This window comes from Phascolarctos cinereus, unplaced genomic scaffold (genome assembly GCF_003287225.1).
Source record: "Phascolarctos cinereus isolate Bilbo 61053 unplaced genomic scaffold, phaCin_HiC Scaffold_1;HRSCAF=81, whole genome shotgun sequence".
In the NCBI taxonomy this organism is placed as follows: Eukaryota; Metazoa; Chordata; class Mammalia; order Diprotodontia; family Phascolarctidae; genus Phascolarctos; species Phascolarctos cinereus.
In genome coordinates this window covers 43,437,044-43,509,132 of record NW_027555514.1, presented here as the reverse complement: position 1 = coordinate 43,509,132, position 72,089 = coordinate 43,437,044, and positions in this window count along the sequence as shown.

Below are 72,089 nucleotides of genomic sequence, written 5' to 3'. Positions count from 1 at the left end.
GCCCTTGGGTTCAAATCTTCCCTCTGATCATCACTAGCCCAACAACCATGGGCAAGGCATCTAATTTTTCTAGGCTTCAGTTTCCTCTATAAAATAGCTTTATTTCGTAAGTTGTTGCTTTGTACACAGGTATCAGCAATGATTTGTGGCCGATTCAAGGCTGGAACTGGTACTCTACTGAGGGGCAAAGATGGGAGGAGAAGAGAGCTGCATTCTCTATTGGCTGAATCTGTGCTCCAGTCCCCATCCTGGGAATGAGGATTAGGCACCATTGGAAAGGCTGAGGCAAGTGAGTGCAGGGAAATCAATAGGTCATGGAATGCTGGCCACTGGAGAGGAAACCAGTCCCACCTCGGCAATAGGAAGGTCATAGACTGCAGCTAGAGGGCCTTTAAAGAGCATCTAATCAAACTCACTCCTTTTGCAGATAAGAAAACTGAGACTCAGAGAGGTTAAATGACATCCCTAAGGTCACACAGTGGGAAACGACAGTCAGCTTTTAAACTCGGGTCCTCTTGACTCCAAAGCCTGCGAGAGCCTCTCTCAATGGCAGATGAATACTTTTAAGTTGAAGCTGAAGGCTGAAACTCAGAGGATTTGGCTTGTACTTTGCACCCACCTTCTGCACCAAACACTAAGCCTGATCAGAGGGTTGGGATGGGGAGGGGTGGGCAAGAAGGTGGCAAGGAGAGGGTCTTTCGCCCCCTTTTAAAGGGACAGTTCAGTTTTCAACAGAGTACAATTCTGTCAACAGCAACTTCCCTGGTCTGGTCACCTGTTTCCTCTTCTCAGACCTGTTGCTCTGGCTCTTCCTCTGTATCTGGCCAGACACATGCCTAGCACATCTTCTAACACCCTTTACCACGTAGCAACAGGAAGGGACAACAGATGGACAGCCCTGAGTTCTGTGCCCCCCCCTTTAAAAAAAATTTCACTGGCTTAAATAAGCATTGGGGTAGAAACTCCCTACACTAATTCTGATGTCTCCACAAAATATTAAGAGATCCAGATGAAGACTTGGAATAGGTTGGAGAATTTTTGGAAAGAAATAGACAAAAATTACAGGAGATGAGAAGGCATGGATGGATTACCTTCTGAGCAGGTGGAGGGAAGACACCAATGAAACCATGTATCCCTCCAAGCTGAACTGAAGCATTCTGGTTAGAGCAGAAGCAGGGGTGGGGGGGGGAGCAAGCTATTAGGCACCCCCTCCCTCTCCCAAAGAGTTTGAATGTGGTAAGGTGTCAGTCAATAATTATGATGTTTCCAAGGAAAGCTGAGCAGGCAGGTTTCTTAACAGTATCTGGAGGGCAAACTAGCTAGCTGAGTATATTGTGAATATTCTTAGGTTATTAGGAGGAGAAAGGTGCTTACTGTCTAAGGGAAACTTTGAGAACAGAAACAATAAAAGAGAATGCAATTGGACACCAAAGTAGGGGGAAAACTGGTGCAGGTTAAACAAATGGCGGCATTTGAAGCCAAGCTGCTAAGCACAGATGCAGTTGAATCTTACCCGATTTGGTTCTGTGACAGTATGTTCATTCCTAGGGATCTCCGAGGACTCTGCCTTGGGATCATAATGTAAATAATAGCACTGTATTTGAAGTGTGGGACAGGAGGCTGGGGAGGCTGGGATGAGCGCTAACTAAACTGGCATTTTCACAGCCAAATTCAAAACCAAAAAGTTAATTGAAACATGACTCATTGAGACAGGTGGCCATGGGGGAAAAAAAAAAAACCTAGCATGAGGTGATGAGGTAGGCCTAGGCAAGAAATCAGCTGAATTTCAGAGATAGTTTTTTAATATACTTGGTAGCTCAGAGGAAGCCCTGAGATTCTGCTTCTCTCTCCACACCAACTCTGGCTGGTTAGGGAATGTGGTTGCATCCCAGGGAATGATTACTGATTATATGAGACCAATGTGGGCTGCCCAGTGAAGGAAGAGCTACTATTCAAAGGAAAAGAGACTAGGTAAACTATTGCTAAGAGATAAGTGGAAGTTTAGCCTGATGGGGAATACAGACCAGTCACAAAATGTATTGTGGTAACCTTAAAGCTTAATGAGAGATGCCATGGTGTTGTGATAGCAGTGTTAGACCAGGAGCTTTTAGAGAGAGACCATAGATATGACAAGGAGAAGGATTGGATAGAATGGTGCTTGTGATGTGGAGGTGTTCAGAATCATAAGCTTTGTCTTTAATACATATGTATATATAATATGTATAGTATACATGGAGATGTATGTATACATATGTATATATATACACATATATAATAGATATCTTTTGTTTTTATATCACCTACACTCCCCCCTGCATATTTCTTCTCTCTGTCCCCTAGAGCCATCCATTATCAAGAAGAAGAAAAAAGTTCAGCAAAACTAACCATCATGTCAAAAAAGTCTGATGCTGTATGTGCTGTTCTACACTTTGTGGTCTCCCATTTCTGCAAATTATGAACCTAAGACTGGTGGTACTATTTGACAGAAATATGGAAGACTGGAGGAGGGAAGGGCTTAGGGGAGAGCTTGGACATGTTGAGTTTGAGATGGCTCCAAGGCATCCATGTTGAAATGCCCAATAAGCAGCTATGGTTGAGGAGCTAAAGCACAGAGGAGATGGGGCTGCATGTAGATCTGGGAGTCCTCAGAATGGAGATGACAGGTAAATGGACGGAAGTGTAGAGCAAGACAAGAGAGCCCAGGAGAAGTCTATCCGAATTCCCAGGTGGGAGAAGAGGTCTAAGACAGTGGAGACCTCCCTTTAAGGAGTCTGCAGTTTCAATTCCTTGGACCTCTAAGGTCCTTTTTAGAAGTTAGGGGTGAAAGATGCTTCCCCCAGATTAACAGTACATGGGTTTTTATCCCTTTCCTCCACAGGGGCAAGGATTTTCTTTTGTTCTTCCTTTGTATCACCAGACCTCATCACGGCAACTGGCACATAGAACCATGCTACCCACTGAAGCTACATATATGTGATAGCCCTGGCTTCAAGAAACTTGCCCTCTACTAGGGAGATACAACATGAGAGCAGGACAATGGGGTTACACAACAACCAGCCAATTAGAAGAATTTCTGAGGCTCAGAGCTGCTTGCTATACCAGTGATCCTTTGCAAAGAGAACTCTAGATGGACCTCAAAATGGCCAAGCAAGCCTTGAATGGCTCACAGTGGTCTTGAGCAGCAACTGCAGACTTGGGACTTTCCAAACATCTTACTCCCTGGCTTATGGTATCTACAGATGTCTTCTCCCTTCAACCCCTTCTCCCCCTCCAAAAGCCTCTAGAAACTATATTATCTCACCCCCTTTTCTCTCCCCTTTGAGCAGATGACAACTCTTTATATCTTTGCTCCTTTGTAGGATCTTATATCCCTTGTAAGTCTTTCTCTCAGACAATAAATTCATTTAATTGGGGGAGAGAGAGAGAGAGAGAGAGAGAGAGAGAGAGAGAGAGAGAGAGAGAGAGAGAGAGAGAGATAGCCCAGGAGAAAACCTTGGGGTTCCCAGGTCTTCCTGACTCTGAAGCTTGCTACCCACCATGCCAAGTTCCTTCCCTGTAGCCAGGCTAGTGGTTTCCAATAAACGTCTTAAGCCCTTATCTCTGTCTAATCATCTTTCCTGGCCTCAGTGACCACGGTGGTCATGGCCATGATGCTGGCCAGTCAGTTTGATATCTCTGATTCAGGATTTGCAGAATACTTTATATTTTCAAAGTGCTCTAAGCTTGAGTTGGAAGTGATTGGAGATGGAAGAGGAGAATGGTGAGGTAAGGTCCTCTCATTCCAGGTTCTGACAACTTTAATTGTATTTCCAACTTCTGAATAGGTATCAGTTGTTCTGGAGCACCCCATCTTCTCTTGCCTGTCTCTCCTTTTCTTTTACCTTTGACTATTCTGCCCCCCCCCACCAGTTCTACCCTTCTCTTCCCAAAGCTCAGACTAGAAGATAAGGGAATGAAAAGGGGATGTGGTCAGGATTTGGGAATGTAGGATATCTTCCTAATTCTTCTTAAATGTTTTTCCTCCACCTCAATTCCTGATTCATAGTCAGGGAATCTTTGAAAACCCTGTTAGTTCCAACCAATCTACAATCCTGTAGAAAGGACTGGGAAATGAAGACCAAAAGCCAAAGATATGTTAAGTGCAGGAAATTCTCATACGTTATCTGATATTCAGTAGAGTCAAAACGAATGAACAAAAAAGCATCTATTAAATGCTTAATACAGTCCCTGTCTTCAAGAAGTTCACATTCTAGCAGAGGAGATCAAACGGTAAAGAAGAATGGTGGCCAGAGAGGAGTGTTATGGACATGGTGGCCTGATTACGAACAAGACACAACACAAGCTCCCTTAGGAGCACCCAGGATCCCAGAGGGCAATGTCCAGAGTAGTCTATAGGCCTCCTAGAGCTAGAGACCCAAGCTCCATGGGGCCAGTGGGGACTTCTGAGCTGCTTTTGGTCTCTAAGTAGAAGTATGGAAATTTTATGAAACTGGAATAGGGAAGTCTTCTTGAGGGACTTGCAGGACATCCTTTCTCTGGTCTTTTTTGGACATATGGTGAGAATAATCTTAATGTGTATTTGATCCTGATAGAGCATAGAAATTAAAGGGGGACGAGGAAGAAAAACCCAAGCACACCTTGAACTATTAGGAACCTTAGAAACCAAAGTTTCAGATTCTAACTTTGGAGATGAAGTTTTGAGTGGCCTTTTAATTGTTGAAATGGGGGCAAGGGAAAGGGGTGGTGGAAAATTGGAGACAAACTCAGCTACTGTGTGAGGTGGGAGACTATGGGGATAGGGATGGGAATTGGAAATACCTGGAAGGTATAAAAGATTTAAGGGCAGCTAGGTGGCTCAGTGGATAGAGCACCAGCTCTGGAGTTAGGAGGACCTGAGTTCAAATCCAGCCTCAGACACATAATACTCACTAGCTGTGTGACTCTGGGCAAGCCACTTAACCCCAAATGCCTCACACCAAAAAAAAAAAAAACTCCAAATAGGGTCATGAAAAGTTGGATATGACTGAAACAACTGAACAACAAATAAAAAAAATTGGGGGTTCCTTAAATGGGAAAAAGGTACATAAGCTATTAAATCTATAAGGGTCAAAGGATATAAACAACTAGTTCTCAAAAGCGGAAATACAAACTATTGGCAACCATGTGAAACAAATGCTTCAAATTGTTAGTAAAAGAAATACAAATCAAAACCATCAAACTAGCAAAAGATGTCAACAGATGGGAATGGTCAATGTTGGAGGGAGTGCGGAATGACAGGCACAAAAATGTGGTGCTCCCGGCACTGCATTAGTAAAACCGTTTTGGCAAGCAGTTAGAATTATGCAACTAAACCAGCTAAAACGTCCACTTGTTTTTGTCCAGATTGCCAGGCATATACCTCAAAAAGGGCACTGATTAAAAAGAAAAGCCCCATATGCACCACAATGTTTACAGCAGCATTTTTGTGTTAGCATAGAAACAGAAACAAAGCAAATGCCCAACGACTGGGGAAAGTCTAAACAAATTGTGGTACATGAACGTAACGGAGTATTACTGTGCCGTAAGAAACAACAAATATGATGAATTTTTAAAATGTGTGCAAAAGACTTATGCGAGCAGATGCCAAGTGAAGTAAGGAGGGCCAAGGAAGCAATATACACAATGACTACAACAGAAATGGAAAGAGCACCATAACAAAGCTTAAAATCAGTGTTTCAAAATTACAAAGAATGGGATTGGCCCCAAAGGAGAGAGAGAAAAAGACCCCCCCCCCACTCCTTTGCAGGGGTGGGGAGAGTGCATGAGTTTGGAACATTGCACATATAATGAATTTTTTTTTAAATTTATTGATTGGTTTTGTCCATTTTTTTTCTCTTTTTCTTTAAAAAAGTTTTTTTTTTAATATGGGGTGGCTCTCTGGGAGGGAGAGGGAGAGTGATACAGGGAAAACATTGGGTGATATAAAAATGAAGATACCAATGAAAAATTCGTTTTTAAGACTCTATCACAAATTTTCTAACCAGTAATCAAGATTTTGCTCTATGTGAATGGTTCATACATCGAGGTCAATGTCATAGCTAAAATCTATCAATTAAGTGATACCCATTGGCAATCTGCCGAGTAGTTGATAGGCCTCTATTTCTAAGGGTTTAACTGCTGTAAATCACAAGGGTGTTTTAGAAAAATAGTGAACAGCAAAACAACAATTATCTGTGGGAACCCAAGAATAAAGGACAAATATAATTCCAGTCTTAACCAACCTCAACAAATATCATGTGGATATGTTAATGCCCTCCAAAGAAAGCAATGAAAATCAGAAAAATAAAGCACAAGTGAAAAACAGAAATATCAGTAAAAGAGATAAGTTTACTCTAATATGAATTAGCTGATTGGACTTGCGAAATCCAGAATTCAGAAATTAACAGGGCAATTAGTGTAGACTGATGGGTCATTCAAGCCTCTTATAGAGTTTGTGCTCTGTGGCAAGGTCACAGGTTCATTGACCATAGGGCTGGATGGGTCCTTATAGACTATCAAGGAGGCCAATTTCATTACTTTATAGATATGGAAACTGAGGCCCAGAAAGGTCAAGGAAGCCCAAGCTCACAAAGTGGTATAGTGAAAAAAGAACTGGATTTGACCTAGTAAAGGGGCAGATCTGGGTTTGGAACCGAGGTTTTCTGACTTTAAATTCTGTCTATGCCTTTTCCATTATACTCCACAGCCGTCTTTCACCCGGATTTCCTAGCTTGTCTTGGCATTATCATTTTCACTGGGTAGGCTCAGACTTGGTTCCTTAACGGCTGTTGAGCAAGGCAGTCTGGTTTGTTTTTAATGGGCAGAGAAAGTCATTGAGAATTAAATGCCCTACCTCAGATGCTGCTACGCAGACTTCTAATAAAATCTAATTGAAATTTGTTTCCTTAACCAACATATTCAGGGGAAAGCAGACCACCAGCATTTCCAAATCCTCTCCTAACTTAGTGGCAGATAGAATGATTGTGCTTGGGTGTTTTACATATAGTAAATAAACACTTAATGAGTTCTTTTTTTTATTCCTTCAGCTATATTGCAGGCTGAGCAGGTAGGCTGAATTTTGCTTTCATTCTCTTGCTTTATTAATAACAATAACAATAAGAGCTACCATTTGGATAGCACTGAAGTTTTGCAAAGCAGAGCATGCATGTTATCACACTGGATCCTGTGAGGTAGGCATTATTATATCATCCCCATCTTAAAGATCAGGACACTGAGACAGAGAGAGGTTGTGACTCGTCTAAGACGACACAGCTATAGTAAACATCCGAAGCAGTCTTCCTGACCCCAAAGTCCAACATTCTATCTACAAGGCCACCTCTCCTGCTGGCTTCGATTTGGCTGCTCAGACAATGAGTACAATCCAAGACCAAATTCATCCTGGCACCCCCCACTCAAGCTGGACAAGCCACGCCAAGCTTAAAGTGATGGTTTCCAGATTAAGTGGCTTTAAAGAAGAGATGAGTTTCAGCTTCAGTAAGCCTGCAATGCCTTTTAATTCGTCTCCACTCCTTACTGCAGCCCTAAGGGGGAGCTGTGAAGATCAAATGGGACACTTTTTGTACAGCACTTAGTACAGTGCCTGGCACACAGAAGGCGCCACAAAAAAAGCTTATTTGCTTTCTTCTTCCCCCCAGAATGCACAAGGGGCTCTATTCTGGTGTTAAACTATTTCCTGAGCTATTTAGCGCTTTGGGAGCCTGAAGGGCACTTAGGAAATTATTACTAATTGACTAAAAGAAGGCAAAATCAGGTAAGAGCCCAGCAATGTCCTGGGGAATCTGATTTCCTGTTGCATTGTGCACAGTGGTGTCAGGGCAGTGGTCGAGCCAGCGGGGTCTCATCTGGAGAGGCAGGAGTTGGAGTCAGGACAAGACAAAGCTGGTGTTGAACTCCAGCTTGGACAGTTTTTCATTCATAGGACGATGGGCAGCAAGTCCCTTCATCCTGAGCCTCACCCTCCATTTCTGTAGAATGGAGGAAATACCCATGGCACTTCCTTCCCAGGATTCTATGGAAGGTGAAGCACTTTGCCCACATAAAGCTGCTGTGTGAAGTGCAGTCTTCTGTAAAATGAGCCTAAGTGGGTGATGAAGTCTAAGGTCTCTTTCCTAACTCTAAAATTTAATGATGTGACTCAGTTGTTGTCCATAGCTCTTTGCCTGGCACACATTTGTGTCAGCTGGGTATACCAGGGTTATGCCAAGTCTGGGCTAGGGGAATGTATATCTATTTGATGTGTGTGCGTGTGCGTGTGTGTGTGTGTGTGTGTGGTTTCTACAACCTGGTTCCTCAGTCAGGAGCCCTAGGCCAACATAACTGATTCTATTTTTTTAATATAATTTTTTGAGTCTTTTTTAAAAAATTTGCTTTAGTTTTCAACATTCACTTTTATAAGATGTTGAGTTCTAAATTTCTTTCTCCCTCCTTCCCCTGCCCCTTCCCCAAGATGGCATGCAATTTGATATAGGTTATATATGTACAATCATATTAAACATATTTCCACATTAGTTATGTTGCAAAAGAAGAACCAGAATAAAAAAGAAAAAAACACAAGAAAGAAAAAAGAGAGAGAGAAAACAGTATGCTTTGATCTGCATTCAGACTCCACAGTTCTTTCTCTGGCTATGAATAGCATTTTCCATCATGAATCTTTTGGAATTGTCTTAGATCATTGTAGTGCTCAGAAGAGCTAAGTCTACCAAAGATGGTCATCACACAATGTTGCTGTTACTGTGCACAATATTCTCCTGGTTCTGCTCACTTCACTCAGTATCAGTTCACGTAATTCTTTCCAGGTTTTTTTCTGAAATCTGCCTGTTCATCATTTCTTGTAGAACAATAGTGTTCCATTACATTCATATACCACAATTTGTTTAGCCATTCCCCAATTAATGGGCATCCCTTCAATTTCATATTCTTAAGGCAGTTCTTAAGGGTTTAAACATTCCTCAAGAGTTCTGACTCACTGTAAGGTGATTTCTGCATGACCCTGGGCAAGTCACTTCAACTTTCTGGGCCTTGGTTTCATTATCTGTATAACACAACAGTTTTATGCAAAATCACTACCAGTATAACATAAGTGAAAAAACAAGAACTATCTCTTGTTACAGCTGTGGCCTGGGATACGTGAGTGATGCATGTGTCTGAAAGAAGGATGCAGAGGTGGTGTGTTAGAGGCTGAATTCCAAAGAAAGGCAATGAGAAACAAAGATGGCAGCCAGAAATGTAGGTCATCCTGAACTCTGCTACAAAGGTCAAACAAAGGGTCTGGAGTTAAGTGATATATCTAAGGCTCCCTCCTGTTCTAACATTCTATAGTTCCAGAAAGTCATTTAGTTTGCCCTAAATTTGTCAAGACCACCCCAGGACTGGCTGTTATCTTTTGGATTAGGAAGAAGAGGGCAAACAGACAGGAGAGCGAAAGTCAGAAAATAGTCTTTCATTTCATTCCTTCCTTCCTGAAATGTTTAGGGTTCTCTGGAATGGGAAACTGGCCCAACCCCAAACCTACCCCTTTAACTTCCTTCTGAGGCCTCTAGGTTCAAACCATAATGCCTCATTATGGCAATTAATAGCATCTTTTCTGTGTATTCTTAAAGAAATTATGAAGCACTGGAAGTGGGGGCCAAAGCCTTTCTTTTAAAGAAGCCAACAATCAGAGATCCAAAATTTGAAGAAAAAGATTCACATGGGTGGTAACTGATCACATTACAAAAGAATTCTCTTTACAGAAGCGTTTATTACAGAAGGCCCTATAAATGAACTTTGGCGAATGTAAATCGTGACCTGATTACCAATGAAGCGACAAGACAGCTTGGTTGACCTTACAGTACTATATTTCATCCTGCATATTTCCAAAGGGGTGGAACTAATTACCTTAATTTACATAACTATAACTTCAAATAGTACAAATCTAAACATATGTGACCATTTCAGGCCATTCATTATTCTCACTAACTCCAACCCAGCTGCAATAACTATCATTTATACATGTGGTTCTCTAGGATATACAAAGCTCTTTATATGCACTGTCTCATTTAAGTTTCAAAACGACCCTTTGAGATAAGTGCTATGATTCATAATATCTCCATTTTACAGATGAGGAAACTGAAACCCAGAGGAGGTGGGTGATTTGTCAAGGTCATATAGCTAGCTAGCAATAACCCAAGCTGGGATTTGACCACGTTATGGGTGATCCATGATGTCTTCTACCAGTGTGATTATAACTTTTCGGGAACATAAAGCAAGGCACAACAATGTCCCTTTTGCGTATCGTCACAGTAGCTATGGCCTAGTGGACAGAGAAGAGACCTTGAAGCCAGGATGACCTGGGTTCAAGTCTTGTCTTTGATGCATACTGGCAGTATCCCAGGACAAGTCACTTAACTTCTCAAAGATCATGAACTTAAGTAATGTCAACCTGCATTAGTAGAGGTCATTTGCTGACCTGGAGTTCTCCACACCAATGAAATTACAGGTTCTGATCCATTCCCTGTCCCATAGCAGCTAGCAGCTAACTGGTTAATGCAAGCAGTAAATGTCACTGCCAGACTGAAGAACCTCACAGAAAAGTCAGACATTTCAAATGTTCTTAAGAACATTTGATAATTTAATCAGAATATACTGTTCTTCAACTCCAAGCAACCATCAGGCAGCCTGAGAGGTGGGGGGAAAGTAGCTCCCCATTACCTCTAGGATCAATATGAACTGTCTGGGAGAAAGCTCTAGGCCTGGTGTCAGGAATGAGGCTTCAGATATTAGCAGTGTGACCCGAGGCAAGTCAAATAACCTCTCTCTGCCTCAGTTTCCTCATCAGTAAAGTGGAGATTAAATAATGGTATCTACCTCCCAGAGCTGTTATGAGGATCAAATGAGAAAACATGGAAAACGCTTTGCAGACCTCAAAGTGCTATATAAATGTTAGTTGTCATTACTATTTAAAGCCCTTTTTATTTTATTTTATTTTATTTTATTTTATTTTATTTTATTAAAGTGCTATGACTTACTTCTCCGGCCTTATTATATATTACTGCCTGTTGTGTCAATCCAGCCAAACAAGGCTTCTAGGGTTCTTCACACACAATGTCCTTGTACGCATTTTGTACACACTTACCCCTTGTCTTCCCAATGGAATGTAAGCTCCTTGAGGGCAAAACTTTCACTTCCGTCTGTGTGTGCAGTGTCTAGCACACAGTATTCACATAATACATGCATGTTGATTGATGGACTTGAAGTCAAAAGACCCAGGCTCTAGTAGTTGCTAGCTTTGTTTCTGTGGGCACACCACTTAATGGCTCCTGGACTCAGGTTGCCTCATCTGTAAAATGGGGATGATAAATACACTGCCTACTTCATGAGGTTCTTGGGAAGGAAAGTGGCTTCTCAAAGGCAGCCTTAGGTGGTACAGTGCATAGAGCACTGGGTCTGGAGGCAAGAAAGCCTGGGTTCAAATCTGGCCTCAGAGTCCAGCTGTGTGACCCTGGGCAAGTCACATAACTTGTCTACCTCAGTTTCCTTAAATGTGAATACAGCACCTACTTCTCAGGACTGTTGTGAGGAACAAATGAAATGATGATTGTAAAGCACTTAGCAGAGAGCCTGGCACATAGCAGGTGCTGGATAAATGCTTTTTTTTTCTTTCCTTCCTTAAATTACTATTTAAATGTCAACTATTCTTATTAAAGTGAGGGAACGGTGCTAACTAATCTTTCAGGCCTATGAAAGAGTTAATGCTGTTCCCTAAAGTCCCTACTTTTGGTGACAGGCTCTTTTTGGAAAGTTTGCCCCTCTTCAAGCATGTTACCTCAGAGTTACATGATTCACTCAGTCATTTTCAATGAGCGCTGAAATTAGTCTATATTTAGGTCAGAATGCTGAGTTTCGTGGAGGATGACCCAATTCTTTAAACTTGCATTTTCATTTGGAAGCTTATTATGTCTCTCATTAAATTATTCTTATCACCTGATGTTCTGTAGGAACCAGGGCCTTTAATGATGTATACGGCTTATTATTTTTGATTCACTTGGCCCACAGGTCTTACAGAGAGATTTCGTAAGGGATTTAAGAACATACAACACATACAATTCTAATTTGACACATCGAGGGAAATGGGAGCTTGGAAGTTATCTTCTCCAAGGGCAAACGTGATCTGAGAAGAGTCCTCCCTCACTTAGGTATCAAAGGAAGTATTGCTTTGGAAAATCTGGGCCAAAGAATTAATTTCTAGCCTAGTACAGTGTCGTGCACACAGCAGGTGCTAAATGAATGCTTGTGGAATGATCTGCTTTGTAGCACCACAGTCCTGAAAGAATGTATGTTGCTTCCTGAGCAGGCAATTTGCTATATGGAAAGAAGAGTAGAGATAAGCTCCTTAAGGCAGGTTGACCGTGGTTTAATCTTTGTCTTTGTATTTCAGGCTCCCAGCATTGTGGTCTATTGATAGATGTGTAACCCAGGCTTCTCCGGGCATGCCCGGTTCTAACGTGGAGATGTCCTTACGAGGCCTTTTGAGCATACCCAGCTTATCTAACTGGAGCCTGCTGCATTCTCTGCCACATGAATGGGGCTATCCTCCTTTGATTGGCTGCCTGCATATTTAAAACTGCTGAGACTGACAGCATCATCTTTGTTCCTTTCCGCCATCTTTCAGCTGCACCTTCTTGGGTGTGGATACAACTGAACTGAACCAGTGAGAGGGAAAGGACTCCCTTTCTCCCGCTCCCTTTCTTTTCCCCAGCTCCTAGAAATGGGTCTGATGGCATTTATTTCTGTTCTATGTTGTTTGTCCTCTTCCGTTTCAGGTGCAGGAAGTGATTCCCTATGGGACCTGGGAGTTCCAGACATGGTAACTTTGGAGCCAGGGACTGCAAGCCCAGCAGGAAAAGCCCTGAGAAGCCAGGGTGTCTAGGACTTGAGCCCCAAGACAGGGGTTTGAATTTGGAATTGGGACTGTGTTTTGTAAGAACCACCCTATACTGTGAACCTAACCCCCTTCTCCCCAGAGACAGAAGTGGTATGTGGGGATTAGGGGATGGTGGGGGGACGATTTTGTTTCCCAAGTGTTGGGGGGTAAGAAAGGGATCTAGGAATCTACAATTCGTACAATTCTAACTTGACACGTCCAGGGAAATGGGGCCTTGGGAGGTGTGTTCTCCAAAAGTAAGCATGATCTGAGCAGAATCCTATAAGTCTGTATGTTTTTGATTATAGCTTTTAAAGTAAATATTCCTTTGTAACAGGCCTGGTGTTTATAAGTGTTTTTATGGAGCTTTATGATATCACTGATTTGATAGGACTCAAAGGTATGACTCTCTTTGATCACTGCAGATGTGGAACTCTCTGCAGTTGTGAATTTGAAACTTACCTAAGGCAGGGAGAAGCTAACCAGGGTCACTCAGCCAATATGCATCTGTGTCAGGATTTGAACTCAGTTCTCACTGACTGCAAAGCTGTTCTGCTATTCACTACAACATGCTACCTCTCCGTTAAATTTAACAGAATGGAACTGGACATGCAGGTAGAATCTATTTCCCTGTTTATCATCACAGCATGATGAGATACCCATTATTTTTCTATATTCAAAGGTATTTTGAATGCCCCAAAGCCCAACTTACCTCTCCACACTCCTATGTGCGCTACCTTTTGTGACTGGCTGTCTCTCTCAGTCTCTCTTTGTCTCTCTGTCTGTCTCTGTCTCTGTCTCTGTCTTTCTCTCTCTGTCTCTGTCTCTGTCTCTCTCTCTCTCTCTCTCTCTCTCTCTCTCTCTATATATATATATATATATATATATGTATATTATATATGTATATATATATACATATATATATACACACATATATGTACATATGCATATATATGTATGTATAGGTATGTTTATATATAGTTATATGCAATTATTATTTTCTTTTTCTTTTTTTTCTATAGGGCCCTACTTAAGTGCTATGGAGGATGCTGGATGCTTCTCTGCTTCAATAAATCTTCGTGGTGTGGCTACTCACCCCTCCCCTCCCGCCCCAGTACAGACTGCAATCCTTCTGTGCCTTTTCAACCTACGCAATTCTTATGTATGTCTTTCCCCTAAATCCAAAATAGTGGATCCAACCAAATGGTATGGGGAACTTCCTCTGGTTGTTTCTATATTTTCAATAAGTTAATAATTTGACTAAAAATTTGGATAAGTTAATTAATCTATTAATCCTTTACTCTTGTGACATGACAGGTCAGACATAAAGTAACAGCAGATTGTCTCTATCAGAAGCAATGTCTGAGACTGTCTAGTCCAACCCATACTTAGAGCAAATTCTTCCCACAACCTACCTTGACAAATGCTTACCTAGCCTTTGTTTAAAGGTACCAGCAAGAAGGAACCAGTATAATCCTCTATCTCCCAAGGAAGCCCATTCCACTTTTGGAAGTCTACAGTGGGTCAGAATTTGTTTCTTCACATCAAACCTCAATTTGTTTCTTTGTAACTTCCACCCACAGCTAGTTAAGCACTATGACCATCTGTTAAGTCTCCCCCCCTCTCCTGCTAATCCTGGCTTTTAAGTCTGGGACCAAGTAAAACAAGTCTAATCCCTCTTTTGCCCCTCAGAAACTTGACAACTCTCATGAACAGCTACATTTCCTCTTTTCCAGGTTAAAATCTACAGTTCTTTCAACCAGTCTTCATTTGGCACGGACTCAAGGCCCACCATCATTTCTGATGCCTCCTTCCAAATACGATTCTGCATATCAATGACCTTCTTAAATCATTGTGCCCTAAAATATGATATATAATGTCATATTACTATATATTATATCTTATATATTATAAACATAATATAAAGTGGTCTGAGCAGGGAAGTCGTTCAACAAGCATTTATTAAGCACCTATTATATGCCTGGCACTTGCAGAGCACAGAACAATAACTTCCCTAGTCCTAACCACCATACTTCTCTTGATATGGTTTTCGATGAGATTGATGAGGTTTAGATGAGATTCTGGCAGTCATATCTACTGCTGACTTCCTACTGAGTCCACTAAAATCCCCACATCTTTTTCTCAAGAATTGCTGCCTGGCTATGGCTCCTTTATCTTATCCTGGTGAAGTCCGATGTGTAGATTCCAAATATATCTCATGTTCATCTTTATGACATTTCATCTTATTAGAATCAGCTTAACATTCCAGCCTGTCCAAATAGCTATAGCTCCTGAATTTATCACAGATGCTAGCTATCTCTCCCAGCTTTGTGTCATCTGCAGATCTGACAGGCCTGCCACCTGCGTGTTTATCCACGTAATGGATAAAAAAATGCTGAACAGCACAGACATAGATGTCCATGTCCTGCCAAATGGACGTAGAACTGCTATTGGCTACTCTTTGGCTGTAACCCATTCAACCAGTTCCAAATCTATCTAACTGCATCTGGCTCATATCCTACCATCTTTTCTACAGGGACAACATAAGAGACACTTTAAGTGCATAGATGAAGTATGTTTATAACGTTCCCTTGATCTATCAGCCTAGTAATCTTCTCAGAAAAAAAAAGAAATTATGTTAGTCTGGTCTTGAGGAGGTCATCTCGGCCTCTGTGATCACTAGTTCCATTTCTAGATATTCACTAACCATCCTTTGAATAACATGTTTCAGAATTTTGCCTAGAATCAAAGCCAACCTCCCTGACCTATACAGCTACACCTCAGAGATATTGCGGGCTCAGTTATAGACCGCCACAATGAAGCAAATATCACAATAAAGTGAGTCACATGAATTTTTTGGTTTCCCAGTACATATAAAAGTTTTGCTTATACTATACTGTAGTCTATTAAATGTGCAATAATATTTTGTCTAAAAAAACCAAAGTATATGCTTTAATTAAAAAATAGCTTATTGCTAAAATATGCTAACCATCATCTGACTCATCAAAGTCACAATCTTTTTGCTGGTCGAGGGTCTTGCTTCGGTATTGATGGCTGCTGACTAATCGGGGTGGTGGCTGCTGAAGGCTGGGGTGGCTGTGGCAGTTTCTTAAAACAACAATGAATTTTGCCACGTAGATTGACTCTTCCTTTCACTTGAACACATAGAAATCACTGTAAGATTATTAATTGGCCTAATTTCAATATTGTTGTATCTCAGAGAACAGGGAGGCCCGTGGAGGGAGAGAGATTGAAGAAGGCTGGTCTGCAGAGCAGTCAGAACACACAATATTATACGGGCACAGTTCATGGTTCCCCAAAACAATTGCAGTAGTAAATCAAAGACCAATGATCTCAGATCACCATAACAGATAATAATAATTAAAAAGTTTGAGATATTGCGAGATTACCAAAATGTAACAGAGACACAATGTAAGCACGTTATTGGAAAAATGGTGCCGATAAACTTGCTCAGTGCAGGGTTGCCACAATTGCAAATCTTCAATTTGTAAAACAAACAAACAAACAAACAAACAAACAAACAAACAAAAACACCATCTGCGAAGCACAATAAAACAAAGTATGTATTTATTCTCAACTCTCTTCTGAAAATTGGATATTTATCCTTTCTCCATCAGGCACATTCCCATTCCAATGATGTCTTAAAGATCATAAACTGATTCATTAATCACATTTGCCCATTTTTCTCATTAAAGATGTGCTTCACTGGGGCCTGTTGTTTTGAATTCACCAAGTGCAGTTTGATGGTCTCTTATTTTCTCCTACTTATCTTAAGCATTAACTCCCTTTCAGCCATTTTTTTCTTCTATCCTTTCCAGTGCATTTCCTCCTGAGCTCAAATTCCCAAGGCCACTATTTCCTAAGCTCCAACTCAGTTATACAATGACCTTTCCTCTCCACACCTAGCATCATATTCATTCACCTATGCCTTGTTCATGATATATTTACTATTTGTGCATTGACTTAGTGTTTTTATTCCATTGACCAATAAATCTTCTAGAATTTTATGTCTTCCACTTAAGTGCCACAACCTTAAAATTATCTTTTAAATATGCAATTAGTCATTGATGCTGTGCTGAAACATTCTTGGCTACATGAGTCATTCCATTACCCTTTGAGTCACTTGAAATTTTGAACCACAGTGTTCCCAAGGCTTGCAACTATATCACATTCATGGAAGAATATTTCTGTTAACCACAGGGAATAGCTTGGGAGATCACTTAAAATGCTGCATGGCTCCCCCAAATGGGATCTAGCTCACACTCTTCTCTTTTTCAACTTTGGGACCAGCTCATTGTACATCCGCAATGCCTACCCAAGATATATTTACTGTTGGACTAATTCAGCAGACTGGCTATTCAACTGCCTGTCATAAACTGTTCTCTATGCATTTATTATCCACTTGTTTTTTTCATTTTTTTTTCTTAAGTGAGGCAATTGGGGTTAAGTGACTTCCCCAGAGTTACACAGCTAGGAAGTGTTATGTGTCTGAGGCCGAATTTGAACTCAGGTCCTCCTGACTCCAGGGCCACCTAGCTGCCTCCACTTGTTTTTTCCCATGTGGTTTGTTTGGCCTATCTTCTTTAAGTGGTAATGGTTGGTTGTTGGCCTTCACTCTTAAAGAAGACCGAAATGACACCATTTTGCTAGAGTCAAGTTACAGTGTGTCTGACTGTGGCTGATCAGACCAATAGGAGCTCGGAATGTTCTACCACGGGTTGGGCACAAATAGTCCATGAGAACGTTAGGGATGGATTCTCTAAATCTGCGCATCTCACATTTCTTTTGAGCTACCTCAATGACTTAGTGTGGAGGAACAACAGCATTTGGGGCCTCAGTGACAACTGGCACAGTGCCATCTACTCACGGGAAGCATTTGGAGAACACAACCATCTCCTATTTTCATCTGAATTTCCATTTTTCCACGACGTCAACCCCTCCAGCAAGCACATCTCTCACTCTTATTCGTCTTGTTTGACAGTAATGCTTACAAATTCACTGAAAAAAGTTCATACTAGTTAGGAGTAACCAGACACAAACATGTAAGAAGCTAGATGTTAATGAGGCTACCAGAAAGGGGTTCTGTATGAAGAAGCATCGTGTACATGGAAGGATCCTCTCAGGGAAAGCTCCTCGAGGGCAGGGACTGTCCCTTTGCCTTGTGTCCTCAGTACCCACCACAGAGTAAGTGCTTAATAACTACCTCTTGGTGGATTGTTTCTGTCCTGAAGCATGGTGGAGTCAGAGTATATGGGTTCAAATCTCTGCTTGGCTAACTACCTGTGGTGCTGACTTTGGGCAGCTCAGTTTTCTGAGTCTCAGTTCCTCATTTGTCAAATGAGGACCTAATGGTCACTGAGGTTCCTCCTGACTCCAAACCTGTGATCTTATAACCTGAATTTGAACCACAGTCCTATCACTTGCCTTTGTGAGCTGAGCAAGGTCCTCACCTTGGTCCTCATGTTCCTCATCTGTAAAACAAGGGGACTAGACCAGTGGATCTCTCAAATCCCTTCTAACTGTAACCTATGTTCCTATGACCCTTTAAGTATGGCTCCAGTCAAGGTTATAGCTCTACTGACTTACAGTACCCCACTGGACATCAGGTCCTCTCTGGACCCCACAGGAGACCACTTCTGAATACCAGGAGTTCCCACGTCTTACAGACTACTAGGACGAGGTGCTCAGGAGAGCTCAGAGGCCAAGTGAAATGTATTATCATGGCCCCAATGGTTCATTAAGAGGGCAACTTTTTGAAAGAGAACAGAAGCAGCAAAGGCAATGTGTACCCTTCATAGCCATCTCCCTTGAGGATGGAAGTGAGTATAAATTGGAGCTAAGGGACCTCAGCAGAAAACTTTCTGCTTACCAGGGTTGTGAGACCGAAGAAAGCCCTCCCTTGAGAACTTAAAGGAATTTTTTTTTTTAAAGAACATGATGCCACATCATCTGGTAATGTTTTCTCCCCCTGACATTTAGGGGGAGAAAGTAGCCAACCCCAGGAGTTATTCCAGACTCTCAAATCATAAGATGGTCACGCTCGAATAAAATCCTCTGCTCTAGAAATCTTTCCAATTCATCCCCTGTGTTGAGTGAGTTACAAAGTCCTGTTTACTCTTGATTTCAATTGCTTCTGGCATTCTTTCTCTCCCCCCCTCCCCCGCTTTTTTCCAGTGCCAACACCTAAGGTCCATGCAGGCTCTTATCACCCTAGCAGCCTTCCTGCTAGCTTTAAGTTTCTCCTTCCTCTAATCTGTATTCAGTACCATGATCAGACTCGTTTTCCTAAAATACTGATTTTATTACACTGGTCCCTTGCTCAGAAATCACCTGTGGTTTCCCACTGCTCACAGAGCAAAGTCCCATCTTCTCCACCATTCAACGTTTTCCTCAGTCTGGTCCAACTATGCCCATAGAATTCTTCTATCCGGCTGCTCACTTATGCAAATGCTATACTTTGGCTAAGTGTGTATTTTCTCCAGACTTGTTCATTCCTTACCTGATTCTGTCAATGCTGCATTATGTATAGCACCAGGGCAGAGTAGATCTGTGTAATGGGGTTGTTGGTGTATGCCTAAACAACCGAAGATGACATTACCCACATGGAAGATGCTGGGGACCCAGGAGTTCAGGCTGGTCTCGCGTCCAACACAACACTGCAACCCCGAGGAGAGGAGCAAGGCTCTGGGGATGGCAGCCTAATGGGCTTTCGATCTGAACTTGGCAGAATTAATGCTATGCAGGAACACAGCTAAACTGTGAGTCTAATCTCCTTCCCCTCCCCAGAGACCAAGGTGTAGAGAGGATAATGCCTCCTAAATTTGAGGGGAGGGAATGTCTATTATTGCCATGTCTTTGAAGTAAACGTCCCATTATAAAAGCTTATCTTATAGAAAGTGACTCAAAGAAACTTGGACACTAGTCAAAGAGCTTCTAAAATGGCTGGGGGGGAGGGAAACAACACAGTTGAGAGGTAGGTCAAGCCAGCAGAAAAGGCTTAGTTGGGCTCTCCAAAACCCTTGGTCCTAACGAGTGGGGCCCAAGTTAACCACGTTAAGAGCCAAGCAGAGCACAGTAGTTGATGTGAAATATAGGAAAGTGGCCTTTAACAACTGGGAGAATGAGAACAAGTCCTCCTGCCTTGTTGTTGAGCTGTTTCAGTCACATCCAATTCTCCATGACCCCATTTGGGGTTTTCTTGGCAAAGATCCTGGTGTGGTTTGCCATTTCCTTCTCCAGCTCATTTTACAGCTGAGGAAACTGAGGCAAACAGGGTTAAGTGCCCTAGGTCACATAGCTAGTAAATGTCTGAGGCCAGATTTGAACACAGGTCTTTCTGACTCCAGGGCCAGCACTCTATCCACTACACCACCTAGCTGCCCCCTACTTGCATGAGGTGCCAGTTAAGCCGAGACTTGAAGGGAGCTAGAGGTTCTCTCTTGCTGTACTGTCCTCTGCAATACCAGACTCCCTCCCCAGGTCTAAATCCTATCAAACATCAAGTCACATTCCATCAAGGAGGCTTTTTTATAATGCTCTACCACCACCACCACCCCAATCCCCAAACATTGTGTATATTGCTTATTTGGGCATTAAAAAAAACGAACACAAAAGACTGGATAGGATTAGCAGTCCTGCCCTGCGTGACCTGGGGAAGGTTATCTCACCACTCAGGGTGGTTGGACCAGGTGATCTGTAACATCTCTCCCAGGTGCAACTCCTCCCATCTCCATTTTTTGTGCAGGTATATCTAGTCTCTCTGTCTGGAAGAGCAGATTGTCTTTTACAGAGCTCTTCGGTCCCCCTATGTGCATGGTGATGCACATAGTACACGTCTGATAGATGATCACTGAATAAATGAATGGATGGATGGATCCACTTCTTTCAACACCAAGGAAGAGGGCTCTTCCCCCCACCTGCCCTTCTTTTGCCCCACCTGCAGTGGTTAAAATCCTGACAACTATCCAGAACAGACTTTTTTCACCTCCTCAAGTACAGTGGTTCTCAGACTGACAGGAAACTTTTTCAATTGACTTGACTTGTTGATGTTTAAATTGCATTTCAGGAGGAGTCTAACAGGCATGGATGAAAGTCTAAGGAAGTACCAGGACAAAAGCTGCACTTTACCTCCTCTACAGCCAGTCTTGCGTGCATTCGCTAAATTTTTGGATATCCTGCTGACAGCTTTAACTTTTTAGTAATGGAGGATGGGAGGGCAAGATGGGAGGAGAGGATAAAAAAAAGTTAGATAGAACAAAACTGTCTTTTTAAAAACAGCAATTACTTTGGGGGTTTTTTCCACCTGTGAGAACTGAAGAATATGAAGATCAGAGTATCTCCATATCTATCCTAAGACAGACTCTCAATCTTCAGTACATGATAATACCCTTTGAACATGAAAGCCCTGACTTGGGCTCACCAAGGGGTGGAATCTCTTAAGTGATGGTCACCCTGGGCTAGGACCCTACTGTGAATAAAGTCGACCATCTGAAGACCAAAATCCATATCTGAATTCAAAATTCAGCTGTTCAATATGGATTCTAAAAATATTCTGGGTGTCCAGGGGTAGGATGGATAACTGACTGTAATTTGCTTTTCCTTCTGATACCATCTAGGACACATTATGCATGGCCTTCTCTCTTTTTCTGCTCTCTCAAGGACATCTGAGAGCAAGGGCTCCTAATTAAAGAGGGTAGAAGCCCTTAGGTCTTAGAAGTATCTTGCCAATTAAAAGGGGAAAGAATATTTGGGGTAGCAAATGTAATTTATCTCTTTGGCATCTCCAGGAAGCAAGTCCAATTCATGGATTCTTTTTTTCCCCCCTTCTAGTTTAGAGGCAAGAGAGAGATTTATTCCTTCTGTGAATCAGGATGTGTCTATTCTAGAGTCTTGGAGCTGACTTGATGGGGACAGAACTTTGAACCCTAGACCCTGCTCCATATTTGGTTTGTGAAGAACCCAAAGTCAAGAGATGTTGGCATCAAGAGACAGCTGAAGAAGCCGGGGACAACAGCTATTCATTGTCTTTTGACAATAATATAAAACCTTAACCAAGTTGAGAAGCATTTATTAAGCATTTACTATGTGCCAGGCATGGAGCTAAGCATGTGGAATACAAATTTTTATAAGCAAAAATGCTCCTGCCCTCAAGGAGTTTATATTCTAATGGGGAAATATAACACATAAAAGCAAGCTGAAAAGGAGAGGGAGACTTGAGGGGAAAGAAGCCCAGAGAGTCAGGAATGGAGCCCAAAGATTGACAAAGAAGTAAATATGGCTGGCCTTGGCATTTTCCTTAAAATGCAGGATCAATCAGAAAAAGGGGTCATGGGGCATGGTGATCTTCCAGGGTGAGAAAAATGCTGTGGTCTGGTGGAAGGGAGTCCAGAGAGTCAGGGCTGGAACCTGGAAGTAAATGAATGAGTGCAGTCCTCTTGGGCTGGTTGAATAAGCAATTTAGGACGCTGACATTTCGAGTATTTGGCTGAGGTCGTCAATATGGGTCCTTGTTTCTTAACTCAAAAAGAAGGTAAGTTTCCCTGGCCACTTCAGAGAAAGGCAAAGACTAGATTTTTGGGATGACAAACATTATCTTCATGTCCTATTTGCAGATAAACAAACTTAAAGGTCTAGAGACCATTTTGTTTACGTTTTGGGTTTTTTTTGGCGAGGCAATTGGGGTTAAGTGACTTGACCAGAGTCACAAAGCTAGTGAGTGTTGTGTCTAAGGCTGGATTTGAACTTAGGTCCTCCTGACTCCAAGGCCGGTGCTCTATCCACTGCGCCACCTAGCTGCCCCATAGAGACCATTTCACCAGCAAGTTAGTCTTCCTGAAGGAATGAAGGAATGAAACCAAGACCACCTAGATCCCAACCTCCTGTCAACTGTTTCCAAGCCGTGCCCCACCCCTCCCATAACTATACATTTCAGAAAAATATTTTCATTAACTTCCCAAAGATGGGGTGGAATCGGAAAGAGGCAGAGATCGTTATTATCATGGCTTTGCTTAAATGAAATGATAAAATTAAACTGTTAATCTGTCTTGTTGCTAAAGAAATGTTGCCAGTAAGTGGAGATGAGTTATAAAGGATTTTTCCCCACTTCACAAAATCATAATGTTTCTACTGCTCGTCAAGAGCAGTAGGCCTTCCTGACCTTCCTGGGCTGAGCCAGACAATGCGGTTAGTTGAAAGAAAAGAACAGTGATGCCTTCTAACAACGTAGCAGAACGTGTGGTTAAGTTTTAGGTGTTATTTGTGTGGCACTCAGAGCACACGCCCACATCTCTAAACACAGCCAGTGGCGGACATGCACACACACGTTCATCAGTCTGATTCTCCACAGCCTGGCCGGTCATGTGTGCCAAGCACCTGGGCAGTGGGCATGCCAAAGCTGAGCCATCCAGGGTTCGGCGGCTAGGACTCTCTCTCCAGCCTGGCCTTCTCACACCAATCTGCGGGGGAAAGGCACACCCCACTTAGAATAGGTAGCTTTTTCCTTCTATTGGCAAGCACAAGGAATTATTGTTCTACTGTTCCAAGCTGTTCAGTATTCTATTTCTTTGTGCTAGGTGGAGGGCCTTACTGAAAAGGAGAATTTTGGTACAGCCAGTCCGCTGTCAATGCTACAATGGAAAGCAGGCCACGCCCCCCTGAATGAAGCCTAGAATGGAACTCCCCATTCAAAGTGCAAACTGACAGACATGCACCCCAGCCTGGAGCCCATATGGTGATGGGAACTACCCACTTCCATCTACTTTTTTCCATCCATGCTTAGAGCACGTCCTCGTGTGCTGCCAGACAAGAATGTGCAGCTGTCTCTGGGAGACCGGCTGCCTCTTCAGATGGAGAGTTGAGCTGACCTTTTTGCAGTGACCAGAAGAGCAGAAGGAAGCTCTGATTTGGCTGATACAGACCGTGCTTTTGTCGGGAGCTGTATCGTATTTATGTGGCATTCACTAGGAGGGTTGTGGGAATCTCCACAAATCAAGCCAGGCCAATTCCCAGGGTACCAGTCCCTCGGCTGAGTTCCCAGGCATGGCAGGCCCCACTCTACTCAACTTGTATAAAGAATAGGTAACTTCACAGGCCACTGCGTGAATGCCCGGGTGCCCACTGTGGGAAGTGTGACTAGTTACTTGCTAGTTAATTTGCCTCTAAGGAATATAAGTATGGCATATGACTTATAGAGGCATAGAGCAGATTCAGAACTAAAACTCATGGTGAAGTGGAAAGAATACCAGAACGGGAGTCAGGGGACCTGGGTTTGAGTACCAGCTCTGTCACTAATTAGCTGTGTATCCTTGGATAAATTACTTTCCCTCTCTGGGTCTCAGTATCCCCATATGTAAAACAAAGCTTTTAAGTGCTTCTAGCTCTCAATCTTAGGGCGCTCTAATGCAAATTCTATATTTTACAAGTATCAACAACACTATTATTTGCATCTGGCATTAAGATTCAGGATTATGTACACATTGTTGCTGAAATGTGTGGTTGTGTTCAGTAGCAAAGGGCCCACCCAGCTGCCCTAGGAGGCTTTGTTATTTTAGGAGTCTGCATTCAACTTGTTTTTTTTTTAATTTCCTGTCTAAGTTTGTAATTTGATTATATCTTGTTTGTTTTACTTTAGAAAACCTTGTTGCTTTTTCTCTGCCTGTCCATTTCCAAGCTGCTTTTGGCTTTGGAAAAACTCAGAGTGTGTAAAACAAACCTATTAAATTAAAAGAATTTGCCCCCAGTGTTAGGAACATTAAAGATGAATATCTGGCAAAAACCAAAAAACAAAACCCAAGAGTCTTTGGTTATAGTTAAGTTTGGGATATACGTGTATATATGTAAACATATATGTGTATGCATATAACATGTATATATGTATGTATATATACATATATGCATATACACATACATTCTCTTGGAAGGAAACATTACCGTCACCACCTGTCACTGCAGACACACATGGGCCCAAAGCCAATGTCTCCTTTTACAAAGGGTTGGACATAAAGATGTTTCGGTGAGACTAGGGTTACACTAGCCCTGGGCATCTGTGTGAGTCAAGCACTTACATCAGAAGTTCCCCTTATATAGGAGACACCATCTGGTCTGGCCAGTGCCATTCTATACCATGGCTGTCAGGGATTGTCACTCACACTCACAAGGGGTGTGGTCAGATGAGAGCCCCAGTGGCTAAACCCTCCACACTGTTATCCTAATTCAGATCGTCACTAGAGCCTCCTAACTGGTCTCACTGCCTCAAATGTCTCAACACTTTAAGCCATCCTGAATACAGCTAGACAAAAATAATTTTCCTAAGACCTTACGTCCTATTTCTGCATACACTCCCCTAGTCCCCCAAGAATCTGCAGTGCCTACCTACTGCACCTACAAAAAAATATTTGGCATGCAGTCTGGCATTCAAAGCCCTTCACACTATAGTTTCCACTTAGCTTTCTATTCTTATTAACATTACTTTCTTTCATATAGTCTTATATTTCAGACAAAATGGACTAAGTGGATGGATTAATGGATCAATGGACAAGATATCTTCTGCCAGCCTGGGGACTCTGGCTCTGATAGAGGAGCTGTTGTCTGACCCAGCTGAGGCCCAGAATTCTATTTCCTGGTGGTCTCCTCACCATTCCCCAGCACACCCCAGCTGTACTTTCTAGCATCCCATCCTGTGTTGTCTTCCTCCACTGGAAGGAGAGCTTCTTAAGAGGACACACTGTCTTGTTTTCCTGCATTTTTATTCCCAGCACTTATCTCAGGGCCTGGCATATAAAAGTGGTTTAATAAATGTTTCATCTATCCATCCATCTGTACATATACATACAGATTCACTCCTATGCCTGAAACATACTTCCTCCTCATCTCTACCACTGCAATTCCTTCCCTTACTTCAAGGTTTACCTTAGGTGCCACCTTCTCTGGGATGCATTCTCTGATCCCTCAAGGACGATGGGTTCTTTCCATCCTCAGATGTTCTAGAGCACTGTCTGCACTTCTCCTTTGCTCCTATCCCTCCCTACTATGAACACATTACATATATAGCATACCCCTGCCAGTAGAATGTAAGCAACATGAAGACAAAAATTGTGTGTTTGTTTAACTTTATTGTTGTTTACTCATGTCTGACCTTTCATGATCCCACTTGGGTTTTTTTGGCAAAGATACTGGAATGGTTTGCCATTTCCTTCTCCGGCTCATTTTCACAGATGAGGAAACTGAGGTAAACAGGGTAAAGTGATTTGCCCAGGGTCACACAGCTAATAAGTGTCTGAGGTCAGATTTGAACTCAGGTCTTCCTGACTCCATGCACTGTGCCACCTAGCTGTCCTTAATTTTATATACCAAGTGCCTTGTACACAAGAATAGAGACTAAGCCTATGATGACACGAGTATAAGAAACTCCCGAGCGAGCAAACTCCCTCTACCAATGCAAGTCAGCAGCTCCTCTACAGCTACTATTCTTAGAGCACTGAGAGGTCAAGTGATTTGCTCAGAATCATACAGCCAGTATGTGTGTCATTGATAGGACCTGGACTGCACTTTCTATCCCCTACAGTGTTTGTAGAATGGGAAATGAAGCAAGGCCTTGCTCACAGAACTTCTGGATCATTTAGAACTGTGGACACGAGATAATTCCACACTAGCCCAAACTGTCTTCCTTCCCCATGATTGGACCATGAGGCTCAAAAAGCAGTCGGAGGCAGCTAGGTGGTGCAGCGGATAGAGCACTGGCCCTGGAATCAGGAAGACCTGAGTTCAAATCCGGCCTCAGACATTTTACACTTAGCTAGCTGTGTGACCCTGGGCAAGTCACTTAACCCATTGCCTAGCCAAAAAAAAAAAAAGCAGTCTTGGATGTATGGACTCACAGAGCAGACTGGCCCCGAGTCATTAACAGCCTTCATCACCAAGTTAGCTGGTGTGAGAGAATATAACACTAAGGGGGCACATCTACAAATTTGTGGTCCTTACCTGGATACCAGGCACCGTTTTGAAAGCAGCCACTGTGGCCACAGATGTAACAGAATCACCACAAAGAAAGAGCCCTTTGGACTTGAGATTTCAACTACAGTAAGAATGAATTTGTGTGGACATCAAGCTGTCACCAGTAAGACAGTGATGGATATAGAAGAGGATATTGCTATATAAAGCTGTAGCTGGAGTGTGGAGAACATTGAGATTTTTATTAATAGGACTTCAGGGCAAACCTGTGCTCACAGAGCTCTCATAAATGCCAGGCCAAATCAGCAGTTAGAACATAATGGGCTTGGGCTGGGTATGGGGTTTTTTTTCATGTGTTTTGTTTTGTGTTGTTTTGTTTCTTCCTTTCCCCTCCCTTCCTCTCCCCATCCCCACTCCCACCCCCGGCAGGGGAATTGTTTAATGTTGCTATTGTTCTGGTTGGGAATGGAGCAAAGGAAGGGCTTGAAAAATGAGTGTTTTGGCATTGCCAAAGGTCCAAATGACGAAGACCATGCCCTGAAATCCCATGTATTTTAATGGAAACCATTGATGGAAAAAAATAGACAAGTGTGCTGAGCTCAATGAGATCGGGGCATCTCCCATTCTGATGTGGTAAGACAGATTACATAGAGAGACAGACAGACAAGATAGATACACAGATACAGATAGATAGTCAGACAAGATATTTAGACAGACTGACATCGATAGACAGTCAGACAAGATAAATAGATGATAGATAGATAGATAGATAGATAGATAGATAGATAGATAGATAGATGACAGATAAGAGAAAGCATATATTAAACCCTGGATAGACATGGACATGAGAAATAGCACTTGCAAATGTAATGTAGTGAGCTCAATTTATCTAGGAAGAGATAGATAGTTGAAGAGACGGCTGGGTAGTTAGATGAATGGATGGGTAAAAATATTCTGCAGGGGTACAGGGAAAGTTGCCCTGATCTTCGAGTCAAAAGAACTGGGTTTCAGCTCCAGCTCTGAAACTGCCTATTTAGTTGTTCAGTGTTTTCAGTCATGTCCAACTCTTGGTGACCACATTTGGGGTTTTCTTGGCAGAGATACTGAAGTGGTTTGCTATTCCTTCTCCAGCTCATTTTACAGATGAGGAAACTGAGGCAAACAGGGTGAAGTGACTTGCTCAGGATCACACAGCTAGTTTCAGGCTAACGATACTTGGACCAAATTGGAAGTGTTTGTCTCTGCCTACATTCCCCAAAGCAAGTGAACATGACTTATGAATTACCTATATATCCCTCTTCTCTTGGGGTAAATGAAAACACATGAATTATAGTCACCAGAAGAAAAAGGTGTGGCACCTAGTGATCTTATTTCCAACTGATGACTGGAGTTAGTTGTCAGCATGTGGGCTTTATGAGTTCATAACTTAATTCACCATGACTATTATGGTGCTAAGCATCAATTTTTAAATTCAGTCTTGTAGAAGTTGCTTTATTTCACAAACTGAAGAAGGCAGAATTAGGGACAAAATATGCTGAGTGCCTTTTTTTTTATTAATAATAACTATATTTATGGACCACTTTAAAGTATTCAAAGTACTTTACATATGCTAATTCATTCGATCCTCACAACCACCTTGTGATTGTAGGTGTTATTATTCCCATTTTGCAGATAAAGAAACTGAGGCTTAAACTTGCCCAGGGTCACACAGCTAGAGAGTGCTTGAGGCTGGATTCAAACTCAGGTCTTCCTTACTCCAAGTCCCTCTCTCTACCCACTGTTCCACTGAGCTGTCCTATTTTTAGGTTTATATTCAGGTTTTTTTTTCCCCTGGAGGCTAGTTTTCCTTCTCCTTAAATTAGAAAAGCATAGCTCTATAGCTGGAAGGGGCCCTAAGAAGCCTCTAATCCAACGCTCTCATTTTACAGATGAGGAAAATAAGCATGGGAGAAGTGTTTTGTGATTTACCCGAGATCACACAGCTATTCAGTCTTACAGGCAGGATTTGAATCCAGGTCCTTTGACACTAGAGCCAGGGCTCTTTTCTCTGCATTATGTTCTTCCCTTATATTTACTTATCTGTGTACATGGCGCACTCCTCCAATAAGATCCTTGAGGGAGGTTTGGTTTTCTCTTCTTCTACCCCCCACTCTCCACTCCTCCACAACCCTGGCCCTAGTAGTGTGCCTTGAACATAGCTGGTGCTTAATGCATGCTTACTGAACTGAATTAAGTTAGACTGAATTCATGAAGGAAACCTGGTTGACTTCTATTTTGGCAGCCCTATCCCCCTGCCTCTGCAATGGGATATGCTAAACCTTACTCATGCTTGGGAAGCTCTCCCTCCCCCTTCTATCTCTGAGAATCCCCAGTTACTTCATGACTTGATTCACATGCCACCATCTACATGAAGCATTACTTTATTTCCTACCTGCTAACACTTCCCCTTCCCCTTCTAGTTAATGTATATACTTGTATATACAGTAATATATATAGTTATACAGTTATGGATATACTTAGACATAGTTATATATGCATACTTAATATATACACTTACATATACAGTTACATATATACTTATATAGTTATACAGTTAATGTATAACTTATGTATACAGTTATGTATATACTTATACAGTTAATGTAAGTAGTTATATATACTTATATAGTTATACAGTTAATGTATAAACTTATGTATACAGTAATATATATAGTTATAGAGTTATGGATATACTTAGATATAGTTATATATGTGTAGTTAATATATACACTTACATATATACTTATATAGTTAATGTATAAACTAATGCGTACAGTTATGTATATACGTAGTTATATATTAATGTATATAGTTATGTATATAGTTATACAGTTAATGTATATAGTTATATATAGTTATACAGTTATGGATATACTTAGATATAGTTATATATGTGTAGTTAACATATACACTTATATATACAGTTATATAGTTAATATATAAACTTATGTGTACGGTGTATATACTTAGTTATACAGTTAATGTATATAGTTATGTATAAACTTAGTTATATAGTTAACATAAATACTTATATAGCTGTGTGACCCTGGGCAAGTCACTTAACCCCATTGCCTAGCCAAAAAAAAAGTCAATGGACATAAATACTTATATATACAGTTATATATGCATAATTAATGTCTATACTTATATAATTACACAGTTCATGTATATACTTATATATTGTTATATATGTGTAGTCAATGTCTATACTCATATATTTATGTAGTTAATGTATGTACTTACCTATTCATAGTCATATATACAGTTATATATGTGTAGTTAATGTCTATACTTACATATGGGGCATCCTAAAACTCTTAGGGCAGTTGTACACTATTCAAAAGCTTTAAAATCTTTGTACAATTTAAACCATTAAAGCGAAAAGCTTTTGGGACATCCTGGATATGTATGTGTTGTTTCCGCCAATAGAATGTGAGACCCCTGAGGGCCAGAACGGTTTCAGTTTTGTCTTGTAATATTTGGCATATATGTGTTGTTGTTCTGGTTTAGTCATATCCAACTCTTCGTGACTCCATTTGGGGTTTTCTTGGCACAGATACTGGAGGGGTTTGCCATTTCCTTCTCCAGCTCATTTTATAAATGAGGAAACTGAGGCAAATAGGGTGAAGTGACTTGCCCAGGATCACACAGCTAGTAGGTGTCTGAGGCTGGATTTGACCTCAGGCCTTCCTGACTCCAGGCTCAGCACTCTATCTACTGTGCCACCTAGCTGCCATATACACACGTGTATATGTATACACATATGTATATGCACACACACATATATATGTATGTCATAGATGTCAGTTGATTGTGTATTTAATCTTGCCTCTACTTACTTCACTCAGTTCATAGGAAATCCTCCCCAAGTTGCTCTTTCTCATGTCATTTCTTACTATGTAATATTCCATTGTGTTCACACTATATTCTACAATTTGCTCAGCTAATGCCCCAACTGATAGACCTTCACTCTATTCCCAGTTCTTGGCTACCACAAGAAGTTCTTCTATGGATACTTTAGTATCTCTTAGACCATTATTTCTGGGTGTTTTTTAATCCACTTTGGCGTATGTGCCTGGTAGAAGGATCACTGGATTTAGTCACTTTTTTTAAGATTTAGTGTGTCCACCAGAGACCAAACAGATTAAGAGGGAGTCTCTAAACCATGTCATGGGAGAAACCTCTGAAGGCATTAATAACAACAATAATTAGCATACACATTATCTCATTTCATTGTCACAATTCTGAGGCAGCACAATGCCTGGCGTGTAAATTTTTATTGATTTACTGAGGTAGGTGCCATTATTATCACCATTTTACAGATGATAAAACTGAGGAACAGAGGGACTAAGTGACTTGCCCATGATCACATCTAGGGAGTGTCTAGAACAAGATTTGAACTGAAGTCTTCCCAGCTCCACATGCTGTGCTCCATTCACTGCACCATTAGGAATGTTGAACTTGGAAGTGAAGATATGATTGCGAAATACTCTCTTGATTTCCCCAGCTGCCAAATCTGATCATTTCTTTCTCTGCATTGATTTCTTTCTCTCCACTCACCTTGCCACCACCTGCACTGAGGCCCTCATATCTCTCACTTGGACTATTGGAAGTCCCAACTACTGGGACTTCTTCTTTCAAGTCTCTTCCCAATCCAAGTCATGCCATGCATAGATGGCAGTTATTATCCTGGCACAGTTCTGACCATGTCATTCCTTCCCCTGTCCCCAAACCTCCACTCAATTAGCTCCAGTGTCTCACTATTACTTCCAGGATCAACTATAAAGCTCTTTGTTTGGCTTTTAGAGATCTTCAGAACCTGGTTCCTTCCCTTCTTTCCAGTCTTCTTACATTCTATGTCCTCCATTCTCTATCCAGAGATGTTGACCTTGTGGCATGTGGCCCTCTAAACTCCCTTGTGTGGCAGTGAACCAGATTAAAATATAATTGAGAAATGTCTAACAGTAAATAAAAAACAACATATTTAGCATTAATTTATGATTTTCTAATTCAATACGGAGCCCACAAGGATCAATTTTGCTTTTCAGCTTGACACCACTGGTCTGTCATCTTGCTATTCCTCACATACTCCATCTTCTATCTCCATGTCTTTTTAATCAATGTTCCTCATTCCTGGAAAGCTCTCTTTCCCAACCTCAGGCTCTTAAAATCCCTGTTTTTTTTCAAAGACTCAGGTAAACCCCTCCAGAAAGGCTTTCCTGAACCCCCAGCTGCTAGTAGCATCCCTTCTAAAGTTCACTGCTGTTCAGTTGTGTCCAACTCTTCATGACCTCATGGACCACAGTCCGCCAATACTGTCTGTGGGCCTTTCTTGGCAAAGACCCTGGAGCAGTTTGCCATTTCCTTCTCCAGTGCATTAAGGCAAACAGAGGCATTATAAGGTTACCTTACTCTGCATTTATACTGTACATCCTGATTTATATTTATATACTGTTTTCCCTTTTAGAGCAAGAGCTCCTTATAGGGGCCACTTCTCTGTCCTTTTTTTGGTATACTCAACACCTATGACACACAGGATGCACTTAGTAAGTGCATGTTCATTCATTGATTAGGTTGAAGTGGATTTGATTTTTTCGTGTTCCAGAGAGTAAAACTAAACTATAGGAGACAGATTTCAACTCAAAAATAACCCAGTAATTAGAGCTGGCCCCAAATGGACTGAGATCCTTATTACTAAACATTTTCAAGAAAGGCTGGAGGCTACCTATTCAGTACATTGTAGAAGAGATGCATGGCTAGAGTATACATGAATTAGAGCTAGATGCACTAACTTCCTTTCAGACCTGATCTGGCTAACAGCTCTGCCAACTTTGTTGTAGAATTATAAATTTAGAGCTAGAAAGGACCTTACAGGACATCAATTTCAATCCTTCCCATTTTGCAGATAAGTAAACTTGGGCACACAGAGAGTGTAAGTGACTTGCCCAGGGTTACCCACAATTATCTGAGGCAGGATTTGAACTAAGGTTCTCCTGATTCTAAGTCCAATGCTTTTCCCACTATTCCATAATGGCACCATGATCCTAGTAAGGCTCTGGCAAAAAAAAAAAAAGACAGAGGGACTTCTCTGCTATGAGGAACCCCTGAATAGCACAGGTTCCTTGACTGATCCTCAGAGACCATCCAGTAAAATACAAACTTGCCCTGAAGGCAGTTGGGTTGGAATGAAATTTTCCCATATGCTAGAATAGAGATGCCGATGAAACAGTGGGACACTGATGATATTTCCCTCATTTTTTTTCTTCTTTCTAGAGTTTCTGGTGGCTTAAGAAGTTTCCTGGAAAGAACAGGTCAAACCATAAAGGAGAAGCAAGCATTCGTGTTTCATGACCTGGACACCAAAGCTCTACTCACAGCTCTAAGCATAGATTGAAAAGAATGCATCAGATGGATGTGGGGGCACCTGGAGCCGCTTCTAAGTATGTCTGCTCAGAAGTTAGGGATCCTGCTAGGATATGGCATCCAAACATCTCAATTCTAGGGCTAGTTATTTCTAATGGAGAAGAAATCTCTTAGTACAAATACTAATGATCACGGAACCTATTGGGGTATGTGTTTACGTTGGCCTAGTTGTTCAGTCTCTCTGAGCCTCGTAAAATGTAGTGGTTAGTAGACTAGCTGATTTCTGAAGTCCAGCACGACAGGGACAAAGAACACTGGACCGAAGTTAAGACGACTGAGATTTACTTCCTGCCTCTTCTCTCTGTGGTTTGCCAGATAGAATGTTAACTTCCTCCAACAGTACGGATGGTCTCATTCTTTGAATTGCATTTATATCCCCAGTGACTCCTAGCACATTGCCTGGCACTTAACAAATGCTCATTAATTGATTGATTGGCTACCCTTGTGACTTGGGGCAGGTCGATTGCTAGGGCTCTGTGCTATCTGTGAAATGAAGGGGTTGTACAACACTCTCTCCCAGCTCTACTCCATGATCCTTCTAGCCTATGATCTCAATCACACCCCATGTTCCTCCTCTTGCTTTCCAGTTTTAGAACCACAATCAAACTAACTCTTGTCATCGTAATGTGGATCAGTCTGCTCCCTTGTGGCTCCACTCACCATCCCAATAATTTCCCAAACCAAAATGTCCCTCCCCGCCAGCCACCTGTCTCCACCATTAGAACATACGTTCCTTGACTACGGAGACAGTCTTGCTTTTGCTATTCTAATTCAGGATGACCTGAGTTCAAATCTGACCTCGGACACTCAGTGACTCTGGGCAAGTCACTTAACCACTTTGTGCCTCAGTTTCCTCATCTGTAAAATGGGAATAATAATAATACTACCCCTGCTTCAGAGGGTTGTTATGAGACTCAGAGGATAACTGTAAAGTGCTTAGCTCATGGTAGGAGCTACATAAATGTTAGCTATAAGTTGTATTATTAGTATTAGCATCCCTAAGAACAGTACTTGACACATGGTTAAGTGCTATAAATGCTTTTTCATGCATTCATTTCAATCAACCCATCAACAAGCACTTGTTTTGTTTTAAGCACTGGGGATACAAAGAAAAAGCAAAACAAAACAAAAACCAAAAAACCAAAAACCAACCCCTACCCTTAAGAAGCTTACATTCAAATAGAAATTTTCACCAAAATATCATGAATGATTAATCACCTACTGGAATTAGTCAGGGCAGGGCTGGGTTTGAATCACTGCCTAATGCTTAGTATCCATGGGACTCTGATCAAATCACTTCATTGACCTGTGACTCTATTTCCTCATCTGTAAAATGGTGATAATGATACTCATATTAGCCACCTGGAGGGATTAAACCAACTTGAAGCATTAGACAAATATGAACCATTATTATTAATAATCTGTCTTACCAGTAGAATCTCAAATGAGAAGAGACTCTGATAAGGCAAAGGCTCTAACTACTGCCCCCTACTGCCAAGTGAATGAGGGTTCCATACTAACAATAGAAGTTTCTGCTCCTGATTTGCTCTGAGACTGTGGGTTAAGTTACCTCATCTCTCTAGACCTCGTTTTTCTCATCTTTAAGATAGAACAGGTCTGACTGGACCCTTTTGGGCCCTAAGAGTCTATGTGCTCCCTACAGCTAGCTAACATTTAAGGAGCACTTTGAGGTTTGCAAAAGCGCTTTATGTATTTAATTTATTTGCTTTAATCTTCACAACAACACTATAAGGTAGCTGTTACTGACACTCCCATTTCACAGACAAGGAAACTGAGGCCAAGAGAAGTTAAGTGAATATCATATAAATTGTAAGTATCTAAGGCAAGATTTGAACTCAAGTCTTCCTGACTCCAAGTCTAGCATTTTATCTACTATGATACCCAGATGTCTCATATAGCCCCAAAGAATCAATGATCCCAAAATAGCCTGTATTTGTTTTAAAATATTCCTTCTTGCCCTGGCAGATTTATAATCCATCATTTATGCTCTAATAGTTCTATAACTAATTAATATTAATTTCCCCATTCTTTGCCTCTGTATCAGCAGATGGAGATGGGGAGTGGGGGAAAAGGAAGACCAGCGCAGAATTGTGGAAGAGGTCTGGAGATCAGAAAACCAGCAGAGGACAACCCTCAGCAAAGTGGATTAAGCCACCTTTCCTACCAACATACTGGGAGAAAGAACCCTCCCCCACTGGCAGCAGGGGCAGCCAGAATCCTTAATGTGACACCTTATATCCCCCTATTCCAGGGACCCCAGAACTGTCTCAAGCCCAATTCTTAGAAGGATCATCCAGTATTGGGGAGGCTGTGATCTTGTGGGATTGTGAGGGCAAAGCAGCACAGATGCCTCCACCAAATTTAAACAGCAGAGATGTCAGTGCAGCTGAGAATGTTTCCTTAATGTCCTCTGCTGGCATCGGCGTCTGGACAACAAACCACAGATGGAACACGTCCTCCCCACAAGGCAGCCCGCTTCAGGGTAAGGGGCTTGCAAGGACCTGGGTGGAAAGGTGGGGAAGAGAATGGAGGCAGAGCCTCTACAGGCAGCTCACTTATCTCTAATTTGCATGTGGTAGTGATTGATTTTCTGGGTTTAATACAAATTTATGACCCATCAGGTGATATTTAAAGGACTCAATGGTGCATTTAATAACCAAACATTCTTCCCGATCAGTACTTATTTGATCTCATGAGAAAAGAGCTCCTCCTCAGGGGGAAAAGCTCAAGGCTCCTGCTCCACTTTGGCTCTACAGCAGAGCTCACCAGAGCATCCTCCCAGATGGTTTCAGCCACATCTCCCCCAAGCAGCCTGGCTTTGAGGCTCTGCTTCCTGACTGACGCACCCACCTGATGGGGGGTTCTGGTTTAAAACAGGCGGGCAAAAGTTTCCTTAGCCCTTTAAAGGCTGATACAAGATTCTAGATTTAGAAATGGGAGAGATGAGCCTTAGAGGCCATTGAATCCAAAACCGTATTTTACGGATGAGGAAACTAAGGCCAAAATAGTCTGAGTGGTTTGAGCAGTGCATCTGTTAAGTGTCATGGGCTCTATCCATTACACCCAACTACTGGAGAATACAAACGAAGTGTAAAGTGGTCCCAACCTACAAAAAGCTTCAAATATTCTTGGGGAAAGAAAACTAAATTCGCACGAAATAACAAGGATGATAGAAACCATGACAGAGAGCCTCAATGACCTGTTCTTGGCCCACTTCCACTGTCTCCACATTGTCTCTCTGGAAATCTGCCACCTCTAATAGCACACGATTCACATATCTCCAGTCCTGATCTCCCTTCTAAGCTCCAGGTCTGAGTGTCAACCGCCTACAGGACAGCTGTCAAATGACGGGGGGAGAGATGATATGGCCTCCAGGTCTAACCTTATGATTTGATGACTTCTGCCATCATGTCCCACTAGTCCCAACTCAGCATATGCAAAATCAACTTGGCTTTCCAGTCACTGCATTGGAGCACAGTGCACAGCACACAGTAGGTGCTTCATAAATGTGTATTGGATTTTACTCTCCTCCATCCCTTGATATTCCATCCAAACCGGCCTACTCACTTTCCTCCCATTTATAACTATCTTCTCTTGTAACGCCTTTGCATAGGCAGGCATTCCATGCCTGGCGTGCACTCACTCCAAAGTTCGAGCTCCTCCTCCTTCAGGAGCCTTTTCCTGATCCCTTTGCCCCAGCTGCCAATGCCTTTCTCACAAATCACCTTGGACATACTTACAGCTAGTGTTATATGTTGCCTCTCTTGATAGACTGTCAGCCACTTGTGGCAGAGACTCTTTTAAAATTTCTGTCTATATACTCAGCTCCTCTCACAATGTCTAGTACATAGTAGGTGTTTACTAAATGTTAGTTGACTGAAGCAGGTAGTTAGGTGGTATAGTGGACAGAGTGCTAGGCCTATAGCCAGGCAGAACTGAGTTCAAACTGGGCTTCAGACACTAACTGGCTGTGCAACTCTGGGCGAGTCACTTAACCTATCTGCCTCAGTTTCCTCAAACATAAAACGAGGATAATAACAGCATCTGCCTCCCAGGGCTGTTGTGAGGGCCAAATGAGATAGTATTTATAAAGTACCTGGCACACAGTAGGTGTTCTATAAATGCTAGCTATTGTTATTTTTATTATTATTAAATGGAGTTCAGAATCTTTTCATTGGCCTTGTAATCCCTCTACAACCTGTCACTACCTTATCTATCAAGCTTTGCTTCTTATTACTCTTCTTTACGTCCTTTATGTATCAGCCAAACGGAATCATTCTCTCTCCCTCAGACATTTCATACTCAACATGTCCAAAACGGAACTCATTATCCTTCCCTCAAACCCTCCCTTCTTCTAAACTCCTCTACTACTGTCAAGGGTGCCACCACCCTTCCAGTCACCCAGGCTGAAAACCTGTGTGTCATCCTTAACTCCTCACTCCCTCTCACCCCCTCGTATCTAATCTGCTGCCAAGGTCTGTTAATTCTACCTTCAAAGTATCTGTTGTGTATGCCCCCTTCTCTCTTCTAAGGAGCCTTTCCCCTGGCACAGATACTCATCACCTCATTCCTAAACTATCTGCAATAATCTGCTGATGGGTCTGCCTGCCTGAAGTCTCCCCACTACAATCCACCCTCCATTCAGTTGCCAAATTGATCTTCCTAAAAACCCAATCCCGATGTCAATTAATTAACTCCAGTGGCTCCTTGTTACCTCTAAGATCAAATATAAAATCCTCTGTTTCGCTTCTAAGTCCTTCATAAGCTACACACACACACACACACACACACACACACACACACACACACACACACACACACACACTATCCAATGTTCTTACTCCTTACTCCTAACCATGTACTCTGTGATTCAGTGATACTGGCTTCCTTCCTGTCTTTTGAACAAGACGCTCATCTCTTTTTTTTAAATAAAATTTTATTGATATCTTTTGGATTTTTTTACTCACCAAAATTCTCTCTAAGTATCTCACTCTCTCCTCCTCTCAAAGAGCCATCTAAAATAACAAATGTTTTTAATAGACGAAAGAAAAACAGCAAAACTGATCACTACAAGGAAAAAGGCTGAAAATATATGCAAAGTACAACACTCATGGACTCACATCTGCAGAGACGTGGGGCAGATTTGTCTCTTCCTATCTCTTCTTTGGAGACATGTTTTATCTTTTCAATTCTGTAATATTCACTTTGGATTTTTTGTGGATGTTCTTTCCATTTACATGGTTGAAGTCATTGTATGTATTGTTTCCTTAGCTCTGCTTACTTTATTCTGCATCAGTTGATTTATATCTTTCCATGATTTTCTGTAATCATCATATTCATCATTTCTTACAATCCAGTAATACCATAATTTCTTTTTTTTAGTACCATAATTTCCTTAGCCATTCCTCAACCAATGGGTATCTACTTTTTTCCCTAATGCTTTGCTTTCACAAAAAAAAAAAGCACTATCTCTATGTTTTGTATGTTGGGATTTTCTTCTATCAATGGCCTCCTTGGGGGTATAATCTAGCAATTCCAAATTGCTTTCAGTAAATTGCCAAGGAGTAAAATTTTCATGTCAAAGAATATGAACATTTGTCACTTTGCATAATTCCAAATTACTTTCCAAAATGGTTGGACTGATCCGCAGTTCCACCAACAATGTACCTGTGTGCCTTATCTTCCTACAACTCTCCAACATTGACTGTTCCCATTTTTTGTTACTTCACCAAGTGTGAGATGAAACCTTAGGGCAGTGTTCATTTGCGTTTCTCTTATTATTAGTGATTTGGAACACTCTTTCATATGGTTGCAATAGTTCGCAATTCTTTTGAAAACTTTGTTCATATCCTTTGATCACTTAGCTACCGGGGAATGGCTCTTAGTAACATTTATAAATTTCATCCTGAATGAAGAAATTTGATACAAAGACCTTTTCTCATTCAAATTCTGTGTTCTTCACTGAATGTTCCCCAAGCCTTCCTTATCTCTACCTCCTGGCTTCCCTGACTTCCTACAAGTCCCAGATAAAGCCCATCTTCTGCAAGAGCCTTCCCTCATCCCACTTAATGCTAAGGCTGTCCTCTGTTGATTATCTCCGATCTAGCCTGTCCTATCTTGTTTGCTCATAGCTGTTTGCATTTCATCTCCCCCATTTGATGATGAGCTCCTTGAGAGGGGAGGCTGGTTTTTTGTCTTTCTTTATATCCAGGGCAGTTAGGATGGCATCTGACAATAAGTCAGCCAATAAACATTTATTAAGCACACACTGTATACCAGGAGCTGTGCTAAACAGAAAGGGTACAACAAAAGAAAGGTCAAAGATAGCCTTTGTTCTTGAGGAGGTCACCATCGAATGAATGTGACAACATGCAAATAAATATGTACGATTTTTTTTTAAAAAAGGAAATCATAAATAGAGCAAAGGCACCACAATGACGAGGGACTGGGAAAGGCGTCCTGTAGAAGGTGGCACACAGAAGGTGCTTGATAAATGCTTGTTGACTTGACCCATGATCAATCTATGATCCTGTGTCTAGTCCCTTAGGACTGGATCTCCTAACCCAACCACATTCTTGTCAGATCCCCTTGCAACCTATGGTGCACTCATGATCACAGAATCACAGTCTTAGAGCTAGAAGTAACCTTATAATTTATCTAGTCAATGCTTCCAGCCCCCAGTTATATAGGAATCTGAGGTTAACCTCTCAACTGACTGGCTAACTGGCACATAGTAGGGTGCTGAATAAATGGAATGGGTTAAGGGTACATTTTGTTGGCCATGAAACAAGGTAGAAGAGCTAACCCCATGAAAGAATGGAACGTGTGAGTTTGGCCTCATTAGTGCGATGTTCTAACCATGCAATATGAATGTATCAAATGGAGTTTCTCTTATGGGGGAGGGAGCAAGTGAAAAATCAATACACTAAAGTGCATAAAAATCTATAGTCCTATACGTGTTGCCCCTGGAGGGCTGGTGTAGAAAGAATTCCTAGGACTCTTATCGTATTGCAACCTTTTCACCCATTTGAAACTGTTTAATTTATTTTTAACCGAGTCTCCCCATTTCAAGAGTAAGATGCTAGTAACAATCTGGGCATGAAACAACTTGCTGTTTGGTCTGTCCCTGCAATTTTCTAGACTCATCTTGCCTCTCCTTCTCTGGGCACTCTTGGTATTTGGGGAAATGATTTTGTGAAACTTGATAAATTGCTAGGGAAAACATTTCCTCGGATAATGGTGTGCCTGACACCTTAAACATCTGAAAACTCTCAGAGTCATTAGATCGCAGGTAGGAGAGGTCAGATGATGTCTCTGGAGATGTATCCTATTAGCTGATTTTAAGTGAGATGATGTATGAGGTTGGGGGTGGAGGGAAAGCAGGAGGCTATAGTACCTGAATTCTAAACAGACACTCAGAAAGAATTTCAAGACAAAGTAGCACATGTAGTCCCTGTTCCTGTCAAAGTGGAGAGAAATGAAATGATTTTTCAAGGAAAGGATTCAGCCTATTCAGAAGTAGTTTCATATGAAATCCAAATCACCTTTTAAACAAATTCTTTTGATTAAATTTCCATGAAACCAACAGCGCATTGCATTTCTGTGTTGTACCAAATTAACGAATGCCAGCTATCATGTCCTTGCTGCCTTTTTCAGATACGGGATTATGAATCAGGCTAAAGAAAGCAACACTACCATTCCTTTCTATATTCAGAAAAATATCAACATCTCTCAAGTTTGGGAAAAAAAAAAACCTTCTCCCCTAAAGTCCCATTCATGATCACAAAATTTAAGAGCTGGGAGGTATTTCAGTGACCATCTGATCCAACCTTCTCATTTTACAGATGAGTAAGCTGAGGCCCAGAGAGAAATTATGCGAACAAAGTCACCAAGGAAGTAGACCTGGAGAAGCCCTCAGTAGCCATCTAGTTAAAGCCAAACCAGAAAAACATTTAATAATGTACATGTGTTTGAGCATGTATCTGTATGTACGCTCATCATGCACACATACACACACATATGTGCATAAACACATACACATATACTATCCACACGCATAGACACATATCCAGCAGTGGTCATTCAGTCTCTGCTGGAAGAGGAGGAAACAGCTATCTCTCATGGTAGGTATCCAAGTAGGAACACTTTTGAACAGCTGTAATCTTTAGGAAGCTTCTCCTGACATCATGTTTAAATTTGCCTCTGAGTAACTTCCAACCTGGTTCTGCCCTCTGGGCCAAACAAAACAAAGCTACTTTCTCTTCCATAGGACAGTCCTTTAAATATTTGAAGACAGCTACCCTGTCCCTTGAGTCCACTCTTCTCCAGGCTGCACGCCCCTGCTCCGTCAACCAATACTCACGTGATGGCCCGGTTTGCTCTTCATGTTGAAAGTGAGTTTTATGAGGCATCTAACGAACCATCGTGGATAAAAGCCTAAAAACTCGTGAGAAGCCAAATTGCTCTTGAGATCTATAGTTTCCTCACTTCCCATCTCTCTCCTGGCTACACCCAGTTTCCAGGCCCTGTCTCATTCTCTTGCTACTTTCTAATACGGTTATGATATATTAGAAAAGCATTAGACACGGAGTTGAGGCAATGAGGACCCAAGTTCCAACTTCTCCACTAACTCCGTGTGAGCCAAGGCCAGTCAATGCAACCTTCTAAGCTCAGTCCTTTCAGTTATAAAAATATGGGACTCAGATGAAATGATCTCTTAGGGCCCTTCCGGTAATGATTTGGATAGAAAGCTCTTAATAAATACAGTTTATAAATCACTTCAACTCAACAAATGATAAGAAAAAAAGTTTCAGGTCCATACTATGGGAAGTTAAGAGAGGGAAACACAAGAAAAGCACAAGAAGGAAAGGAAATACAAAGGGAGACGTAACAAGAGAACTGCAGAATCTTAGAGTTGGGAGGGATATCAGAAAAGATCTGGGCAACTTCTTAGATGTAGGAATTTCTTCTACTTCATTATTGGCGGTCTCTGCTTGAACACTTTCTGGGACAGGTAGCTCATTACTGTGCACAGTTGTACAACCCTTAGAAAATTCTTTATTTTGGGTCAGAATGCACTTTCCTTTAAGGTCTACTATTAGTCCTAGTTAAAAGACTCAGTTTACTTCCTAGAACTCTTTAGATACTTGAAGACGGCTCTCATATTCACATTAAGTATTCACTTCTAAGCTATATGCCCCCACATTTCCTCAGTGGATTCTCGTGTAATCCTCCATGTTTTTTAAGCTTCGCACTCTGGTCTCCTTACTCTGAAAACTCGTGCCTGGGCAGCCTATTCTTAAAGTGTGGCACTCAGAAATGGTCGAGTGTGGCCAAAGCCTCAAGATGTATCTGACCAGGGCCCAGCAGAGACAAGAATGAGTGGTTCCATCCGAGTCACTGATATAGACATCAGTATTAATTCAGCCTAAGATTATATAAGCTTTGCTGGCTGCTGCATTACATTGTTGGTTTATAATGAGCTCATCGTCAGCTAAAATCCCCAAGTCAATTCACATGAACTATTCTTCTGCCAGATTTCCCCCATCTGGTATTTATGTAATTGATTTTTTAAAAACTTAAATGCAGGATTTTACAGTTAAATTACATCTTGTTGATTTCAGCCCATTGTTCCTGCCTATCACGATCTATAGAGCAGTGGCAAAAGCCCGGGAGTAGAATCAGAAGACTTGGAAGTGAGGAAACTTGGGTTCTACTCCTGGCTCCACAAATAACTTGCTGTTTGACCTTAGCTGGGCAAGGCAATTAACCTCTCTGAACTAATTTCCTTGGCTGTAACATGATGGACTATATCCAAGGCTGATCCCTCAAATTCTGGCTGTTACAGTATTTGCTTTTTTCTCTGAGCTTTCCAGACTGGCCTTCTGTTTCTCATACACAATACAGCCCATCTCTCATCCCTCAGCCTTTTCACGGACTTGTCCCTCTGGCCTGGAATGTCATCTCTACTCAGGATCTCTCTTTTCCTTCTGGATAACAGCCCAGGATCGACCATCTGCATGAAGCCTTTCCCAATCTCCCCAACCACTAGTCCCCTCCTTCCCAAACTACCTTGTGTTTAACTAAATTGTGTTTATTCTCAGTATGTTTATATATGTACTTTTATCTTCTCCATTACAAAGGAAAAACTCCTCATGAGCGAGGAATGTTTCGTTTTTTGCACCGGCATCCTTAGCACCTAGCTCAGTGCCTGACATACGTCAAGAACTTAATAAATGCTCATTGATTGACTGGACGATATACAAATTTGGTAAGCATGCCTACATCCAAGTCACTGTTGTCAACCAGCGCAGGGCCAAAGTTAGAGTCCAATACCACGCCACTAGAAACCTCCCTTTGGAAGATCAATGCAAAATTTATCACTCTGTAATTTCTACCTTTTTACTTTTTTAAAAAATTCAGGCATTTACCTGTTGCTAATTTTTTTAGCACATCTTCCACTGACTAATATATAAAGGCATACAAAATATAAATATAAAATATATAAAACATAAAAAGACAGAGAGGAGACAGGCTTTTGTGCAGAGACATTTTCACCTTGTGTATTTTAGAAGATTGCCACTAAAGGCTTTTAAAATTATATTATGTTTTAGCAACTACTGACAGCAAACTGGATAAAATTAAATGAAGGTCTAGATGACACTCATGGGAGTCCTCATTCTTGTATGCACCAAAACAGATTATGAACGGGATATAATTGCCTAAACGTGTGAAGATGCTGAAATTTTTCTGTTTGCTCCCTATTCTAGGATAGGCTTGATTCAAACCATTCCCCTGATAGTTCAGATTTGGTATTAGAACAAAAGGAGACAATCATAGGTCATTCAATGATTTAACAACAACAAAAGAATTACTTAGGTATAACAAAAAGATATTCAACAAGGATACATACTGAGGATACTCAAATTCATTCAGCTGAGTATCGCTCAGCTGAGCATAACTTAGCAAACCTGGGTCATCCATCGTGGTCCAGCACTTCTTGCTTCCTTTCTCAATGGCTATTTACTGACCCGTCCCATGACTGACTGCTGTGAGAGTTCTGGCCCGCTCCTTTTTTGTTCCGGACTGGTTCACCCCTCCTCCTTCCCTTCCTCCCTCTGTCTCACTATACTGATGCCAGACTTAGTAAGCCCAATGCAAATTCTGAACTCTCAAGCTCAAGAAATCTGCCAGCCAGAAATCTCCCTGGTAGTTGAGGTTGCAGATGCACCACCATGCCCAGCTCAAGGTCAATCTTTATCTGTAGATGTCCACCCCTGGTACACCTGACCTGCTTAGGGCACACCCTTGCTTTAGGTGACCCAGTTATCCCCTCTCTCCCAGCTCCTGGCACTGCTCTCATAAAACAGAAACCCAACGATAATTTCAGCTACACCCACAATTCAGATAGGCAAAATAGTACAAGACAAATCAGAGCTTTCAGATTTTTCTTGCTGCTCACACTCGGCAGGCATACAGTGCTTTGGATGGAGGTGGGAAGAAAAAAGCTTTAACAACCAGGTCATTAGGCCTATTCATTTCAGGGGAAGGAGCCACATGATGACCACTGGTCTATTGGAAAAGCCTTCAGACTGGCCTCCCAGCCTCACATCTCTCCCCAGTCCAGTCCATTTCCACTCAGTTATCAAAGTGATCTTCCTAAAGGGCAGGTCTATTTCTCCACATTTGTTTGCATGTTGTCTGTGATTCCTGTCTTCCCTGACCCACCCCCCTTTTTAGTGTTCCCAGTGCTTTGTATCCTGGTGCCTGACATACAGCAGGCCCTTAAGAAATGGAAGCTAGGTGGCGCAGTGGATAGAGCACAGGCCCTGGAGTCAGGAGGACCTGAGTTCAAATTCCACCTTAGACACATAACACTCGCTGGCTGTGTGACTGTGGGCAAGTCACTTAATCCTAATTGCCTTGTCAGGAAGAAAGGAAGAAAGAAAGAAATGTTTGTTTATTGAAAGTGTCCTCACTCTGCTCTCAAACCCATGGCTTCCACTCTCCTGTCTTTCCTGACTCTTGGACCACCAGAGCCCCCCCCCCCCGGGAGAAGGGAAGCCATTCAGCTCTGCAGTTCCTGGGCCACGGACCCTCATCTTCAACCAGCCATCTTCCATCCTGCTATAGGGCCTGTCTCTAACCCTTCGCCCCTCCATCACTTGGTAATAGTAATCATATCAACAACACCACTGACCCCCGGAGAGCCCAAGTCAGTGAACTGAAAGTCCTGTTGTTCCACTCTACCCAAGTCCTTTCCTTGGCCACCATTCCTCTATATATGTGATCTCCATTAGTATAGAATGTAAGCTCCTTGAGGGTAGGGATTAGTGCCTGACTTGTAGTAAGAGCTTAGCAAATGTCTTTTCATTCATTTATGGTAAGCCCTTAGTATATGCTTGTAAATCATTCATGTATTCATTCATTCTCTGGCCATTCCTGAAAAATAATGCCTTTGACTGGCAGTCCACCACCTGAGCACATGACCATATACCCATATAAAACATTTAACCACTACCTCACTCTTTCCACACTGTTGTGCTCACAGCAGCCAATCTAGCATCTAACTTCTCCAAAGCAGCAGGCACCATTTCTCCAGCTATTTTTCTGATGTCAAGTCAAGGAGAATTTATTAAACATCTATGATGTGGGCTGATGTTTGTTTCCCATGGAACTGCAATGACCACGCAGGTCTCTCTGCAGCTACCTCCACAACAGTCTATGGTGGGGTGGGGGTGATGGCAGAGAATGACATCTTCCCAGGAATGGGAAATGCCCATTTCTGTTTTTGGCTCAGGCCCATCATTTCCTAGGTTCCTGGGCTTTCCCAATACCTCTTGCCCCATTGATACATAAAGACAAGGGGAGGTCTTCAAGGTAACTGCTCTCCTGGAAATAGGGCAGAGATCACCTATTTTCCTTGCACCAGTGCCCAAGGCTCTGACCCTAAAGGAAACACAAGGTCACAGAGTTAGGGAAAGAGGTACGTGGCCACTAGATGCCTCTGGGGTACAGTTCCACAGGTAGGACAGTTCCAGACTTCAGAAAAGCTGGAAACCAGCCAGCCCATGCTAACAACCTACACAGAAAGGTGAGTTTGAGAGGCTGCTGTACAACTCCTCTCAAATGAAGGAGGAGGGGAAACCTCTCAAGGGAAAATTGTAGACGTATAGCCCTGATGAAGGCTATACCTGCAGCTACCCTTCCAGCCAAGCACTCACTTTTAAGTCTAGAAAATTAACAAAGCTATAAACCACACCCTCATTTGTAGCCATCCTGGGAATCCGAAGTGTAAATTTCACACTGAAAATTTAACAGTTGGCTGCTAGCTCTAACTGAATATGATCCTCCTGAATATGAAAGAAAACACCCACTCTTAGTTGCACAGGAAGCTGCCTTTTTGGTGGCAAGTAGGAATTAGCACTCTGTGGCCAGTCTCTTTCAGTTGCTGGCTACAAATCAGAGACTGGTTTATTGTTTTGCTGATTTTGTAGACTTAAAAAAGTGTAAATAAAGCAAATTAAACTAAAAAATGAATGCAAACTTATTTTGGGGTGGAAGAGCCTGATTGTCAAATATTAAAAGTTATTACTGTAGAATCAAGGTGTTAGAGGACATTGATTGAGTCTGATCCCCTCTGGTCATGGAGGAAACTGAGACCCAGAGAGGTGATGGAGGATTCAAACACATCTTCTTGACTGCAAGCCTACCCCTGAATCCACTTCACCACTTACCAGCCAAGACATTACTACAGAGAAGACAACAGCATTTGTATTTCTATGGCCCTGGGATCTGAGCCTAAGATGGCTCAAAGAACCTGAAAATCAGAATCCTGAAAATTCCCTATTTTCTCTTGACAACTCCCCAGAGATGGAAGTCTTCCATTAGCCATGGGCTGCTGTCGGTTACAAGACACTCAACTGTACCACTCCAAAAGATGAAAGACCTGCAGCAGCAGAGAAAGGGACCCTGCCCTAAAAGGATGATTTGCTCAGACTCCTCTACCACCCAATCTTGCTTCATTGTTGAGGGTAGGACCAAGGGTAATGGTGCAAGGATGCTTTGGGAGAAAGTAAACAAATGGAATGGCCCCAGCAAACAAATCAGACACCAGCCAAAGGCAGGGAGAGCAAACTCGGTTCCATGGGCTTTCACCCTTCATTGGGCCTCATTAAGAAGCTTAATGTCTTCTGCAGAGAAGGAGATTTCCTAATAAAATGATAGAAAACACATTACAGACACATGAAGCTAATACAGAACCGAATGATTTGCTTAAGCTTGGGTGCACATGCCTGGTTTTCCTTTCAGCAAAGAAGCTTCTCTCCCCCCCCCCCCGGAGGTAAAATGGGGCCTCCCAGATTGGATTCCCCAATATCCTCTGCTGAGTCGGAGACTAGCTGTGAGAACACCTTCTGGGATGGTGAGCCTACAGTGAACAGTGCACTTCTCATTAGTAGAAGCTTTGTGCCTACATCTCAGAAAAGTCACAAAGTAGGCCTAGGAAGGAGGACCTTTCAAAAATTGAATGGCTTCAGGGCTAATTCTTGTGTGCAGGATAATGGAAAAGTAATAAAGCAGGGAAGAGGAAGAGGGAGATTTCATTCCCAGAAGGCTGCAGGGTCTGGAAGTACTGTTCTTGCCATCCAATCTCAACTTTTAATCTGGTTCAAGAGTCCTGATCTCATACGCTGAAAAGTTAAAGGCCTTATCCAGGATCACACAGCTAGTATGTAAGGGGGACAACACTTGAATCCAGGACTTTCCAGCTCCAGGACCATGTCCCTATCCACCTGGCCAGCCTACCTCTAAATTTTTAAACTGAACTGAGATGGGGAAAGTCTCTTCTCTTTGGGGAGATATAGGAAGTAGGGCCTTGAAGATACACTCCAAGGTAGAGTATTGTGTATGGCTGGCGAGAAGAAAGATCCAGAAGTATTGATCTATGTCATAAAAAAACAATTAAAACATTCTTAGAGTACTTTTTGGTTTTGAAATGTATTATGTACATCTTATCACTGGAACCTCACGATAGCTGTTAATTGGTACAGGCATTTCCCTCACTTTATAGATAAATAAACTGAGCATCAGAGACATGAAATGACCCACCTAGGGACATTCAAAGTGGCATACCTGGCCATTCTGAGTAGAAATCTAATTCTCTTTCCACTGGTGTATGAGGCTAAATCCCATAGAAAGCACTGTTTACCCTTCTACTCCCACCTCCACTATAGCTTATGGTCTTATGGCACCTATGGAAATTACTGCACTAAAGTCGGAATCTGGAAGACCTGGGCTTAAATTCTGTTATCCATGTCTTTCTTGTCCAGCATAGAGCCCAGCACATGGTAGGTGCTTCATAAATATTGTAATTGAATTGAAATACAAACTAGGTAGAACTTCTACATCTCACACACCAAAGAATCTGATTTTCTTAGAGGGAACCTTAGCTAGTGTATTGTGTGTGTGTGTGTGTGTGTGTGTGTGTGTGTGTGTATCTACCGACACATACACACATACATACATGTCTAAATCTGTCTATCTATCTTGTATATGTATGTATGTATGTATGTATGTGTCTATCTATCTATCCATCATACAATGATGCTACTACTAACAAGGTTGACCAGACTGCCAAGAGCCAGAGTCATTCTGGGCCTTCAGCAAGCCTCTAGCTCCAGTCATTTGGACTGTGGGGCTTCAGTGGCTCTCTCCTTTCTGTACAGAGTGGTGTGGTGAAATGAGTATTTGAATTAAAAGACTCTCTTCCTCTGCTTGTCTTCTGGTCTCAGACACCTCTGTAGCAGCACCAGGGCTCCCTGAGGAATAGCCAGGGGCCCTCTGACCTGTGACTTTCCCATATATTGGCCTGAATAGCTCTGGGTAAGAGTTTGGGTGGCTGGTTGGCTCTGTATAATGTCACATGGCTGTTTCCAGTTTCATGCTTAATAGCTCAGGCAGGACTCTGGAAAGGGGGGAGAAGAGAGAGGATGGACACAGCTGAGGAGTTGTTATCTTTCTGAAACTGGCAAGATAAAAGGCTGATTGAATTGCAGGGAACCATCTCTGGGAGATGAGCTCTTAATACCAGTTTGGGGGGTTGCCTTTAAATAGAGGGAGCAGAAAGGTTTAGAATTCTCAGCCAGGAACTAGGCCAGTTTAGATTTCAGTTCTAGCTGGGCTCCTGAAGTTTGAGGTGACCTCGGCTGACCTTGGTGAATATCACCTTCTCCTTTGGTCAAAGAGCTCTAAAACAATAGTTCCACCTTGTAGGAATGTTGGAATCAATACACATGCATGTATAAAAAACATGCCCCTGATAGTCATATGTAAAATAATCCTTACATTGTATAAAACATAATTTCTATATTTATAAAAACCAAAATCTTTGTATTTCATACATGGGCAAATGTAAAAATGTTTTTATTTACACACATACATATGTATATACACACGTATATATCTATATAAACATATGTATATATAAACATATATAGCTATATATGATAAGAGGTTTACCTTCTGTGTATAATATTTACTAAGAAAGGGAAGATTATGGAGTTGAGACTTGCTTGCCTCCCCTTTCCCATATCCTGTAGCTAAGTTCGGATGGACGGGCCTCCTTGGGAGAGACATGTATAATTCTATGGGTGGTAGGCATAGGCACCTGTGTACTGCTAAAAGAGTCTTTAAAGGCATTCCACTCTTCTTGCCATACTGGGTGGCTCACAAATATATCTCCTTTATTATCTCATTTATGCTAAAATGTAATTGGGAACTATTTAACAAAATAAATAAAAATAGAATAGAACACAGATAATGTTAATATATGGTTGTCTAAGCCAATATGTGGCATATGTGGTTTTAGTAGCCTCCATGTCTACTTGAATTTGACACCACTTCAGTGGACCATGCCTGGGGAGTGCCTCTAACCTGGGGAACCCACAGCAAAGGCTTCCTTTGCTTTCCTGTTCATCTGCCCTTGCTGGAGCCTCTCCATCCCCTTTCTCCCATAGGATATGCATGGAGACATCCTTGGATTTTCATGGAGATGGACCACAAGCATGATTCCAATTAATCTGGCTATATCAGACAGTAGTGAACTTTAAAGTTGAAGTCCTAGGTTATGACCAAGGTAAGGACTTGCTCATCTCCCTAGCCATAGCTTCCATTGGGTGTGAGGTGCAAAAAGGCCAGGACAACAGTACCAAAAATAAATGAATTAACCTGTACAGCTTTAATCAGCTATGAATCAGCCTGACCATACTATCACACCAACCACATTTTACTATCTTGTTCAGAAGGATATTATGGGAGATTTTTTCAAATGCTTTGCTGAAGTCAAGAAATGCAGACTCCATACCAAATCCCAAATCTACCAACCTAGTAATCTTATTTAAAAGAAAATGACATGAGTTTAGCATGAATTGTTCTTACTGAAAACATACTGGCTCTTGGTAATCACTTCATTCTATTCTAAATGTTCACTGAACACCTATTTGGTAGTCCATTTAAAATTTTGTCAGATTATCTACATCAAACTTACTAGTCCATAACTTCCAGAATCCAATCCTTCTTGCATTTTGAAAAGTAAGGCAGCACTTCCGAGCAGCCCTCTGACACCTTTATACCTCTCCTGTTCTTCATGAAATCTCAGTCATCATAAATAGTGACTCTGCAATTCCATCTAGAGTCCCTTCATCAGCCTGATATAACTTTTATGGGTCTGAAGACTTGAATTTATTTAAATCCTCTAGGAGTTCTTTTAGTGTTAACTAATCTATCTCCTACAATAATTCTCCTTATGTGTAATTGGTCCTATTCTTCTAGTCTTAAGACCATTAATCCTGCCAGAGAATATGGAAGAAAAACAGAAATTAAGTGTTTTACCTTATGTCCACTGTTACTATACCATCTACACAAACAGGGAGCTCTCCTTTTTTTTTTTTCCTCCTTCAAACATATCTTATAAAAACCCTTTTCATCATCCCTTGGATTTTTCAAAAGCCTAAAGTCAATGAAAGCTTTAGCTTTCCTGGAGAAGTATTTCCTATGCCAATGTAGTCAGGAACCTTTTCTTCAATTTATCGTCTTAGGTAATTGCCTAGATACTGAGAAATGACATGACTTGTGTCCGTGGCTAGTCTTGAACTCAGGTCTTCCTGATGCTAGCTCTCCATCCCTTCAGCCATGCTGCTTCTCATTCATTCTACTCTTTCTATTTGTGCTTCTTACATGACCCTCCTTTAATCTTTTTTTGTTTTTTGCTTTTTTGGGTGAGGCAATTGGGGTTAAGTAACTTGCCCAGGGTCACACAGCTAGTAAGTGTCATGTGTCTGAGACTGGATTTGAACTCAAGTCCTCTGACTCCAAGGCCAGAGCTGTATCCACTATGCCACCTAGCTGCCCCTCCTTTAATCTTTTGTATGCCCTTTTAAAACCTGAGTTCATCTGAGCACACGATACCCAGCGTTACTCATTTCTGTGACTGCATGAGCTCTGGAGAAGCTGTGAATCATCCCTCTGCCTCTCAGCATCTCCTGTTTTGCTCTTATTGGTCTAGTCAGTTGTTCCCAAGCTTCTGTATGTGTCCCTTATGTTAAGAAGTCTAACATTTCCATGACTGTCCTTCATCAATGTGCAAGGAAGCGTGCGAGCCTGTTGCTATAGGTTGGACCTCTGGCTAAAGGTGAGGGATTTTCTTGGATGATTCAAAAACAGGACATGGGAGGAGGGGGTGCAGCATGAGGGATTATTTCTATCTCCTTCACGTCTGGGGAAAGCGTGTTCCCTGGCATGAAGGAAAGCATCAGGATTAGTATGAAATAATAGAGTAGATTTGTAAAGCACGAAATAGGAAGCAAGGGGATTCAGACTTAGCAGTGAAAAAAAAATTAGACAATAAGCAAGATCTTCAATAATTCAAACTTTCAAATATGGTGCCCCCTTGCAAAATTCATTATTTGATCCTGTACGATTGTTTTAACATCATCCCGAGCTCTCCCTTCCCCTCAAATCTTTTGCTTCTTTCCTCTCTCCCCAATTCAATTAAACAAAGACACCCATTCCTTATCTTCCACCACAGGGTCTGGCTGCTTACCCAGAATGGCAGGATGCTCAATTGTCAACTGCAACGACTATCTCTCTGCCCCTGTAGGGGAGGGAGGCATCATCCAGTACATTCCTCTTGCTTAGCTTGCAGCAGGCTTAGAAACAAATGTCACTGTGGATTAGGACCCTGGATCCTGGAACCCAGCCCTACAGCACCCACCTGCTGATTATAATGGTAGTCCTGAGAAGGCAGGCATGGCAGAGGCAACTGGAGGCAAACATCCCCAAAGAAAGGGCCCCCAGATAACAAGACCCTGGTAAATCAGGTTCTCACTCACAGCTCACTTCCATTTCTCAAACCAAGGATATTTGCTTAGGCTGAGTCTACACTTGCGGATACAATGGAAAGACAATTAGGTAGATAATTCTGACCTAGAAAACCCTCTTTTGTCTCAGTAATTCGGCTGTTTTGGACGCTGGAAAGGCTTCTCCAGGTGAGTGCCTCATTCTCCACTCTAATTTGTGACGACAGACACTGGCTTTTAAGGGAATTTAGAAACTCACTTTTCCAAGGCTCTGAAGCTCTCCATCTCCTCCATTCCTAGTAGAGGATCGGACTCTTATTTCTAGGTACCTCAGGACAATCAGATCAGTAGTGACCAATTGTGTTGGTGGTGGTGCTAAGAAAAAAATCAAGGATGACCCAAAGAGAATCCTGATCGTCACAGTCTAACTTTTGACATAGGCATGCCCAAGAAAAGAAGGAAGGTCTGAGACCATATGGTCAGAGGATCAGGCTGTCATTTGTTATTGCCACATCCTTCAGGGTCTTCTGCACCAAAGACTTTGGGCAGCTTATAATACTCCCCATGGAGACACACTGCCCAAGCAAATACAGTCAAATAGGAAAAACCAACAACAAAAAACAGACCCTTCGAGGTACTCTGCTAAAAAAAAAAAGTCTCTCACCTGGATCTCTCATTATCCATCATTCAAAATTACCAGCTCTGAAACTCTAGGAAAACTAGCTAGTTCTAGCAAATAAGCCTTGATCTTTTTCTTTTGTTTCCCAGTTTATTATTCAAGGCTGCCCTTTTCTCATTGTGGTGACATTCAAGGACAACGTCAGGGTAATGATCTCTGACTTTCATTTATTCGCACAACACTTTTACTGAGCTCCCACTATGTGCAAGGCTCTATGCTAGGCACCAGGGTGAGGGGAGTTAGGGTAGGGGGGAATACAAAGACTAGGAAACAGTCCCTAACCTCATGGATCTTATAGTTTAGTAGAGAAGAAATGGCATGCAAATATAAAACTCGAATAGAAGAGACAATGTGAAAGTACAGTTAAAAGAAAAACAGTGTCACGTTAGTTCAGAAGAAATCATTCAGAGGATTGCCATCCAGAAGCCAAATGAACTGTCCTCTAGGAGGCAGATTTCAACTCAGTAAAATTAAAAAAAAAATCATCTAGCAGAGTAGTATGACAATAATGGGGTCCCTTGTCAGGTAGCAGTCTTCCTTTCTGATAAAGTCTTACTGCAGAGATTGGCCGACTGTCTTGGAGGATGTTGAAAAAGGTGCTTTTACCTTGGGTGGAAGGTTGGCCTGGTTGGCCTCTGAGATGCCATGATTCTTATGACCTCATCATCTCTAAGCAAAGACAATAAATAGAAGTAAGTTGAAATCATGTTTGAAGGGATGGAAGTTAGAATTTCCTTCTTGGAATCTCCAACACTCACTTGGAGAAATTTTAAAAAGCTGTAGGACTTCCTAAGAAATCACCATCTCTTGGGGAGAGAGAAGAGTAGTGCTGTGGAACAGTTCTATATATGGACAAACTTGGCCCCTTTCACCTTCTTCAAAGTAAAGGAGACCTTCTCCCCCATATTCTCCCATCTATATATAGAAACCTTTCTCCGTTCTCCTGCTGCAATGGGAAATTCTACCTTATAGAAGAATAGAATATAGGAGGAAAGCACTAATTTAGACAAAGTAAACATCTTAAGAATTCAGGAAATCAAGGGAAACTTCTGGCATCCCAGAAACATAGAACTTGAGGGCCAGAAGGCACTCCAGGGGCCATCTTGTCCAACCTCTACCAAAAAGGAATCATCAGTATAATGCACATCATAATAATCATTTAGCCTCTACATGAAGGTCTCCAATGAGGTAGAATTAACCACCTCATGCCCACCTTTGCTTCACTGTGAGAGGGACCTTACAACCTCCTCATTCCACCTTTGTATTGCTCCAAATGCTAAGTAGTTTTTCCCATCATCAAATCTAAATTTGCTTCTTTGTCATTTCTACCTATAGCTCTTGGGTCTCCTGACTCCCTCCCTCACCTTTCTTCCCACCAGCAAAATAAATGTAATCCCCCTTTCACATGATTATCCTTTAAATACCTGAATTATCATCACCTACCCCCAAATCTTCTCTATTTCATCCCTTTAACAGATTCACATACTACATGGACTCAAGGCCTTTTACCATCTTAATGTCCAGTTTAAGTTGGCACCAACAGACCTCTCTTTTTTTCTGGTTGACATTTTTTAGTTCATCAATTGGGGAAATGCACAATGTGGAAAATCCCTCCACGGTTACAGATCACCAGCTCATCTCTAACTTATGGTCTCAGAGAGTTGCTTGGAGCTCTAAGGTTAAGTGACTTGCCCATAAGTCACACTCACCTAGTATGGCGGGTCTTGAACTGAGCTCTTGCTGTTTCCAAGAACCGTCTATGCAGTACACTAAGCATCCTTTCCTCACCTCCATACCCACAATTTAGTGCGGCCAGCTAGTTGCCGGGGTGGAAACAAAGCTACGTGAGTGGTGCTAACCACAGACAAATGCCAACGAGCACCATAGCAGCAGGCCTACTGGAGTTCAAGAATTCACAGACACAGCCTGGGCTGGGAAGGTGCTTGACACTTTAATGAATGAGGAGCTACAGTGCATGCAGGCCCTGAGGTCAAAGGTTAATAGGCAAGGCTTCCGCTACAGACTGGACAACAACTTTACTAAGTGGACACTTAATAAAGTACCACTGCCTGGGGGGAGCTGATAGAGCCCTTCTTGCCTGACTGCAGAGGCAGGCGCCATGCCTTCTGACTCAGGCCAGATGGAGTTCCCAAGGAAGGCCCGATAAGTCAGACAAGGCCAAGATGGATTCCAAATATTTCTGCTCAACTTCTCCACGAAATGAACATCAACATTTCACTTACCTCCTCGAGGAGAAAGAGCTGGTGGAGGGGAACAAAATGGAAACAGAGGAGGGACCCCAAATATAACAGAAGCCTACGCCATATCCCCTTCATCCACCTAGTTTGCTTCCTGTTGGTTCAGAAGGAATCATCCTGGCAGCTTAGTGAAGTTCAATGACACCGCGTTAATGTAGTGTTGAGTTTTGTCACATGAAAAATAAACTAAAAATGGTCCCCTTGTTCCTACCACATCAGAAATAATCAGTTTCCTAATCTCAAATGCCATGGATTCACATTTTTTGCCCTCTTACATTAGGGCATCCTAAGGCGTTAATAACAGTGGCTGACACTTATTAACACCTTCAGGTTTGCAAAGCACTTTGGCCTAAATTATTGTCCCCATTTTATAGATGAGGACACTGAGGCCAGAGAAGTTAGATGACATGCCCACAGTTGCCTGGCTATACGTGTCATAGGCAAGATTTAGACCCAGGTATGTTCCTAATTCCTAATCCAGGTCTCTGTCCATTATGCCACACTGAATGTTAAATATCAAAACAAAGGGCTGGGGGAGTATGTCATTGGGAGCCCCAAATTCCCCTTCCTTTGCACTTTTCCTTCTCCTTTCTCTCAGGAACCCAAAGCCCTTCCACTTTATCAAAATGGGCTGTCAGCGAGATGTCTCCTACCCATCACTTTATTTGACTTTCAGCCCATGAATTAAGGCTTGATTACCTTTTCCAGGAGTATTTTAAACATTTTCAACCTTAGCTCAAAGCTTATTTGGCTTTATGAATTCACAAGATTAGAGCTTTTGGGTGGGGGGGGGGCTTTGAGATCATCTAGTCTAGTCCAACTCTCTTCACTGTACTGATGAAGAAACTGAGGTCCAGAGTTGTTAAGCAACACTTGCCTGAGGCCATACCTCCACAAAGGTAGAAGTGACATCTGTTCTTAACCTGCATGATCGACATTTTCTCTATCATTTTCTTGAGCATAAAAGTAAGCAAAACAATAAATCAAACAGTGTTTCATAGCATTTGCCCATTTCCAAATTATGGGTCCTCACACTGAAAATTTAACAATCGACTCTGTCAGGCCAATTTCATTGGTTCCAGCGTGCTCCTGCCTAACGCACAGGTCTGATCATGTCAATCCCCCACTCAATAAACTCAAGGAGTGCCCTATTACTTCTAGAATGAAGCGTGAAGTCCTTTATTTGACATTTAAAGCCCTTTAGCGTCTGGCCCTGGCCTACCTTTCTCCAACACTACATATATTCTGAATGCCGCAGGCTGGTCAAACCCCCTTGCTCACGGTTCTTCACACATGAGACTCCCATCTCCCAACTCTTTGCCATTATCCCTCATGCCTAGAACACACTCCCTCCTCACCTCCTCCTCTTACAATTCTTAATCTTCTTCAAGACTCAAAAGCCAACTTCCACGTGAAGAATTTTCTGATCCCCTCAGCTCTTAGTTCCTTCCTTCACCATCCCCCATTACTTATCTATATTGCACATGTGTGTGTGCATGTATGTACATATACACATATGTCTCCCTCAGATAGAATGTAAGTTCTTTGAGGGCCCAAGCTGTTTTACTTATGTCTTTGTATCCCCAATACCCGGCACATATTAGGCACTTAAGAAATCCTAGCTGATTGGCTGACTGATGGGTAGCCTGATATCTGCGAGTCACTAGCATAACCCCAAATTCCTCAGGACCTAACAGGACTGGACAGCTACAAGGAAAGGCAAATTTGGCAAATTAGGTGTAATATAGAGCTCGATAAAATATGACTCCAGAACCTTCTCCTTTCCATGCTGACTGAGGATCTTCAGGGGGCCAGGGAAGGTGAAGCAGAGATAAGCGAGTTGCTGTGCTCGCCAGATGGCTTCATGCAGGGAAAGATTGGAGAAGAGTCAGCTCCAGCTCCCAAGTGAAGGGAGCACTTGGCCACAGAAGTGGAGGCCAAGTGAGTCAAGGAAGGAAACAGAAGGAATACATTTGGAGCTGAGACTCAGCCTTCAATGAGAGCACCTACCCTTGAGATGATCATTTGAAGGAAGGGAAAGTGAGTAATTACACAGATTTCCTTCAGGCAGGCAGCTAAGCAGGTGTGACTAAAGATACTGCAATGTTGTTTGTCCTTCCTTCTCCAAGATGACCAGTGACATGGTAGAGATGAATATCAGCAGGGAGAAGGTGATGTTTAAGATGAGAGAGTGTGGGCAGGTGCCTAAAAGGATGCTAAGGAAAGAAAAAGCCAAGAACAGAGGCTTTTATTGTCTTCGAGCTATTTCTGTTCATTTATGGAGTGGGCAATTACACAGCTTAGAATACCTTCACACATCAAGCTACTTTTTTTTTTTTAGTGTAGCTGTCATAGCATAAATTTATATCAGTGCATGTGCCCAAATAAATTAAAATCTCTCTTCACTTTGAGAAAGCTGTTTTTCCTCACCCAGTAAATATATCCTCTCCTAATAGTCTTCTGTACCAACGACAAGCAGAGTTTTTGGCTTTGGGACACCCTCTTATGGCTGCAGACCAATGCATCCCAATACGTAAGAATAAAAACATCCAGAAGATGGGGGTGGGGTGAGGTGGGGAGAGAAACAGGCCAAGAGATGGTTGGCTCCCTCCAGTCAAGTACTAGGCATTTACAAGATGCACCTGGTACTTGATGGCTAGGCCTTTCACAGCTATTAAATAGCTACAGGATGCTGGATGGTTTCCCAGGACAGGCTTGTGTTCCATCTTCTTACTTGTCCCTCTCCCTCATATGAATCTTAACAGAACCTGGACCTGCAAAAACCCCTTAAAATATTCTGGGGACTTTCACCCCTCTTTGGCATTTACTACATTAGAGTTGGCATAGATATTTATGTAATGCAAATCTGAAGGGACTGTAAAGGTTAGATTTAGAAGGCCTAAGCTAAAGACCTATCTCATTTACTGGTTTCGTATCTTTGGATAAGTCATTTCCTGTCTCTATACCTGTTTCCTCATCTATTAAAATGAAGGAGTTGGACTAGTTTTTTAACTTGGGGGTCCATGGTCTGTCAACAAGTCTGTGGACAGATTTAAGAAGATCCGTAAACTTGAATGGGGAAAAAAGTCATCTTTATTTTGACTAACTTCTAACTGAAATTTAGCATTTCCTTCAGTTAGGATTTCTTGAGCATAAATTATTTTGAGGAAGAATTTATAGGCTTCACAAGGCTGCCAAAGAGGCGTATAACACAAAAAGGTTAAGAAACTCTGGGCTAGACACTCTATCTCCCTTCTAGTGCCTAGCAATAAATGACCCAATATGTAGACAGAAGAGAACAGAAAACTTGTCTGGAGTGAGGCAGACCTGCGCTCATGTCCCACTTCTATTATATACTGGCTGTGTGACCCTTAGCAATTCTTATTTATTTCATCGCCTAAAACCAATTGAGACCATAACCTACAAAACAGGTGCTCACTTTGTTGAGTCTTCCCTGCACCGATGATCTCATACCTCCAGTCCAATAAGAGATGGACAGAGAGCAAACCAGGTAGGTATGGAGAGAGGTTGGTAGACAGCTGGGTAGCTAGATAGGCTGGTGGGTGGATAGATAGATGGATGGATGGGAAAAAGAGGGAGAGATGAATGGATGGACAGATAGGTTGGTGGATGAACAGGTAGAAAAATAGATCTTTAAAGTTTGCCCCCAAAGTGCTTTACAAATACCTAATTTGAGCCCCACAATATCCCTTATCCTTTAAGGGAGGTACTATTGCTGTTATTATCCTTATTTTTTTACAGATGAGGAAACTGAGGCCCAGACAAGTGAGGACACTTGCCAGTGATTACACAGCCACAGTGTTAGAGGGAGGATTTGCACAGAAGCTTAAGCACTCCAGTCATTTCAATAGGCTACCTTTCAATCTTCATCGGAATCACAGAATCTCAGAGCTGGAAGGGACCTCACAGACCATCATACCTGAACCAGAATACCCCAGAGTCAGTCTTTCAGGCTTTGCTTAGATATTTCCAATGAGACGGACCTTGCGCAGCTCATTCTATGTTTGCATAGCTTTAATAGGACATTTTTGCTTACATGGAGCCAAAATCCACCTTCCACCCACAGTTCCTGGTTCCTTCCCCTGGGGCCAAGCAGAACCAATTTAATACCTCTACAACAAGTACAGGACAGCCTTTCAAGTGTTAGAGGGTGCCCATCAAGTGTCCAGTCTTTGACCTCTCAATTCAGTTCAGTCCTACAAGCATTTATTAAGCACCTATTATGTGTAAGGCGAGAAAAGAGGAAAAATGAACAACAAATAATGCTAGCCTTAAAGGAGTTTGTAGTCTACCAGAATATTCTCTAGAGTAAACATGCCCAGTTCCTTCAACCAGTCCCAAGGCCTTTCAACATCCTTTGAAGTTCCTCTTGCTTATCAACGTCCTACTTAAAATATGGCAACCAGTTCATCAATTTTCCACCAAAAACATGCCACCCGGAAATAAATACAGTCGTCTAGATGTGACATGACCTGAACAAACATTCTTGGAATTATGCATTCTTAAGGTGTCCTAAATTTGACTTATTTGTCTTAGCTGCCACATTATACCACTTGTTCAGAGAGAGTTTGAAGTCCACTACAATACTTAAATAATTTTACTGTCACATCTCTCTCATCTTGTCCTCATAAAATTGATTTTTTGGAACCCAAGTGTAAGAGTTTACATTATCCCTATTAAATTTAACCTTATTAGATTTGGACCAATGTTCTAGCCTACTGAGGCTTTTTTTTTTGGATGCTGTCATGTAATATAATATGTTATCTTGCCCAGCTTTTGTTGTCTCAGAAGTATCAGAGGCATTTGTCTATGCTTATATCCAGGTTACTGATGAAAGCGTTATACAGCTCAGAGACAAGTGCAGATAGGTGACCCACACTACTGGAGACCTACTTCCAAGCTGACTTAGAGCCAGATTCTTCAGGTCTGGTTATTCAGCTGGCTTCAGTTAATTATACTATGATCTAGCCTACATTTCTCCCCCCTTGTCCATAACCCTAGCTTGGGAGACTTCATCCAAAACCTTACACATGGTAAGCCGTTGATAAATACTGATTTATTCAATTGAATGCTTTGTCAAAACCTAGGTAAACTATGTCTGAAGTGTATCAGTCTAGTAATCACGTCAAAAAGGGAAATAAGGGCAGCTGGGCATGAATTGTTCTTAATGAAGCTATGATGGCTTTTAACGATCACTGTTTCTTTTTCTAGCTGATAGTCACCTTCCCTTTAATAATATGTGCTAGAATTTTATCAGGGCTAAAAGTCGAGCTCCCTGGCCTTTCTAAAGTTAGCACTATTCGTGCTTCTTTTTTAAGAAAAATCACAAGATTTCCTCCCTTTCTAGTCTCCTGGGGGCATTGCTGCTATTTCCACAATCTTTCAGAGATCATTGGCAGGGCTTGGTAAATGATACCTACCAGGTTTTTTTTTTCTGGTACCTTCAGCACCCTGAAATGTCAGTTTGAACCCCTCAAGGGAGATTAGCCCATCTCTCACTATCTGCCTATGATACCAATAAATACTGTGAACTTAGGATCTTCTTCCACTAAAGTCCTACTTTGATGCTTTATTGTGGCAGAGAAGTGACCCTTGGGTCCTGTGATCTCTGGAAGGTCTTACCAAGCCAGAAAGGATTCAAAGTATATAATGAGACAGTGAATGAGGATCAGCATGGATGTTTAGAGAGATTCATCCCCAGAATAGTGGTCACAGGGTATTAAAATATGTTGCCCATATGCTTGTAATCCCTGTGTAACCTTAGGCAAGCATTTACCTTCCCTGGGCCTCAGTGGTTTCCTTATTTATAAAAAAAAGAGGGGCACAGATGATTTGACCAGATAATCATGAAAGTATTATCTGGCTCTACATTGATGATCATAATTTATTGTCGTTCAGTCGTTTTCGTGACCCCATTTGGGGTTTTCATAGCAAAGATGCTAGAGTAGTTTGCTATTTCCTTCTCCAGATCATTTTTTACAGATGAGGAAACTGAGGCAAACAAAGTTCAGTGACTTGCCCAGGGTTACACAGCTAGTGTCTGAGGCCACATTTGAACTCATGAAGATGAGTCTTCCTGACTTTAGACCCAGAACTCTATCCACTGTGCAACCTTGCTGCCTTGTTCACAATAAAAACTTGCATTTATATGGCATCTTTACATTTATTATCTCGTTTGAGCTTCACAACAACCCAGTGGGGCAGGCACTACGAGCATTATTAGACCCATTTTACAGAAGAGGGAAATCAGATTGAGAACATTTAAATGGCTTGTCCGTCAGAGTTAGGATGTGAGACTAAATTTTCCTGTCCCTATCAATTTATAGATAAGGAAACTGAGGCTCAGAGAGCAATCCACCAAGGTCACCAAACTAGCAAGTGTCAGGTTGGATTCAAGCCAAGCCTGCCTAACTGTAAATCTTCCCGTCTGTTTCCTATACTACATGGGAGATCAGAGATCTACTGTACATATAAGAGATCAAAGGAGAAAATTTATGCAAAGTGCTCTGAAAACCTTCAAGTGTTATATAGATGATGATGATGATGATGATGATGATGATGATGATGATGATGATGATGATGAGATTTGGAGCTAAAAAGTGACTTTAGAGACCATATGGTACCATCACCTCATTTTACATAAGGAGTAAACTAAGACCAAGAGAAGATAGCTAACTTCCTTCTGATCACACGGGTAATATTTAGCAATACAAGGCTCCAGATCAAGGTTCTTACACCATGCTTTCCTATTAGATTATATGATTCCTGAGGGCAGGGAACCTGTCTTATTGCCTTTGTTCTTCTCTCAGAGACTATAGCAAAGTACTTTATATGTGTAATTAATGTTTGCTGAATTTAAAAAAAAAAACAGAATTAACCAAATACAATCTTGAGAGAAAGAAGCAGAAATAGTGATGGGAAAGAAAATAGAGCCAGATAATCTCAATTTTCCCCTCATTCTACAAAGTATCCTCTTATTAATTTCATTGGTATAACATGAAATATGTAAATTAATTCCAGGTGATATTATCGTGTTTATATATTTTCATAGCCCAATCATGAGCACTGAATTTCTTCAGGCATTGAAGGCTTCCTTTATATCTGTAAAGAATGTTTTGTAGTTGTATTGATGTAAATTTTGTAGAGGCATGGTAGCTTAACTCCCAGGCATTTTAGGTAATTTATAGTTATTTTGTATGGATTTTTTTCCTCCTCTTTTTTTATAGCGTATATAGAAACATTTGTTATTTTTGTAGATTTATTTTGGATCCTGCTACTTTACTAAAGTTGTTAAGTATTTCAACTTAACTTCTTCCCTGATTCTTTCCCCTGGGATTCTTTAAGTATATTATCATGCCACCTGCAAATGAAAACAGTTTTTATCCACTTTTCATAGATGTTTATGCCTTAAATTTCACTCTCCTGTCTTATTGCTACAGCTAACATTTCTAGAAATATATAAAATAATAATGGGTAAAGGAACATCCTTGCTTTATCTTGTTCGTGCTGGGAAAGTTTCTAGTATTTCTCCATAGCTACTAATGAGCTCTTGGTAGTATGGTATAGTGGGAAGACTTGTATTTCAAGTGAGAGGCCCAGGGGTTCAAATCCCAATTCTGCTACTTAATATCTGTGTGATCTTAGGCAACATACTAAATTCTCTAGATCCTTTTCCATATTTACAAAATTAGGGAGTTGGATCAAATGATTCCAAAAGCCACTTCCAACTCTAAATCTATGTTCTGAGATATATATATAGATGTATGTATATATATACATATGTATACATATACATATATATGAGAAATTCTGATCATGGTAAACAAATCCCTATACCAGGGATTTTGAGGGTTTTTAAAATAAATGAGTACTATATTATGCCAAAGGTATTTCCTATGTCTACTTTTATAATTGTGTGTTTCTTTGTTTTTATTGGTATTATTATATTAACTGTTTTCCTAATGTTAAACTATCCTTGCTTCCCCAATAGAAATCTAATTTGGTCACAGTGAATTATTTTCTAGATGTAATACTAGTCTCCTGGCAAAGATTTTATTTATAATTTTTGCATCAATATTTATTAATCAAATTAGTGCATACTTTTCTTTTTCTACTTTGTTCCTCTCCAGTTTGCATGTCAGCACCATATTTGCCTCATAAAACATATTTCATAGAGTGCTTCCTTTATTTCTAAGAATGATTTTGGTATCGTTAAGCAGTGATTGCTCTTTAAACATCTGATAGAACTTACTTGGAAATCCATCTGGACTAGATGTTCCCCCCCACCTGCGGCAGTCCCCCTTAAGGCTTGCTTGATTCATTTGCCTGTGATTGGGTTAAGAGCTCTGTTTCTTGTTTTGTCAATTCAATTATTTGATACTTTTGCTGATATTCATCATTTTTCACTCTTCCAAAGAGAACCTTTTACCAGCAAACACAGAAGTTATATAGTCCGGTAGAGAGAGTGCCAGACCTAGAGTCAGGAAGCCTGGGATTCAGATCCGACCTCTGACTCCTACTAGCCCTGTGAACATGGGAAAGTCATTCTCTTTAAGACACAATTTTCTCATCTGTGGAGACGTTAATACTGATAATACCTATTTCTTATAGAATTTGTGCAGAGGGGAAAACAAAACAGAATTTGTCATCAGAATGTGTAATTTGACAATGAATTACCACCCACTCTGTTGCCAACTAAATAACAAGTCATGACTCAAGCACCTCCATCTTGCTCAGGCCCTGATATACACACTGCTCAACCCCACAAGTGTTGTACCCAATACTCAGCCAGGAACTTTGCAGGCCAAGGTCCTTATCAGAACAGGATCCATACCACAGATCCATCCAAATGTTGCAGAATGTGGCTGATTGGCTGTGTGCTCTAAGCAAGTCTGAAGAAGTTACATATGCCAAATCTGTCCTATAGAAAGCTAAAACTGCTTTTAAAAAAAGCATTCTTCCTTAGCTTGTTAATAAATTTCTTTTCCTTTTTGGCTATTTACTTGATTTGACCTCCTAGTCTTATCATCCTACTGATGAGTGAAGAGGTTCTTTGGGCTCTGGAGGAACCCAGACTGAGAAACACCCAAGAGTTGTAGAGTTCAAATTAAATAATTGTATGTAAAAGACTTAACATCTTTAAAGTTCTATGTAAATGCCCATACCACCTCCTTTCCTTTCAATTCAGCTTAGCAGTACACTTGCAGGATAGTTCAGTGAGTTCACCAATCCCCAGATTAGAAGCTCAAAAACTTCTTTTCCATCAAAAACAAAAACAAAAACAAAGCAGGATGCTATAAGACCTAGATATTCATCATCAATTGGTCTTGCTTGAGTTTAATACAGACTGAATATCCTTGGTGTGATAGTAATTTTTTTTTAAGCTTTAAGCATCAGAAAGTATTTTTTTCCTTTTCTGTTTACTTTTACAAGATTATATAAATAAGCAAAGAAAAAGAAAAAGATAAGGAAAAGGAAGTAGGAGGAGGAAGCCTGATGTTTATAAGGTGTCAGTGGTAAACCTAGTGACAAGATAGTAATTAAGAAGCACTTCATAGGGGGCAGTAAGGCGGTGCAGTGGATACAACACAGGCCCTGGATTCAGGAAGACCTGAGTTCAAGTTCCACCTCAGACATATAACATTTACTAGCTGTGTGACACTGGGCAAGTCACTTAACCCCATTGCTTAATCAAAAAGAAAAAAAAAAAGAAGAAGCACTTCATGGAAAGGGTGAATTTTAAGTTAGGTTTAAAGAACAAAAGAGAAATCCAGTTGTTTCACTTCACAACTTATGGCTTTCTCTTTTGTAGGTACATTAGGAAAGCCTTTAATACTTAGCTTTTAGGGTTCTAGGTCTCTGATTTCAATGGTACAGGGATCTCCCAGAAAAAGAAAGTCCCTTAACTGTTGGCCTGGTATTCTGAGAGGTTAAGGGTCTCACTGTTAGTATATATCAGAGGTGGAACTTGAACCCAGTTCTCTGTCCACTACACAAGACTGCCTCTTGAGGTGATCATGGTTATTTTTTTTTAAAATAAATTTTAAATTAAAAAATGTAAAAACCGGAGTTAAAAAAATCAGAAATGGAAAAACATGGCAGCAAGGGTAGAGTTATAAGTAAGGGGATAGACACTGCAGATAAATAATGAGCTACACGCAGAAATGAATAGGAGGAGAGACAGCTGGCTGGCATTTGGAAGATTATGCCAAACTTTCATCGATCCCAAGCTGTTTCCCCCTGCAAAAAAAAAAAAAATCTATCTTATTAGCAGCACCAGTATTCTTCCTGTGATACTATATGCCTGCAAATCATGGAAAACTACAATCTCTGAGGATTCAAAATTATGGGCAATCCAATTCAAAAAATGAATCAATTTGATTCAATATAGCAAGCATTTATTCAATAACCAATGAAAAGATAAGTGTTGGACATAAATAGTCTGCTGTATATTCATTCATTCAACAAGTATTTATTGACCGCTTACTATGTGCCAAGATTGTGTTAGCCCCTGGGGGTACAAAGACAAAAATAAAAATGGTACCTGCCCTCAAGGAACTGACATTTATACAGTTACATAAATTAGCACAAAACTGCCTTAAGACTTTTGAAACACCCTGTATGCAACAGAAATACATAAAGCTTCCCTAAGACTTTTAGAACACCCTGTATGCAGTAGAAATAAAAAGCAATGGGAGTGGGGGTGTCCTGAAAAACTAAGGGAATCAGGAAAGGTTTCCTAGAGGAGGTAGCACTTTCAGCAGAGCCTCAGAGGAAACTAAAGCAGAGGTGAGGAAAGGATACATTCTATGTGTCAGTGGCCTATTACTAGTGATACCTTATGTACAAGAAATGACATTTACAGTCAACTGGACCAGCTTAATTGTGGGTGACTGTAGGGGTGAACAGAGGCAGAACTGAGGGAGTGGTTTTAGGAAAACTGATGGAAGAAGAGGAAGTATGAAATAGGTTTTTGTTATTTTCAGTATGTTTACAAGTACTGGCATAATACTACTTCTTGTACACATCGTTATAGGTATATAGACCTTCCTCCTGCCCCCTGGAATGTTCTCACCCCTCACCTCGACCTCTTAGAATCTCATGTTTCCCTCACGCATCAGATCAAATGTCATCTCCTAACTGTCCCATCTCTTGGCACTCTTCCCCCTTCAATTTTACTTTCTGTATTTTTCCAGATATTTACTTATCTGTGGTCATGTTGTTCCCTCTTCATGTCCTCCTAGTAAAATGTAAATTACTTGATGGTAAAGACTATTTTTATTTTTGTAACATACACACGTATGGAGAGTAGTATATCTTTGGCTAGAAAAGGGGTAGCCCAGGATTCAGACTGTGGTTTTATCAATATCGGGAATTTTGACACGGAAAATCCTTCAATCAGTGCTATTCAATAACTCAATCTACATCTCAGTCTTAGGACACACAACTAGTACGTGTCAAAGAAAAGACTAACCTTTTTCTTCCTGAGTCCATAGCAGACATTATCCACTAAGCTATTTTGCCTCCTGGCATAAAATATCTCATACAGAAAATGTGTGATCAGGAAAAGAGGCGGTAGAAGACCTAGAGGCATTGAGTAGATCTGCTTTGGAGATCACTTTATGGGAGGACACCAACAAGAACACAAATGTTGAGAAGGTAGATAATAGATTTAATAACAGATATAGAACAGAACAGAATATAGAAAATTGATTTAGAACTAAAGAAGGCAAAGGCCATCTAGTTCAACTCCCTGAGACCCAGAGAGGTCATATACCCAGTAAGTGACAGAGGTGAGATTAGAACCCAAATCTTCTGATACCAGATCTGGTGGTTTTTCCACAGTGGCAAATTGCCTCTCCATAGCTTATGATTGACACTAGTAGAGGGAATGCTCACATCCATGAAATCACACTTCTGTTCTAATAATTAGTGAGAACTCAATGAACAAGCACTTACTAAGAACTGTGTGCCAGGTACCATGCTGGGCTTGTAAAGACAAAAGCAACCAAAAAAAGGAATGGGAAGAGAAAATTTTTTTTAAAAAAGTCATGAGTGAATGTGAGAGATTGCCTGTGGAGTTCTATTAAAATAAACAAACAAAAAAACCCAACAACAACAACCCCCAACAAAACAGAAGAAAAAGCATGTTTTGGGAAAGACTGTTTGAGAAGAGAGATGCTCAATGTGAAGAGAGAAAAAAGAAAGGAGATGACGGGGGAAAGCCCTTAGTTCAGACAGTTCCCTGTATTGTCACCAGGTGGCCCCATCGATTGGAGTAGCTTGGTTGCTGGTCACAGTGTGGGCTAGGGTAGGGTGCAGGGGCATCAGGAAAAATGAGGAGGGGGGAGACAATATCCAACTTTGTTGGTACTTCCAAGATGCTTGTAAAGCAGTAAGTGAACTCCGGAAGTATCTCTGAACATGTGAAGTTATTCTGAAATTACTAAGGCTAACAATACAGTCTAATTTTGCAAGCTTAGAATCACGGAACTTTTGGGTTTGCCTTTGGCTATATACACAGTCTAAAAACGCTAAGGCCTTCAGATGGCTATTCTATGAGTCTGGTTCTTTTTTTTTTTTAACCTTATGCTAGGTCCACACAATAATTACTTTAACTGGTTTCTGGCTTTCAAGTAAGAGCCCACATCAGAATTGACTGAGAAATGAGGAACTTTTCTGAGGAAATTCACAGTTTAATAATGCATTTGGCCAGGGGGGATTATAACTACTTTAGTACTAGGGGAGTGATCGACTTAACACTGAAATTCCCTCATTGGGCATTCATTTCAGGCAACTCTCAATTATCCAGGGGGTGGTTTATCCAGTTTGGAGATTATCCATGCCTCTGGCTTCTCCTCCCCTCTACTGTCTGCCCTTTGGCTACTGTTATAACTCAAATGAGCACTTCTGTGGGAGAGAGGTAGAGGAAAGGAAAAGAGGTGAAATTCAAATCAGGCAATTTTGCTGCTTATTAGCAGCTCTTGTAAACCAAATGGTGAAACCAATGGCTAAAGTAGGGTTTTGGATTATCTGTGGATTTCTTGTGCCATGCTTCCCCTCCATTTACCGAGGAAATTTGGACTTGGCTGAGGACTGACTCCATTTTACACGAGGGAACAGCAACTAGCAATGCTTAGAGCCCATCATTCACAGACATATACCATTCCAATAATCCAATGGTATAATCCAATGGAGATCCATGGGTGTTTCATGGATGTGGGCACTTCCATTCCGTGGTGCACTTTACAGCCCATCTATCCATGCCTGCCCATCCTCTGCTGCCACTTCCATCCAAGTCTCCCCCTACATGTGCCACAGGTAATTTCCATGTGCTGTACTGACATTGTGTAGATAACAATGGAGCACAAGAGCTGTCCATTATCCTTTCTCTTTTTGTTGTTATTATTATTCAGTCATTGTAGTCCAATTCTTCCTGACCCCATTTGGGGTTTTCTTGGCAAAGATACTGGAGTGGTTTTACCATTTCCTTCTGCAGCACATTTTACAGATGAGGAAACTGAGACAAACAAGGTTAAGTGACTTACCCAGAGTCACACAGCTAGTAATTGTCTGAGGCTAGATTTGAACTCAGGTCTTCCTGACTCCAGGTTGGCACTCTATCCACTGTGCCACATAGCTGCCCCTCCTCTTCCTCTGTAACTAATCTTTTCTTTTTCCATTCACATATTTCTCTGACACCATTCTTTATACCACCTCGCCCACATAATTCTTTGTCTGAAATGGGTTGAAGTCCTCTCGTGCCCACAGTGCATCTCTACATTGCCCTTCGAGTAATCCCCAGCCTTGATTTCTTCTGATACTACAGCATTCCACAGACACTCAGGCTAATAGAATGGTACCATTGGAAGGAATCTTAAGAGATAATCTAGTTCAGCCTCTTCATTTTAGAGAGAGAGGAGAGAGACAGTTTTAAAGGCCCTCTCAGCTCTTTGAAAGTGAATTGCCTACGATCATATAGCTTGTTCATAACTTCTTCAAGAGGCATGAAGAAAGTCAGCATAAAGGCATGAAAAGATCATTGGATCTGGAAGTCAGAAGACCTGGGTTCACATCTGATAGTTACCACCTCTGTGACCTTGAACAAATTATTTTGCTTCCCTACACTCTGCTGTACAATGATGGGATTGGATTAGACCCTATCTAAGAATTCTTCCCAGCTCTAAATCTTGTGAGCCTCTAAGTGACAGTCATGCTGAAGATTATGTCTAACACTATGAACTTTAAAATAATTATCAACAACCCCATTAAAGCAATAGTGGCCTCTTGTTCTCTGTCTCCATCACCACTGTAGTCTAAATAAGAGGAAATGAGTTTAAACTGCAGCCGGAAAGAAATGCTAACCATCATGGAGATCCTTTGACAGACAGGCTAGTCTAAACCAGTTTAAGAGAGACTGAAATGTCTGCTAATTTTCCAGACCTTCCCTTCCTACCCTAATCCCCTCTCCCTCAAGTAGGGTACAAAGACATATGCAAATGCACAGTTGGCCTAAGAAGAGGGTAGACACTAGGGCTTCTGGAGAGGTCAGTGACAACTGGACACTCTTTGAAGTGCCTGAGCCTGAACCATGAACGAGCTTTCCCCACTTCCCTGCTCCAGAGGCTCTTAGCTGTCTTTTCTCCTGGACAAATGGCAGCATCCTGTTTAAAAAGCCTCTCTCTCTCTCTCTCTCTCTCTCTCTCTCTCTCTCTCTCTCTCTCTCTCTCTCTCTCTCTCTCTCTCTTTCTCTCTCTCTCTCTCTCTCTCTTTCTCTCTCTCTCTCTCTCTCTCTCTTCTCTCCTCTCTCTCTTCTCTCTCTCTCTCTCTCTCTCTCTCTCTCCTCCTCCTTCTCCTCCTCCTCCTCCTCCTCTTTCCTCCCTCCCTCCCTCCTTCCCCCTCTTTTTCTCTCTCTCAGGGTTTCTTGGAAATAAACTGTGTTTACATGTTAATATTTAGTTGTGTCCTGGGGCATGGGGAAGCAGGACATGTGAACTGAATTTACGCTGAACAGCATGGTTACAAATGTGTCAGAAAAACAACTTTGGCAAAGTACACTGTTCCCCTCTTTCCCTCTACCCCAATTCCCCAGTCTTATATAAGAAACATGGTTGGTCTCATCCCCTGTTTCTTTAAAACCAAAATAGCCGATCAGCCAGCCCTGTTCCTAGTTTCCTGGAGCTTGGGGCAAAGCACAATAGGATTGCTTTCATATTCACATCCAAGAGGCCCTACGTGACAGACATCTTTGTTCCCAGGCCGCAGAGTCAAAGCTGCCTCTGTTTTTGAAGAAGTGTTACCAAATCTCAGTGTCACCAAATTGCTTGGGTTCATTCACTCGTCCTCCTGCTTCATGGCCCTTCGCATCCCTCCCCTCGACCAAAACACGCAGACTTCATCCTCCCAAAATAGCAGCTTTGCAGGAAATGTGGCAGAGCCTCTCGCTCAAGATGAGAATTTCCAGAGCTGGGGCTGTGCTGCTGAATCACTCAGGGGTGGGATGCTGGGGGGAGGCTGAGAGATGGAGGAGAAGGATGTAGCCGAGGGTCTGGCAAGGGAGGGGAGAGGCAGGCTTGAGAAACCTCTCCCAGTGATACTAGGAGATTTTTATAGCAGCGTTTACAAGTCTGAGAAAGAGGGTGAAACCTCACATGAGTCACTTTGCTGCTATTCACAAGCTGCCTGGTGAGATGTGAAAACTGTGGCTCGGTTGTCCATAAAGCAGAGAACCATCAACACCGGCTCCCATCTTCCTCTCCTGTTTTATCCACCCAGCCCCACCCCCCACCCCACTCTCCCCTGCACAAACACACACACAGAAGAGAAAGAAAAGAAAAAAAAAAGATGATCTCCAAATGGTCTTTTGGCTCATTTTGAGAGCTGTTCCAGAAGAGTTAAAATGCATTTGACCTTTGGATGAACTCATTCCCGGGAATTCTTATTTCCCCACAGGAGTCTGTGGTTACCTGGTCGCACGGAATATGGAATATGGAATATGGGCATTGTGAGAGCTGGAAATTCCAGGCCCTCAAGGGAGAGCTTCAAAAGAAGCCCCTTTCATTGCAAAATAAACAGGAGCCAGCCGGCCCACCCTTTAATACAGGACTGCCTGGGTGGTATGTACACCTAGAGAGGAAAAGGAGGCAGCTCGATGGCTAGGCTCTCCTTACTCTGCCTGGGGTGGGGGGTGGGGGGCTTCCAGGGTCTGGAGTCAGAAGGTCTGGGTGCAGTTCTGTCTTGGCTTCTCATTGCCTTGGGACTTTGGCAAAGTTCCCTTCTCTCTCCTGGCCCTGGTTTCTTCACCTGGGAAACAAAGGGGGCTTGGGTTCTAAGGTCATTTCCATTTCTAAATCCTGGGACCCTCGAGCTTCCTCTCTGTTATTGCC